Source organism: Plecotus auritus, assembly GCF_963455305.1.
Source record: "Plecotus auritus genome assembly, chromosome: 8".
Taxonomy (NCBI): Eukaryota; Metazoa; Chordata; class Mammalia; order Chiroptera; family Vespertilionidae; genus Plecotus; species Plecotus auritus.
The window spans coordinates 27,182,093-27,244,341 of NC_137782.1; the positions used below are offsets into that span (position 1 = coordinate 27,182,093).

Sequence of the window (62,249 nt, forward strand, 5' to 3'; positions counted from 1 at the left end):
GTTTAATTCATGGGGCAGCACTGCCACAGGACGGAGGCTCTGGCTCAGGGGGGATTCCTCCCAGAGCAAAATAGGGCCTGCGGATGCTGCCCCCGCCGCCCCTCGGCCACCGCAGGGGACACTCTTTATGCCCCTAACCAGAGAAGCCCAATCCCAGGAGGGTGCGGAGACCTGGCATCCCAAACAGCCATGTGGGGGCACGGGGGTGGGGGTGGGGGTGAGCTGATGCTGTTCACTGGTGTGTTATCTTTAAGACCTCCCACTCCCCCACCCAGAGGCATGGGCTGAGTGTTCAGGGTGGGGGTGGAGGAGATACCTGCTTGCTTGAGAGCAACTTGGGAGAACAATTCCTATCAGGATACCTCCTGGGGGACCTGGGGGCTTTACTCCCTCCTCTTACCCAGATGAACTAACTCCTACGTACAGTACCCAACACACCATCCTCATGCCTCTGTCCCCCCTCCCCCACCCCCAGCCTGGTATGCTTTACCCTTATGTCTGCTTGGCATCGCTCATTCAGTCTTCGACTCGGTTCAAAATGGTCAGCTCCTCCTGAAAATCTTTGCTCCTGCCCCAGGCAGAACTGGTTTCTCCGCACAAGCTCTGCAGTCTGTGTCTCCCAATAATTATGACACCTATCCATCCATCCACTCATCATCCATCCATCGTCTACATAGAGCACCTATAGTGTACATCTTTGATCATGTGGTTTTTAAGTTGTGGTAAGTCTGGCTTTCCCTAGACCAGTGGTTCTTAATCTTTTAGGGGGTCAAAGGCACTCTTTCCCCCCGCCCCCAAAATGCACATATGCACGTACATGTCAGATGCGGGTTTTTACCCTTCCGCAGGGACCCCTGGTCATCCTTGAAGCCAGGCTGTGGCCCCTGGATGTGGTGGAGGCTGTGATGAGCTGTTCAGGTACCCTTTGACAATGAGCGTGGTTCCCCTGCTGCAGTGGGACCGGGAGTCGGCCCTCAGCGGTCGGCCCCCTTTGGAAATTCTCATTGGAAAGAAATAGCCTCAGCCAAAGTCACACCTCCTTCCGAGGGCAGGTCCACTTCCAGTGACAGATCAGAGTGGACATGCAAAGGCCGTAGCCCCTCACCCCACTTTGGGACAAGTCGGAAGGGCTGGCTCAGCTCCATGGCTCCTTGTGGGGCCCTGAGCCCTTTGTGGGGACTCAACTTCTCCCACTCCCCAAACCTGCGTCCTTCTACTCCTTTCCACGTGTTTTTCCCAAGACCGTTTCCTAAATAACATCCTACACCCTAATCTCCGAGTCTGCTTCCGAGGGAACCGACTGGGTTAAAAGGTCCCACAGAAGCTCCCTGCAGACAACGGCGGCAGCGTCGTGATGACTCCTCTGTCTCCAGTAGCTCGCACAGGGCAGGGTGCATTGTCAATGCTCTAGATCAGCTGTCACCAACCGGTGGTCCGCGGACCACTGGAGGTCTGTGAGGTCCGAAAGGTTGGTGACCGCTGCTCTAGAATTTATTAAATGCATTGCATTGCACTTTCCCCTGGTTCTCTCTCGGGTCCCTCTGTCGTCCCAGCAGGAGAGTTCTCATCGACATCCTGGAGAAAGGCACAGACCCACCAGCAGGATGCCAGCAGAGCAAGGCTGTGGGTCTGTTCCTGGGAAAGGCACTAGTTGCCAACGAAACTGCAGATAACCATGGGACCAGAAGTCAAGCTAACTGGCTACTACAAAGCAGGGGCAAAGGGGCCTGACTCATGTCAGGGTGAGGGCTCGGGGATGGCTGGGGGGCCAGGGGCTAGCGGAAATGGGTGGGGGAGGTGGGGAACAGCCTGTCCTTGCAGGACAAATCATCTAGAAGTTAGGATGGTCCCTGGGGCCCGAAAAATCCCGTTAATTCCCACTGTTGGAAATTCCTTCACAGGACAAGTATCTATTAAGGGCCTCGCTGGGCCAGGCACTGGAGCAGGCAGCACTCCGTGCTTGCTCCTCCTCTCACTTGCTCCGTCACCTGGGCCAGTTATGTCACATCCTCATTGCTGATCTTAATAAGTGGCTATTACTATGTGCTCAGCACTGTGCTGCTGTGTACAGACATGTCATCTTCACAGCAGCTTCATTAGGAGGTATGTATTAGGATTCCTGCTTCATAGACAAGGAAACGGGCTCAGAGATCAGCAACATGCCCAAGACACACCGCTAGTCACAGGGCAGAGGTGTGAATCCAGGTCTGGTGGAGTCTCTGAGGTCGTTCTCAGCCACCATCATGCTTAACCTCTGCGAGCTTAGTTTCCATAGCTGTGAAATGGGTACAGTCGATTGCTACTGCACTGGGATTTAGGGATTAAATAGCCTACACGAGAGGCCTCGAAGGTGCCCAGTGACTGGTCCATTCTGTTCCCATTTCCCCGGTCCCCTGCCTCAACACTTCCCTGGGCTGGGAGGAAGGATGGCCCCATCTGCCGTATCTCCAAGGACTGATGTCTATCCCAAACTCAGCTCAGTATCTGGCATGGGATCAACACTCCTGGGATGCCGTCAACCCATATGGATGATGTGCATCCCCACCCTCAGTTCCCTGCACTTTGGGGACCCAACCCAGCCCATCAATAGTGCACGATGCAGCAAGCTGTGGCAAGCATCACAAAGACTGTTCTCTTAGTTCTGTGTAACTCTACTCAAGCCACTGGGAGTCCTTCTTTTCCCTCAGAAGAATGGAGCAGAAACAGATGGAAGTAATGCCCTGAGCCCGCACAGCAGGGAAGGTACCAGAAGGAAGATGAAGGCATTCCAGGCCCTGCCTGCCATCGCAGGTTTGTCCCATGGGTGAGCTCCAGCTCGTTCTCATCCCCACCACGACCTCAACTACAGACATCCTCATATATTGGGGGCAATAACCTTTCTCCCGCGGTAGGCTCCCGGGAGACGGTGGGCATGTAAGCACTTAAAACTCGAACCTGCAGGTCAGCCCACATTCCCTCCTCCCTCCTCTGCAGAAGCCCTGGAGCTGTAGGCTTCGTGGGGACAGACAGCACAGCCTTGGAGAGACAAGTCACAGCCTGAGCTTCCTGAAACCTGTGCAAGCACCGAGTTACCATGGCAACGATGCAGCCCTGAGATGCAATGGCTGCAGACAGCATGGGTGCTTCTAGGGCTCCAAGCTGAGGGTGAACAGGGTCTGGCCTGAGAGGCCAGGCAATAGGGCTGGCAGGGAGGGGGCAGAGGGAGGAACCCCTCCTCTAGGATCAGCTGGTAATTGCTGCTAAGTGAGGGGCTGTCATTGAACCTAACATGCAGCCGGCACTGGCCTCTGCTCTGCACCCTATAATTACTGCACCAGACAACAGCTTTTGCTCCCTGTGTGGGCAGAGGGGGGCGGTGGGAGGAGGGGCAGGCAGGAAGCTCTCATCCACCTAAGCCAGGGGATCCTGGCAGGCTCTCCTGCAGCCCAAGCATCCTGCACCCCAACCAGCCTCCCAAGCAGAGGCAGGGGTGAGGGGGTCCTGACCCCTCCTCTTTGCTAGCTCGCCCCACATCATCTCGTGAAACACGAGCTTCCTTTAATCCTGAGCTTGCAGAATCCAGGGGGGCAGAGGTGCAGGAACCAGATAAGGCACCTCGGCGAGCCCTTCCTGTCACACCTCCAAGTACAGGAGAAGTCTGTGCAGTGAAGCTCAACTTGAGCCTGGAGGCTCTGAGGACCTCAGACTAGTCACGGCACCCACCCTCTGCCTCCGTGGACTGGGACTCAACAATTCTTAAGGTTTCTTCTTCAGCAGGGGTTGGCAAACTGCAGCCAACACGCCGAGTCCTATTCCTATAAATAAGGTTTCACTGGAACAGCCTGCCCGTGTGTTTCTGGATCTGTCCATGGCGGCTGTCCTGCTGCATCGGCAGACTTGAGAGGCTGCAACAGAGACCAGATGGTCCCCAAATGGGAAATATTTACTATCTGGCCCTTTTCAAAAAGTTTGCCGGTCCCATTCCTCAAACACTAACGTTCTCCTAGGCTTCAAAGGGGCTTTCATGGCTCCAACATATCAGAACAGTTCGTAACAGGCTGCCCCCCGCAGACACTATATCCTCCTGCCTGGGCTCGGGTGGTGGTGGTTCCCCCAGTTCTGGGCGTCACCTCGTGGTGTGATGGCGCCACCTGCTGTGAATGCCTATAAGCACTTGTGCTTGGGAGGGTGACCCCATGGCCAGCAGTCCCTCCCAATCCAGGGGAACCGGCTCCCAGGAGCAGGCCAGGCCTCAGAACCAGAGCACATCAGAGGTGGGGGCTTGTCTCCTCCCTTCCCACTTGATAGACAGCGACTCGTCCAGGATAGGCAGTGGGAAGGCCCAGAGGCCCATCACCCCATCCACATGTGTTTCATGGACAAACACTGGGCGCACACACCTGATGCTGTGAACCGTAGGTCGGCCACTCATTTAGGGTCTTGGATCCATGGTTGTTGAAAGGATTTTCAAAATAAACACTAATATAATATTTAAACTGTTTCCAACCTTCAGAACAACTCTGAGACAATTATTACCCCCATTTCAGAGAGGTTAAGTAATTTGGTTAATAAGTAACAGTAACGGATGATAAGTGACAGTCAGGAGTCAGATCCAGGCTGTGAAGGTCCCCAGAACATGGTGCTCAGCGCATATTCCCTTCCCTGCCTGCAGGTGTGCTTGGGCCCCCGAGAGGGTCCTGGGCTCAAGCAGGAGTACACATGATGGGAAGGCCTGGAGTCTGGCCAGTCACCTGCGAGGCCCCAGGCAGAGAAAGCAAAAGCCAGGCCGACTGCCCCTCCCTGCCCCCACGCGTCCAGGCAACATGAAGTGACTAGTGGACTCTAAACCCTTTATTTCCAAACTATAAATAGATCTGCTCTCTGAGCTAAGAGCTGTCCGGGTGATAAGCCCCCAGCTCTCCATCTCCCCTTCCCAACTGCTCTGCAGTCCAGGCCCAGGCCCCTTAGACACCTGTGAGGCCTCTGAAATCATGATCTTGGCGGCCAGAGCCTGGCAGGCAGCTGAGAACAGCCCTCCGTTCCTTCGCTGTGACTCCAGCACAGCGTGGGGCCTGTTCTGCCTGGTGCTCCCCCCTCTGTTTGACCAGCTCTCCATGGGTCCCGTGCTACCCGAGGCCCAGCGTGGACACTGCTGGCCCACTGCTCCCAGCTGCTGTGAGAAGCCACCCGGTCCCTGAGCTGCCATCAGTATGAAGACTGGGAGCGGCTTGTTTCCAAGCTGCTACCCTGGCTGGTCGCTGCTATCCCTGGGCCACAAAGTCCTCCTCCTCCGCCGCCTCATTATCCCCTTCCTCTGGCTGGCTGCTCCGGAGCAGCAGCTCCAGGTCGGGGTTGGAGCCCAGCCCCTTCGAGGGTTTAGGGTCGCCGTCACCTGGGGATGAAGAGAGACCAGTTACAGCCCCAATCAGCTTCTTGTACCTGATGTGAGTGTGCTCAGTCACCCGGGCCCCCTCCCCAGCTCCTTAGAGATGACTCCTGTGTCTTCTTGGGAGTGGCAGTGGCACCACCACCAGCATGCTGAGCAGGGCAGCAGCCACTGCAGAGGCGGCTGAATGGTGCAGATTGGAACTACTTGGGGAAGCCGAGGGGCACTTGCCTCTTCCCTGAAGGAAATCAGAGGGGCTGAAGTCATGGGGAGAAAGTCATGAATGCGGGCGTAGGAAAGGGGCTCAGGTTACCTCTGGAGTGCAGGGCTTTGAGGGCGACATGCAGGGATATTCCCGAGAGGCAGAGGGCGAAGCCCAGCCAGTTCAGGAGGCTGATCTGATCGCCCAGCAGATGACCTGCCAACAGCAAAGTGCAGACTTCCTGCGGGCAGAGAAGCAGGAAGGGGAAGTGATGGGCAGGATGAGTGGGCCCCTTTGCAAAGAGGGCCAGGCACTAAGCACAACCACAGGAGAGAGCCAGACTCGCCCAAACGCCCAGGCCAGGGCGGCCGGCCTGCAGGGCAAAGAGGAAGCTTCCAGGGGCCTGCTGTAATGCTTTCCTCCTTTGTGTTACTGAGACGAAACAAAGGAGATGCCTTCACAGAATTGTCAGGATAAAAAGAGGCAAACCAAACGCAGCTGTGTCCACAGGAATAAAGGCTCCAGAAGGTAGAGGTGGGGAGCCCTCAGCTGCCGGGGGAGAGAATGTGGCGTCATACAGGGCTTTGTGGGACATGCACTGGTCCCGGGGTTCTTCGTACACAATGGCTGCCAATGGCACTGTGCAATGACTCATTCTGAGAGTCATGGCTTAGGCCTCATCATTTGGTTGGAACCAGAAGACCCCTGGGGAGCCCCCCGTTTCTGCTTTTAGGCAGCACTGCTCCAGGATCAAAGAGCAAACTCCCTCACAGCTCCAAGGAAGGAGTGAGACCTGTGGTGGAGGGAAGAGGGAAGTGGCGAGAGGAGGCAAGAGCGCTGCCAGGGAGAGGTAAAGGCAGGCTAGGCAAGCACAGGGCACCGACTTAACTGTCCCTGGCTGTGCCCATGGCAGACAGCACCAATCAATCACAGAGCTTGTTACTGATGAGTCTGAGTGGGGGCTTCTCACTCCCTGCCGCTGCCAAAGGACCAGTGTTGGCATTCCTAATAAAATGTAAATGCGTCCCAAGCCTAGTGGAATTGGACCTGGCTCTGCACCCCAGCTCGGCCACTAGCTGTGTTTTCTGGGGTAGGAGCAGCTCATGTCTCATGACCATCCCCCCCTCACAGGGCTGCAGTGAGGGTGGGGGGTACAGATGAGAGCATAGCACTTAGCACCCTAATGAGACACTTCCCTGTCTTCACTATAGGCCCTGGGGTGCAGGGGCTGCTGGTGAGAAACACCCTCAGGGGCTCCTCTCTGAGACAGGACTGGGGTCACCTCTGAGTCTGTACCTTAAAAATGCCGGCAATGGAGAGAGTAAGGCTGGAGGTTCTGGAAACCAGGAGGAACTCGGAGAAACCCAAACCAAAGGCAAGAATCCCGCCAAGGAAGAGGCTCCCGAGTACCCGCAGGAGCAGCCCTGTGTCCTGGAAACGGAAGATTTTCTCAGATGTGGACAAATGAAGACCTGAAAGCAATGGGGGAGACAGGGGGGGCCATGTCCTGGGTGTGCCTGCCAGGCGGCCTCATCCTCCCGCAGCCGGGTGAGAACTGCCCCTGTCGCAGGGCACACTTCCTAAGCACCTGCTGACTATCGCAGGCTCCGACGACAAGGATGGGAGCAGCTCATGCAGATGGCCCGAGACCTGGGGAAACCAGGAAGCAAGGATGGCTGCCCAGAGCCCAGGGAGTGGCAGGAGGGCTTCGGAGCCCCTGCGCTAAGTACAGGGGATGGCACCACAGAGACAACCCACAGGAGCACCCTGCTCTTCCATGTGGCGTTCCCTCCCATCTGCGGACGGAGCGGTGAGGGTGGTGCCTTCCTATGGCCTTGGCAGCGGTGATAACCAATGGGCCCAAGAGAGGTGGGGCAGGCACCAAGTGAGGACTTTCAACCCCTGGGCAACGGGTGGGGGAGTCCTTTGTTCTCCATTTCAGGTGGGCCACCTATAGACAGGGCAAAACCCATCTGAATCCAGGCCTGACTATTACATAGCTGTGGGAATTGGCCGAGACACGCCCCCTTTGGGGAGCAGTTTCCCCACTAATAAAATGAACTGGTTGGGACCAGCCGTGGGCAAACTACAGCCCGCGGGCTGGATCCGGCTGTTCTATCCGGTTCTCTTGCTCTCCCCTCCGCTCCTTTACTTTGAATTTATATTAGTTCACACAAACACTCCATCCATGCTTTTGTTCCGGCCCTCCAGTCCAGTTTAAGAACCCATTGTGGCCCTCGAGTCAAAAAGTTTGCCCACCCCTGGACTAGACCCATGTTTCTCAAACAGATGGTATAATCTGATGAACAGTTCTCAAAAAAACACACACTGCATATAAATACTCGACAAAAGCCACGGCCCCCTGCTGCAGAGACACCCACACAGGCATCCAGGCAGCGAATTTGCTTAGACTCTCAGAGGGTTCCTGACCCTCCAGCACTGTCCATCTGAGAGGGCCCCTCCCTTCAGGAAAGGCCCCTGCGAGTATTAACAGGATGCGAGGTGAGCCCAGACTAGGCACAAAGGACACACCTGCGGGGGCAGGAGGCTGGCTGAGGACTCTGAGACTTTTGGAGGGAAGTACCACAGAAACAAGAGTGACAGCCCCCACACCCTGCCCCCAGCCTCTGATGTAGGACATCTTGCCCGGTGCTGGGCTCAGCAGTACTGCAAAGGCATGGCAAATGGAAGGGACTCGGGGAAAGCAACATAAGTAATGAAGGCGCTTGGGGGATTAATTTACCAGAAAAGATTAAAGGAGCTAAATCCATGCAGCTTTGCTAAGTGACGACCAGGGGCTTTTGGGGGAGGGTTGGCAGAGATGAGGAGCGGTGTAAACACCCAGGGCGGAGGGAGAGTGTGGCATTTTTCCCGGGGACACAATGGAGGAATGGGGAGAGATTTTAAAAAAGAGAGAAAAAATGAGGCTGCAGAACAGAAGTTTCCTGGACAACGGGGCCACACATGATTTTCTCAGAGGTTCAAGACGCTTCACTGCTTGCAACTTAAATGGATGCGGGTCAGAATTTTCTGTAATGACCCTGAGGACCGAAGGAACTCTGGGAGGAAGGATAAACAGACAGGGGACAAAGCCTAATCCCAAAACATCAGAGGAAGGAGGATGCTGTGCACCTCCCAGCCTAGACAATTCCCCCCGCTCTCCTCCTCTCTGGGAGATGACAGTGGAGGGGAACTCTCACCTGCCCAGACTCCCTGTACCCCCCGGCCCCCCAGTACACACTCCTGCAATCCAGCACACACTCCATTCCTCGGAACCTACTGTTTCCCCTTCCTGGGATGCTCCCCCTGACCCCCCATCAGCCTGTCCAAGTCCCATTCATCCTCCCAGATACACTGTCTGGAAAGCCTTCCCACCCTACCATCCTGAGACAATGCATGACCTCTCCTCCTAAGAGGCGGAACACAGCAGAATGGTTAAGAGGAGGGACTCTGGAGCCAGCTCCTGGATCCAAGTTCAGGCTCGTTTATGAGGCATGGGACCCGAAGCAAGGTTATCTCTACTTCTCTCTGCCTGTTGTTCACCTGCACGATGAGGATATTCGAAGTACTGCCCCATGGGGTTTGGGGGAGTATTAAAAGAGGTGATATATGTACAATGATTAGAACAGCCCTGGCCTACCTCCGGGGCTGGACACATTCACTCATTATCGTCTACTATGTTTCATACATTTTCCATGTAACATTTATGCTGGATTCTAGCCATTTGGTTTAAGTGTCTGTTCAGACACACAAAACGGGCACTGTCAGGAGAGGCTGCACTTGATCTGTGTCCCGTACAGCTACCACAGTGCTGGGCAAAGAGGGGGCTGGGGGCCTGCTGCACTGAAGTGCCCTGAGGGGGACGGCCCAACCTACCTTCAAATATGGCAAAGAGAGGGAAGAGCCCGAGAAACATGAGTGGTTGCAGGTGGAACATGGTGTCGATGGGGTTCTGGAGCCCTACAGAATGGGGACATGGTGAGCCGTCAGGCCTGGCCACCTCCTCCACCCTCTGGTGCCAGGCCCGGCTCTCACCAAGATCCGCTTTCTGCAGGAGAATCTGCGTGAGGGTCCAGCGAATGCCACCGATGAACGAGGCCCCCAGCACCAAGGCAAAGCCCTCCATGTTGAACTGCGTGGACTTGTAGGTGAACATGAAGAGGCCCCCGGCAATGAGGAGGACCACCAGGACCAGCGCCGCCCGCTATGAGGAGGGGAGCAGGCGGCAGCTAACTGGGGAGTCTCCAGGTCATCCCACCTGGAGTTTGGGGGTCGGCAGCCACCTTGGCTGGCCCTTCTCTCCCCACCCACCACCCTGGAAGGCCCTGGCCAGCTTCTTCCCATGGAGGTGTGCAGGGCTGCATCCAGCTGGCTGGTCCCCAACACTCCTACCTGCCCTACACACTGAAGTGCTTCCCTCTGCTGTCCTCGGCCCCCTCCCCACTGTGAAACCAAGGTGCTGCCTCGCATAGCAGGCGCCTCCGGCCCAGCTTGACCTGACCTGGCCCTCTTCCTGGAACCCTTCATCCCGTGGCCTCTACCCCCCTGCCACACCGCTTTCTGAACTTCTTGGTGGTGCCCAGTGCTAGGTCCTTCCTCAGCGTCGGGAGCTTCTGCCCCTGGGCTGGGCTCCTCTCTTCTGTCACAGTGAGGAGCTGCTGCTCAGACCTCGCTTCTCATGCTTACCACCTGAGGGGGTAGGAGGGATTAAGGGGATGCTGGGGCCTCACCAGCTCCTCCAGCTTGAAGATCAGAGAGAAGATCAAGATGAAGAGGACGGCTGAGGATTTGGTCATTGTGTACCTGGAAGCAAAAGTGACCACAGTGCACAGCTGGAACCCGGGGCTCAGACCCGCCATCCAGAACGGACCCCACAGTACAGTCAGTGGGCCGGAAAGGGGGGGAGCTTCCTGACTTCCCTGAGGGCCACTGGCTCTGCTCAGGGCAGCAGGACAATCTGGGTACAAAAGACCAAAGGAAGGTGGCCTGAGTCATCTGGGCCGATTCGTGACCTTTCATCGAAGGAATCTCCCTGTTATCAGCAGGGAGGAAAGGCTGCAGGTCTGACACTGAGCTCACCGAGGCCTGTTATCAGCCGCCCTCAGCGGAGACCAGGTCGAGGAAGAAAGAATGAGAGGAGAGTACGAGAAGGCAGGGACTGTGCTCTCCGAGGCACAAAATCGGAGATAAGAAGTCACTGCCGGGCCCCCTCTCTGTGCAGCTGCGTGCACTGCACGCCGACATGCCTTCCCGCGGGCCACCACCGTCCATTCTGCTTGAGCCCCTGGCTTCCCCAGACCGCCCGGCAGCGGGCCCAGCATCGCCTGTGCCCAGCGTAAGGAAGAGTTTCTGGAAAGCTGCTGGGCGTCAGGGAGGAGCTCAGAGAGGACGGCTGGTCCCAGAGGGTGGTGCAGTGCTGGCTTGTCGGTCAGGAGTGCAGACAGCCAGCTGGATGGACAAAGAGCACGTGTGCCCGAGGGGTGGCGGTACTCACAGTGAGACGGTGATATAGAGGAAGCTCCAGTTGGATAAGCCCACGTCAAGTGCAGTCGCCAGTGCTGTGGAGACACAGGGCGCTCACAGACACACCGGGGAGAAAGGGCAGGTGGTATGGGGGCACCAGTGATTAGAACACTTCCATGAGGGCACTTCCATGAGTCCCCTCACTTTCTCTGGGGCTTTAGGCCTTCCTTTCTACCCAGCAACTAAAAGGTTAACTCAAAAAATGGGGGGAGGAAGGGGGTCTACTCCAGCATTCAGGTTGTAGTGCATTCTGACCGGCTGGGCCTGTGTCCTTCCCACTTGCTAATTCTTTGCATGCCCCCCTGCTGGCAGATATTAATCCGATCCTGCAAACTCTTCAGAGTGGTCACGGAGGAGGACCTGGCCCTCCGGGATCTGACCCCGTCCACCCTCTCACTTCCTCTCGCCCATGTTGAGTTCTCAGCTCTCTAAGACCCTTTCAGTTCCCTTGCGGACTCACACATGCACTAAACTACTCCCCTCCCCCAACCGCCCAGTCCCACTCGCCCTCCAGGTCTCAGCCCACTCAGCCCTTGCTCTGGGGAACCCTCCCCGCCTAGCTCCGAGAGCAGGGACTGACTACACGCTCTGCTCACCACCACCTCCAGGCCTGGAAACACAGCTCAGTGTGCATGTTCAAGGTCAAGGCAACTACAAGGCTACCGCTGCGCTGGGGCTTTTGTGTGCTGTGCATGGGGGAAGTGGGAAGATGGAGAGTGCATATGAGGCAGACGTGAGGGCAGGGAGGGCAGGCAGAGAGGAGTGAGGAAACATGGGTGGGGCAGGGAAAGAGGGGCCTAGGCTTTAGGCCAGCAAGGCTTCCTTTTGTTCTTGGCCTATGGCTTCCCAAGCAACCCTCCTCCCGCAGGGCCCTCCCCACAGGAACACACCTGTCGGAGCTACTCTTCTGAGGTAGTCGGTCCAGCTCAGCACCACGCGGGCCCTGTGGCTGGAGCACTGGACCAGCGCCCTGGACAGGGCGGAGAACAGGAAGATCACGGCCAGGTGCAGCATCGTCATGAAGAGGGGGAAGTGGAAGCTCTGTACAGGGCCCAAAGCACAGCCGGCCAGGCGCAGTTTAGCAGCCAGCCCTTCCCTGGCTCCCCCCACTTGGTGGCAGTGGCCCTGATTCGGTGCTTGCTGAGGGCTCTGCAGGGGCTTTCACCCACATTACAATCACTTGGCATCAGAGACTTAGTCCCAGTTTGGAGGTCACACAGACAGCAGGTGGACGAATGGGGCTCAATTGTAGCTCAGTGCTGTCTCCACCTTCGCCAGCCTGTTAGCTACCTGCTCCAGCCCCTCCCCATGGCCCACACCCAGGAAACAGCAGCATGGGCCAGGATGGCTGTGCCAGCCATTAGTATATTGAACTACTTTGCTACCTGTTGGTCAACAGCTGCTGCTTAAGCTCCCCAAGTCTCCCCAGCTCATCCCTGTGGCCCCCTAATTTCCCCCCGATGCAAACATTTCGGGAGAATCCCTCGCATGGCAGCGCTGGCTGTAGGGTTCTGTCCCATCACTAATGTGATTGGCTGAAGCCCGTGCCTTCCTGTTGTTAAGTATTAGGGGCACTGTAGCCCCGCCACCTCCCTCCTGGCCCCGCGGTGCAGGCCTCCCAATCACCTTTGTCAGCCATTTGTTGTAGAAGGTGATGCCAATGGAGAAGCAGTAGTAGAGAAGGACCAGCCCCAGAGTCAACACTGCCCTCCACACAAAGGCCACGTCGAGGGCCCACCTCCCCATCTGTGGAAGCAGCTGCTCCCCAGCTGGGGTCGGCGGGGGCAGGCACCTCTCCTGAAGATGGGCCGCAGGAAGAGCCGCTGGGCCTGCGCCACGACTTTCAACAAGAACTTGCAACAAGAACGTCGCCTGGTGAGAGGAGTTCTCTTCACTCCATGATCAGGATGGTTATCGAGCCTAGGCGGAGTCCTCACCTAAGGGGCTGGTGACCGAACCAGTCCTCTCCATGGTTACCGGGTGCAGGGCTCACAGGTCCCAGGTCTGAGGCTAGAAGGATACAAAGGCAGCACAGGTGACTTGGGCAGAGTGAGGGCCATCTGACTCCACCCACCCAGGCCTGTCCCGCAGGGAGATGGGAGCAGACAGGAGCAGGAAGGAGCCCAGCCCCAGCACGGGCGCTCCCAGCTGAGCTCCCGGTCACATCCACTCTCTTGTCGCCTCAAGCTGTTCTCCATGAATTGCTACCAAAGTGACCTTTTTAAAACATAAATCTGATCATGTCAGACCACTGCTTAAAGCCCTTCTGCGGCTTCCAGTGCTCTTAAGATAAAGATCAAAACCCTTCTTTGGGCTAAAAAGGCCCGATCGGGCCCCTGCAGGCCTCAGCTTAGCTGCGGCCCTCGTGCCCTAGTCCCACGGGCCAGCCGCCTTTCAGTTCCCCGAGCAACCAGGCTCCATCCTGCGCCTGGAGGAGCCGGCGCTCTGCCCTCCCTCCATACTTTCTCAGCTGATCTACTCATCTTCAGCTCAAATGTTGCTTCCTCAGGAACCCTCCCCCGCAGTGTGATGGGTGCCCCTGACACACAGGCTGCTCTCATGGGTCCCCCATGATTCCTCCATCGGACCTGTGCAGGGCATGATGATCTGTGTCCCCTGGGAGGCGGTGAGCTCCACGAAGACAGGGCCCGCCATGTCCATGCTGGCCTTACAACCCCACCCGGCACGTTATAAGTTCTCCATACGGCGATGACTCATTGCAGGAGAGTGGGCCTGTGGTTTTCAGGGGACCCATCTGGTCATTACGGTGTTAAAATAGACCAGGAGCCCAGTCGGTGGCTCAGTAGTTGAGCATCGACCCATGTGCCACCGGTCAGGGCACAGGCCTGGGTTTCAGGCCTGATCCCTGGTGAGGGGTGTGCAAGAGGCAGCCAATCGATGTTCTCTCTCACTGATGTTTCTCCCTCTCCCTTGCTCTCTCTCTAATAATAATAATAATCAGTAAAATGGACCAGGAAACCAACACGGACCTTGCCGTTACTCTAACAACCAGTGTCACAGACATGGAGCCTGCCACAGGGTCTTACCAAACTAAACCACCCCCTGCTGCCTATCAACCCAGCCAACCCCAGTGAGTGCCGAGCATACCAGACCGCCCCCCCCAGTCCAGCTTATCCCACCTGCTGCTTCATCTGTGTCCCTCCCTGTCTTCTCCTTTGATATGTTACCACCCTAAAGAAATGCCACTGCCTCGAAGCCTTCCTACAACCATCTGATCAGAGGCACCCCAACTTCCCCTCCCAGTCCTTTCTGCAGGGAGCATTAACCTTGTTTCTGTACCCTGTATCATTTCCCCTTCCCCAAGGCAAACTGGGAGCTGGCACAGGCTCCTGTCCCAACGGACACTCTAGGGCTCTGGTTCTCTTCAGGGGAACTTGGGGAACCCTGGTGGCGTTCTGCAGGGACACGCCTGACTTTTAGTGAGTGGGGACTCTGAGGCGGGCAGTCCACATCACTGAGACCTGTTCTGCAGCCTCATGACTTCGAGATTCCTGAAGGTTCAAGAGCTGCTTAGAAAGAACCCAACTCTGTTTTACAGGTAACAGCAGTTTTTCCGTGGTTCTCCTAAACTTTAGGCACGAAAATTTCCAAGAATACATTTACTATGTACACTGAGGGGAGACTGAACTGTTTTTGATGAAAGGGTACCCCGAGCTCCCAGTCTGGAAAAACCAACCGCAGCCACAGCGGCATGGGTTTGGAGCTGCCACAGGCTGTGGCAGGCTGCACTGTGGCCGTCACTGCCTGCAGGTTCCACAGGAGTGGTGAAGGCAGGGGCTGCTTCATTGTACCTTCCAGTAGCCTGTGCCCAGGAACTCACATATTGAAACATTATTAACAACTACTTTCCTTTTCTTTCTTTTACATTATGGGTAGGGCATTGCCAATTTAAAAAAAAAAAAAACAACTTACGTATTGGCAGTTTTTTGAACCATAAGTTTCATTTTAAGATAATAAGTGTGTGTGGGGGGGAGTTATCACCAAAATATCTGTCATTAAAAAGAGGGCGTAGCATCCAGGAGGTTGAGAGCCACTGTGCTATTTTGCCTAACGTGGACCCATTCCTTGAAATGTCTCTGTAGGCCGACATGGCCCAATGCACATCGCCCCCTCCGACCTCCCCAGCAAACGCAGGATATCCAACTGCCACCTTGTCCTCTTGGCTTGGATGTCTAACATCAGGTGCCTCACACCCAGCCTGTCCAGAATGGACTCCTGTTTTCTAGGAGTCCTCCACCCTCCGTCAAAACCTGCTCCTCTTCCCACCTCACCAGTGGCACCACCAGTCACTAGTTGCTAGTTGTTCAGGCCAGAAACCTTGTTCTCATCCTTGATTCCTCTTTTTCCCTCAGCCCACATTCAATCAACAAGTACTGTCAGATCCATCTTAAAAATATCCCAAATATGGTCACATTTCCTGACCTCCACCACTACCATCCAGCCACCATTCCCTTTCCCCCCACCCGATGCATTAGTCTCCTATATGATTCTCTCTTCTTCTCCCTGCACCGCCCACAATCAGAATTCTGCTAGCACAGCTAGGCAGTGGGGTCCAACAGATCTCAAGGCTCATACTCCTTCCTCTAGACCAGGGTTTCTCCACTTGACATTATTGACATTCGGAGAAGGCCTGTCCTGTGCACTGTAGGACATTTAGCAGCATTTGGTCCCTAACCAATGGATGCCTGTAGCATCTCTGCCCCTCATCCCAAGTAATGACAAACAAGAATGTCTCCAGACATTGCTGAACGTCTCCTGGGTTGAGAAGCACTGCTTACAGGTGACCACAGGGCATGCTGGCACTAAGAGATCTTTCTTCCAGCCCTCCCTCCCTGTGGTCCTACCCACGGCTTCCAAGACAGGGCAGTCTGTACTCTTCTGGGAATCAATTTCTCCTACCTTCTGCCTTTGCTGCAGTTCCTGCTCCAACACTGTAATAACCCTCCACCCTCCCTCCTTCCTTCAAAGAGCTGGTGAGGTTCCCCATCGCTAGGAAGTCGCCATGACTACCCCAGCTCACAGGGAGCACTGTCCCAAAGTTAACTCCTCTTCCTACTTTTCAGAAGGTCACCTAACCCCAAACACAACAGACCTCAGCTAGTAGGGCTCTTGGAAATCATCTAACCCAGTGGTCGGCAAACTCGTTAGTCAACAGAGCAAATATCAACAGTACAACGATTGAAATTTCTTTGGAGAGCCAAATTTTTTAAACTTAAACTTCTTCTAACGCCACTTCTTCAAAATAGACTCACCCAGGCCGTGGTATTTTGTGGAAGAGCCACACTCAAGGGGCCAAAGAGCCGCATGTGGCTCGCAAGCCGCAGTTTGCCGACCACAGATCTAACCACTTACTCAGTGTGCATTTATTGAGCACTCCTGCACACCAAGAAATCTGTGACTGATAAGGTCCCCACCCTTATTCTGTGATAAGGGAAACCAGGCTTAAAGGAGCAAATACTCTTTCAAATTTCACTTGCCTAGGAAAGGAATTGCATTTTTTTCCTCGGGGCAGAGTAGCTTGGAGCAGTAGCCACATCAGTTGGTGTATCACCATAGCACTCGGCTGCCCTTAACCTTCCCAACTAGAACGTGGGCAGTGCAGCTCAGGGTCAGAAATGTGGGCCCAGCGTGAGAAAGACCTGGGATCCAATCCTGGCTCCTCTCCTTCCTATACCTGACTTCTGGACCTGTTTCCCCAACTGTAAAGGAGGATAAAGTCATGAGCCTCCTGGGAGGGGAGTCAGTGGCATCAGGTACAGCGCATGGTGCTGGCTCACGGTAGGGGCCCACCCCCCTCCTGGTACCGTGAAACGTCCCCAGCCTGCCCCCACGGCCCCACCGTATCACTTGCCCCTTCAAGGGCCAAGTCTCTAGTCTCATCAGCATCTTACACAACTGACCACTTCCTCCTCCTGGGAAAGCCGCTTGGATATCACACCACACTCTGCAGTTTCTTCTGCTTTTCTGGACTCCTTCTTGGCCAACCCAACCATAAAAACCCGGTGCCTGCCGTTGGAACCTGGCTTCTGTTTTCTCCCTTAATTCTCATCTTGCATAATCTCATCCCATTGATCGACATGCCAACAAGTTCTCAATTCCTTACATCAGCCCCAACCTTTCCTACGAGCTCCAGGCTAGTACATCTAACTTGGGCTCCACTCAAGATTCATGCCCCCGACATCCTTAGTAAATGCCAGCATAACACATCTCATTACTTAGGCCTAAACCCCCAAATCAATGGCAAAAGCTGTCCTTGACCACTCTTTCCCTCTTCTCAAATCTGTCTTGTCAGTTCCGTCTCCAATATACTTCTCCACCCTTCTGTGCGCTGCTCTCTACTCCACCATCGCAGTCTAAGCCACAATTACCTTTCACTGCTGACTGCAACCGTTTCCATACCTCGCACCTCCTCTCCCCGCCCCCACCCCACCCCCATCCCGCAGCCTGGAGAGAGGGCTTAGGCACAAAAAGCAGCCCAGCAGCCCTCGGGCGAACCCCAACTACTCAGAAGGCCCCCAGAAACGCAGCCCACCATCTGGCCTCCGAAGACGGCTGCAACTTCCCTCTCCCACCGCCACCTCAGCGCCCAGCACGCTGGCCCTGGCGGTGTGTCACACACGTCAGCCTGCGTCCTTTGCGCCAGCTGTTCCCTCTGCCTGCAAACTGTTCCACACACCTCTGCGCGCTGAACTCTCCCCGAGGGCCCCTCCTCATCCTCCCAGCACCTCCCACCACCTGACGATTCCCGGTTTGCCCACAAGTTTTCTGCGGGCCCTCACTCCCGCCCCAGCGGGATGCAGCCTCTTCGCGGGCAGAGCCGCACAGGCGGGATTCCCGTGGGCTCCAGGCCAGCTTCGCGGGGCCCAGGAAATGCCCGGGACAGCGCGCGCAAAGGGCGGCCCGCGAGGCCCAGTCCTCTCCGCGCGGGACAGGCTCCCAGGCGCGCCCCGCAGAGCCCGGCCTGACCGGCTCCCCCTCCCGCCCCCGGGAGCGCGCGGAGGCTGGCGGCGCGCCCACTCACCTCGGTCTGGGCGCTCCCGGCCGCGATCCTCCTGCCGGAAGTGCGAGGCCGGCGATGCGTGGTCGGAGGAATATTTCCGCCCAAAGCCACTGGGAGGCGGGGCGTCTGCCGCGGGGTGGGGCGGGCCTGGGAGCTGGGTTCTCTCTCCCGGGTCCGCCGACACCCCGCGTTGCGTCCCCTCCCCGGGGAGCATCCCCGCCACCCCTTCCGTAGCCCAGTCTCCGGCACCCCCTCGTACTGTGATCATCGGGGCTTCGCTTTGGAGCCTCTGTGCCTGCTTCAGAGCCGGGGCGCCCAGAAAACCGTCACCTATTTACTTCTATTGAGCCAATTGTTTACCTTATTCCAAACCAGAGCTGGGCAATCGTGGAAGGAACTGCAGAGATAACTCTCATGGGCTTTTTCTTCTGGTTGCACAAGCCAGCTGGGGAGTGCTATGTCAGGGCGCTACACTTTAGGATTTAGAAGGCCCATGGAAGGTAGTAAATAATAAAGGTTTGTGAACCATTTTCTATGTGCCCGAAACTTTATAAGAATGATCTCCATTTCAATAGGTTGAGTAAGGGGAGACAGAGGAAACAAGGAGAGGAGGAGAAAGATAAGGAGAACAAAAACTGTGGTGGGAAAAGTAGCCAAGGCACAGGATGCAGTGGCCCCAAAAATGCCAGCGGCAGAGTTTAGATCTTATTCATCTCGCAGGATGGATTAAGAGGGGCAGAGCCAGTGGAGCAGACAGAGAGATCCATTAGGAGGACAGAGCAGAGTAGGGTTGAAGACTGAGGCATACTTTGGGGCTTTTTGTCCCCCTCTGACCCCAATCCCCTCCTGGGCTCTGGCTCTAAGACTGGCTGCAAACGTAGATCCTTGCAAGTGACTCAGCTGGGTTCCCTGGCTGCTCTGAACAGAAGGTTCAAGGCCAGAGTGTAAGCAGTTTATTATGCAAACCACTGCGGCCCTCACCACCAGCAGCTGGCATTTCACAGGCATTAGTTCATTCTGTGCTTAATCACTTACAATGACACCCATCGCTGCCCAGGGTCTTGGCTTTATTCAGTCCTCAAGGCCTGTACTGCGTGCACTTTCTATGTGGTTTGAAAGAGCTTGTCCTTGCCCCCTTCTCTCTCAGAGGCAAAAGTATCTATTTTCATCACGGCCTTCATTCCAGCCTCCCTACTACCAAGGCTCAGGTTTGGAGCAACAGCCTGAAACGTCACCTGGAAGGCTGGGCACTAAACATGGCGACACACGGGGTGAAGAACGTGTTTTCTTTGTAAGGTACAAGTATTCCAACTGCTCCCTGCCTGTGTCCCTGGCAGGAAGAAGAGGGAGGATGTGTTCATGGGGGTGTGCAGTGTCTTTCCCTGATGTACTCAGCAGGCCCGAGCAGAAAACACTCTGTCCTGATGTGACAATCTGTGAGCATCTTTACCCAGCAGGTATCTGTGTGTGGGGTGGAGGCAGGGTGGTTGAAGAGAAAGGGGCCCTTGGAAGGTGGCTGAGGACTCCGGCTGGCGCTCTCTCAAGTCTCCCAGACACAATGAAATGAAGGCTTGTCAAGGTGAAAGTTCCCTTGGGCAGGAAGCCAGTAACAGAGAAAGAGCTGTTAGTAGGAAGAAGGAACCACAGTTTGTACATGAAAGAGTATTTATTGAAAACATGTTACTGACAGGAAGCTCCTGGCTGCTCTCAGGTTACAATCTTGGCTCACAACTGGAAGTGTTACTTTTTTTTTTTTGCTTCCAATTTTATAATCCCTCAAACATTCCATCCTCGGATAGGTAGATCTTATATAAATATATATACATGTCTGTGTAAGTATGGCCTATAGTAAAGAAAATATATAGTACACTCTTCATTGGGTAGTACCTACCGTGCCAGGCTACCAAAACTGAATGCCACTGAGTTCACGTATGTCCAAGGAGAGAGGCTGTGCGTGTGGTCTACAAGTGCGGCAGCACCAGGGAAAGCCATTGGCACAGCTTTGGCCTCCAGCTAGCTCCCTGAAATCATGGCCAATGGCAGGAACCACAGCACTGGGATGGGAAGGAAGGGAAGCCCAACTTCCCGAGGTCTGGAAGGCCGAAGGAAAGCCACCTGGAGGGCTGCACTTCGGGTTAGGTGGGAGGTCTCCCCCGGAGGAAGGGAAAGACGTAAGTGTGGGGAGGGGAGTGGACTCTAGTGACCTCACCACAGGCTAGCCCAGGCTCACCTGAGCTGTCCCTGTAGAGTTCCTGGAGACTAAGAGGGTGGACTCAGCCTTGATGTCTTTGACTTGCCAGGATGGGAGATGGTGAGCTTGTAGGGAGACATTTCCATCTGCCCAGACAACTGCGTGGGCAAGAGAGACCTGGTGGATCCCGAGACGAGATGTTAGAGCCGAGCCTCAGCAGCAGCTGCATGTTGGCCTGTCTGTGGCCGGAGTGAGCCCTCACAAAGATGACAAAAGCACGGGCAAGGCCTCTACTTAGATCTGAGACAGGCACAGAGTCACCCAAAGGCAGGCTCTGCAGGGCTCTCAACATGCCCAGCACTGTCCTCTGCAGCAGCCTTTTCTGGGCCAGCTCTTGCCCACATGGGAGCCAGCTGACCACGGGAGAGTAGGCTCAGGAAGAAAAGGTGAGTGGCTGTTGTTATCTAGCTCAAAACAGTTTCCTGGCCTGAAGGGCAAGGGCATTTGCTGTTCATTCCTCATGGCCCAAAGCCAGGCTCCACAGTGATGGGAGGGCAGAGCACCTGCCTTCATGACTTGGAGTGGATGGGGACCAAGAAGAAGCTCTGGGTGGTCAGAAGTGGGTTGGAGGAATGGTTGGCATTTACTGGCCACCACGGTCCCTATGGATTCTGTACAAGCAAAAGACAAGGCACCAGACTGTGAGTGTTTCTCCTGGGTCCCAATGCCTTCCTGGGTGCCGTCGCCTCTGGCTCAGGCTCAGCCATAGTGATACACAAAGTCGTAGCTGCTGGGCTCCTTGGGCACTGGTGGGGGCGCTTCTGGGATCTGGACATTTTCCAGGTCCAGGAGCCGCAGCTTCATCTCCATGCTCAGCAGGGTGTCCAGGTCACTCTTGGTCAGCTCGCTGGACATGTCCTTCCCCAGAAGGGCACTGAGGCCATCAATCCAGATGCAGTACTGGGGGAGCAAGTTGCAGAACATCAGAAGGTGGCCCCTGGATAGCAGGAGTCCTGCCAAGGTCCTTTTCCTAGGACTCACTCTGGTCTCTTTTGGAACTAGTCAGCATAGGCAAAACTGACTTGGGATAATAGCAAAGGTAAATTGGGAGCTGCTCACTTTCTCAAAAGACCTTTTGGTTTTTTTGTTTGTTTGTTTGTTTGCTTTTCAATGTCTCCCCATTCACAATACAGACCAGGCAAAGGGCCTAAGCTGAGGTGTATATGGGGTGGGTTTACTCTGCCTCCTATTTCTGTACAGTCAGTGTAAGAACACAGCCTGTGGTAAGCACCAGGAGGCCTGACCTTTTGGTTTTTATGAGAGATTGACATTTAAACTCCCTACAATAATGTGAAATATGATTTTAAAAAATACAATTAAAGAACACAGCAAAACCAGACCTGAGAACTGGGGCAGCAAGTACCTGGAAATGCCCCTTAAATTAGTAATGGGGAGGGGAGAATACAAATTAGGTGAAAAGAACAGGACACAAAAGGAACCACTGTGGGACTCACTTTTGTTTTTAAAAAAGTAAACAAAAACAACACCCCTCCCCCAGTCAATAAATGTTGAAATTAAGTACTAGAGAAACTGCACTGGAGGGTCTCACAACGAGGGAATGACAGAGAGTTCTCAGCCCTCCCGGCCCTCCTGCTCCATCTTTCTCTATGCCTTTGTTCCCTGTCTCCCTCCCCACCTGCTAGTTCTTCACTTCCTCCCACTAAAGCTCTGCTGGCAGCTCAGGGCCCCTCCTAACGGTTTCCTCCTCCAGAAGCCCCGCCTCCAGCTTCCTCTGATGGCTCAGAGCTCACCAGACCGTGTGGTCTCAAAAGCAGTGACTCAGGTAACATCTAGTATCTTCCAGGGCTGCAACTGAAACTGCAAGCCGGGGTCAGCAGGATCAGGGCCATCTGGCTTCAAAGCCCAAACCAGACCTACTGCATATGGCCAGGAGCTCTGAGGAGGTGCATCTGTTAGGTTCCCTAGGTAGGCGGCCACAGAAACTGAAAAGAGGAAACTTTTCCTAGTTGCAGCAAATAAGTTAGCCCTAGTTGGCCCTGTCTTGCTAATGACAACCTACAGCTACCGCTGAAGAGACCTAGAGGGCCCGGCTCAGGGGAAAAGGACCCCAGGTGGCAGACCCTGTGTCAAACAGCCTTCACGACAGGCTACAGCCTCCTGCTTTATGGGGACAGGATGTTCCTGTTGTGCCCGCTTCTCCCCTCTGGCTGAAGAATCGCAGAGAGGGCTGGGATGTGCAAGGCAGCACCATGCCGCTCACCTCATACTTATTAGGCGCAATGAAGTTTAAGGTCTCATCGGGGTCATAGAGGATGGAGAACGCCAACTCCAACACCTCCTGAAGAAGAAAGGTTCCAGTTAGTGGAGCAATGGACTGGCCTGGGCCCTGCACACCAAGATCCTGGCCAAAGTCCTAGTGAGTTGGCACCATCACCAAATGTGCTGATTCATATGTGATGCCATCCAGCACACGAGTGGCTGCAGATGGGGCCCAGTGGTGACTGATCAACCTGAACTCACCCCTCCCCACCCAAGTCATGCCTACAATGGGGTGATACTTTTAAGATTGGAGAAAAGTTATTACTTAATACTCAGAAGCTTCAGAATGTCAGAGCCCATGACTGTGTATTACCTTAAATATGTATCTTGGTAATTAAACTGAAAGGTGTTAACAGTTTAAAACCACAACAATGAAAACAAATTGTGGCCAAAGATGGGGAAATGTGAGCATCAACAACGTAAGTGTAATGGGTTAAAAAAAAAAAAAGAATTTGCTTAAACCTTGAGTTCATAATAATACTGGAAAATAAAACAAGACACATACACATAATTGGTCATTATTGGGTGGTATCAGGGAACTAACTCTAGGTACACAATAGGAAAGAATTCAGCATTTATCCTCCTTTCTTACATAAACTGTACCACTGGGAAACCAACAGTAGGTGACAGCAAGTGTCTCTTTAGAGAACTAGTTCAGCTAATAAATGAAAAGGACGGGCTGCATTCGAATATCACTAGCTATCAAGCCTATTTACTAGCGGAACGAGGCACTGAGCATTCGGGGAACTGACACCACAAAAAGAGAGACAGCCACATGGTATGTGTCTCTGATAGAACATAAGACCCTCTAGGAAGTAGTCTTATTAAAAAAAAAAAAAGAAAGGTCACACTTGAACTGGATCAAGCCTCTAGATCTCTCCCTCACTGTACAGATCTGGGACAGAGGAGCAAGTTAAACTGCACCATGGGGAGACAGTCAGCAAATTTCAGACTCTGGGAAACTACCAAACAAGCAACCTGGTTCCTTCAACTAATAAACTGCAAAGAGAAATAAAGATGGAAAGATGGAGGGGGGACTTATGAATTAAGAAATGTAAAAGGCGCTTGCTTCAGCAGCATATATACTAACATTGGAACAATATAGGGAAGATTAGCATGGCCCCTGCACAAGAATGACACGCAAATTTGTAAAGCGTTTAACGTTAAAAAAACCCCCAAAACTTAAAAGACTAATCACAAAGTGTAGCCTCTCTTTGGATGCTGATTTAACAAACAAAACGAGGATGAATGTTTGTAGGTCTATACGTATCGCATTTGCATATTTATAGAGAAACTAGAGGCCCGGTGCACGAAATTCGTGCATGGGGGTGTGTGTGTGTGTCCCTCTGTCCAGCCTGCACCCTCTCCAATCAGGGACCCCTCGAGGGATGTTCAACTGCCCTCTCACAATCCAGGACTGCTGGCTCCCAACTGCTCGCCTGCCTGCCTGCCTGATTGCCTCTAAACCAGCCGTGGGCGAACTACGGCCCATGGGCCGGATCCAGCCCGTTCGGCTGTTCTATCCGGCCATTTCGGCTGTTCTATCCGGCCCGCGGAGCCGAAAGAGTGGAGGGTTCTCTTGCTCTCCCCTCCTTCACCAGCAGCAGTGTTAACATGGCAACGTCAGGAAACACGGCCGCAGCTCCTTCTTCTGAGTGGGCGGATTTATATCTGCCCATTCAGTAGAAGGAACAACCTCTCAATCTTTCAGAGGCTCCTTGTAATGCCCACGGACGCGTCCCCCGACATCACCCTGGGAATGCATAGACACGTTATCGTGGTGATGTAGGGAGACACGCCCCTGGAGAGCACAGTATCAGAGCATTAGCTAAAAAGGAGACCAACAACACTGTTCCCACTGAAGTTGATGTTTTAAAGACCAAAAACCTTTCAACCCAGTCTACATTGCCATCTACATCTACGTCCCGGGCATAATTTGGAAGTTGCACTAAAGAAAATGTTTAATTTACTGTTTACACATTTTTTTTTTCTATTTGTTTTAGTTTTAAATTATTTTATTATATTTAAGTTTAATTTGAAAGGCTTTTGTACCTTTCCTTTGTTAGGCAATTTTATTTTGCCTTTGCCATCTTCAATATAAGGTATGTTATTGTGCTATGATTCCTCCATTTTTTGAAGTTTCAAATTATAATAATTAGTGTTTACATTCTTCTTGTTAAAATGTTTGAAATGAATAAAACTATTGAAATAATTAAAAAAAAAAGACCGTACCCTTTTATGTAATGATGTTTACTTTGAATTTATATTAGTTCACACAAACACTCCATCCATGCTTTTGTTCCGGCCCTCCGGTCCAGTTTAAGAACCCACTGTGGCCCTCGAGTCAAAAAGTTTGCCCACCCCTGCTCTAAACGCTTCTGCCTGCCAGCCTGATCACCCACTAACCACTCCCCTGCCAGCCTGGTCAATGCTGAACTGCTCCCCTGCCAGCCTGATTGCCCCTAACTGCCCTCCCCTGCTGGCCTGGTCACCCCTAACTGCCCTCCCCTGCTGGCCTGATTGCCCCTAACTGCACTTCCCTGCTGGCCTGGTTGTCCCTAACTGTCCTCCCCTGAAGGCCTGGTCGCCACCAACTGCCCTCCCCTGATGGCCTGGTCACCCCTTACTGCCTTCCCTTGCCACCCTGGTCACCCCTAACTGCCCTCCCCTACAGGCCTGGTCCCCCACAACTGCCCTCCATTGCAGGCCTGGTCCCCCCCAACTTCTCTCCCCTGCAGGCCTGGTCGCCCCTAACTGCCCTCCCTCACTGGCCTGGTCGTCCCCAACTGCTCTCCACTGCAGGCCTAGTCCCCCACAATGGCCCTCCCCTGCTGGCCTGGTCCCCGCCAACTGCCCTCCCCTGCAGGCCTGGTCCCCCCCAACTGCTCTCCCCTGCAGGCCTGGTCCCCCACAATGGCCCTCCCCTATAGGCCTGGTCCCCCCCAACTGCCCTCCCCTGCAGGCCTGGGTCCCCCCCAACTGCCCTCTCCTGCAGGCCTAGTCCCCCCCAACTGCCTTCCCCTGCAGGCCTGGTCCCCCCTAACTGCCCTCCCCTGCAGGCCTGGTCCCCCCCAACTGCCCTCCCCTGCTGGCCTGATAGCCCACAAATGCCCTCCCCTGCCAGCCATCTTGTGGTGGCCATCTTGTGTCCTCATGGGGGCAACCATCTTTGACCACATGGGGGTAGCCATCTTGTGTGTGTTGGAGTGATGGTCAATTTGCATATTACTCTTTTATTAGACAGGATTATAATGTTTATAAAACAACTAGAGGCCCGGTGCACGAAATTCGTGCACGGGGGGGTTGTGTGTCCCTCAGTCCAGCCTGCACCCTCTCCAAACTGGGACCCCTGAGGGATGTCCGACTGCCCGTTTAGGCCCGATCCTACCGGGATTTGGCCTAAACGGGCAGTCGGACAGCCCTCTCACAATCCAGAACTGCTCGCTCCCAACTGCTCACCTGCCTGACTTCCTGATTGCCCCTAACCACTTCTGCCTGCCAGCCTGATCACCCCCTAACCACTCCCCTGCCAGCCTGATTGATGCCTAACTGCTCCCCTGCCAGCCTGTTTGCCCCTAACTGCCCTCCCCTGCAGGCCTGGTCACCCCTAACTGCCCTCCCCTGCAGGCCTGGTCACCCCTAACTGCCTCCTCTGCAGGCCTGGTCACCCCTAACTGCCCTCCCCTGCAGGCCTGGTCACCCCTAACTGCCCTCCCCTGCAGGCCTGTCCCCCCCAACTGCTCTCCCCTGCAGGCCTGGGTCTCCCCCAACTGCCCTTCCCTGCAGGCCTGTCCTCCCCAACTGCCCTCCCCTGCAGGCCTGGGTCCCCCCCAACTGCCCTTCCCTGCAGGCCTGTCCTCCCCAACTGCTCTCCCCTGCAGGCCTGGGTCCCCCCCAACTGCCCTTCCCTGCAGGCCAGGTCGCCCCCAACTTCCCTCCTCTGCTGACCTGGTCACCCCTAACTGCCCTCTCCTGCAGGCTTGATCGCCCCCAACTGTCCTCCCTTGCAGGCCTGGTCCCTCCCAACTGCCCTCCCCTGCTAGCCTGATCGCCCATAACTGCCCTCCCTTGCAGGCCTGGTCCCTCCCAACTGCCCTCCTCTGCTGGACATCTTGTGTCCACATGGGGGCAGCCATCTTGTGTGTTGGAGTGATGGTCAATTTGCATATTACTCTTTTATTAAATAGGAGTCCACATGGGGGCAGCCAACTTTGACTACATAGGGGCAGCCATTGTGTGTTGGAGTGATTGTCAATTTGCATATTACTTTTATTAGGTAGGATTAGTGGAAGTTCAAACATCAATGGAATAGTTGACATTAAATAACAATCTTTATTTCTTTTTAGATGTGATAATGCTGTTGGGATTATATTAAAGGAGTCCTCATAATCTAGGGATACATTCTACATACTGACAGATGGAATGATGTGACACTTGGGGTTTTCTTCAAAGTAACAGAGGGGAGGAAGGTAGACAGTACTTTTCCATTGCTGTGAGACTGGGTGATGCATATATGGGGGTTCTATCTGTTTTTCTGTATGTTCAAAATTATTCTTAATAAAACATTCAGGAATTAGAGAGAGACAGAATGCGGGCTAGAGCATGCACCTGAAAGACCGCCACCACCGCCTGTGTCAGGAATCCCTGTGACAGCAGCTCAGACTCGGGACTGCCTCACCACTCACCTTGTTCTGTTTCAGAGCGCTTTTCTCTTTCATGTGGGGACAATCTTTCCCAGTGACAATGGCCTTGATGTCTGCAACAGGAACTGATCAATGAAAGGAATTAGTTTCTGGGAGCTTAATGGTGCAAATTGGTCCTTGTTTCAGTGCTCGAAGGGAAGCCTCAGCCCCCAGACTCAAAGAGCAGTATCAGCTCAGGGTGTGTGGCCTTGTATTGTTCCCCCTCTGGGGTCACTGCCCATGAACCATGGCCTGCAGGGCTATGTCAAATCTGACTGGGCTTCTGGATCGTTTCCCCAAGGCATGGGGCCTCTGACACTCACCTCACTTTCACGTCACAGTAATGACAGTGACAACGCCACTACAACAAACAACAGTGGCGGCAGCTAACAGTTTCACCTGCTACTGGTTCTAAGTGCTTTACATAGACTAGGCATTCAATCCTCTTATGAGGGAGATATGGTTATTATTCTGACAGAAGAAAAAAAGGCAGAGGAGAATGAACCCGAAATTGATTAGGATTAATCAGAATTAATTAGAATTAGTGGCAGAGCCAGGATTTGAACCCAAGTAGTCTGCTCTTAAACACCACCTTTCAACTTTGTTTTGTATCACCCTTTACAATCTGCAAAGCCCATTCCCCTCTGTGATCTCACCGAATTCTCCAAGCAGCCCTGTGAGGGAGGCAGATAGAGATGACCTCTGACAGATGAGGAAACGGGTCCAGAGAGACATCTGGCCCAAGACCAGATAATCAGTTTGAAACAGCCAGGACTAGAACTCTCTTGACATCGAGTCCAGCTACCAGGTCACAGCAATAGAGAAATGAACCTACTTTTCTCCTGCAGGGATTCAAATGTCACCTCCCCTTGAGGGTTGTCGTCCAGGTCACCATAGTGCAGGACCTTGTGGTTCAGTGCTAAGCGGCAGTACCAGAAACGTTCTGGAACACAAGGGAAGCCAAACAGGTGAGCAAGGACAGTTCTGGGAAAGGCCTGGGCACACACAGACAGAGGATGCTGTTTTCCCTGCCTGCTCCCTGCAGGGCCTGCCAAGGCAGGCTCCCTCCCCGGGCAGTGGCTCTGGGCAGTAAGGACCACGCAGCGTCCCAGGCCCCTGTCACCTTGCCTTCGGCGATTCCCAATCTTCCGGAAGCTGCTGCCCTCACAGAGCCGGTTCAGACGCTGCTGCTTGATCAGCTCAAGGATCTCGGGCTGGATCTTCTCCCTCAGCTCCCTGAGGTGGCCACGTACCGGGGAAGGGGAAGGTCACACCGAAGCTTTGGAAGGAAGGCAGAGTGGGGCTGGGTTCCCCCACCTGGTCCCCTATGGGATGGTACTTACACAATTGGCGGGGACTGGAAGTCATCCTGGCTCATCCTTTCGGACTGGCGCAGCCTCAGAATCTCAGAGTAGCTTAAGCTGCGCAGTTTGCTCTTGAACTGATCCAAAGAGTTGGGTTTGGAGGGTAGAGCACGAGTGATCTGCTCTCGGACGACCTGCATAACCTAAGGGGGAAGGAAGAAGGCAGCCAGCTCGCCCCTGCTCTGACACCCAGACAGGCTGCCTATGGCACCAAGGCTTGGCCCGTGCCCGGGCCTTGAGCACAGCAGGACTACAGATGTGTGCTGGGGAACAGAGCACCAACGTGCTAAGGAACACCTCCTCGGATGGTTATTTAGGAGAAATGACTAATGGTGACAAATGCCTTATTTCTCATACATTTCAATTCGTCAACGGTGTGGAATGAGCATAGGTTTTTGGAGTCAGAGAGGAATGGATTCAGATCTTGACTCTGTCCCTTAATCTGTTCCTTGAATAAGTCACTTAACACCCTCCCCCTACACTTTAAAGGGACAGAGAAAGACACATCTTCTGACACGTGCTGCCTGAAGGATTATGAGATGCTCTATGGAGGCACAGTGCCTGGCACACTGTGGTACGTTCAAAAAAATGTGTTACTTCCCCTAAAACAACAGTTAAAGGAAAAATAGAGTGTCACACTGCACATCCGGTCAGCTCTCCATCAATGAAGGGAAAATCTACAGGAAAAAAGGACTACAGTGAAACCCATAAAAAATGGTCATCTCTGGGTGGTGAAATTACAGCAAACATTTTCTTCTTTATACTTCCCAAACTTTTTACAACGAGATAGTCAGCTTCAAAACACTCAAGTCTAGAGTACCAGCTTTTGAGGGCCCTGTGTGCTCCACCGAGACAGGTACTCAGAAAGCACGGAGGAATGACTTCTGAGTAGGTATCCATGACCTGCATATCATGCCAATCCATTCCGACCTCTCCCTGATGCTTCCAGTGCACAAAACAGCAACAGTGCCTGCACAGAGTAAGTGCTCAGCAAACCACAGCTATTATTGTGCTTATCCTCCTGGCCCCTAAGGAAGACAGGAGGGGTGAGTACTGCTCCAGGGGCAAATGAGGGGCCAGGGCACCAAGGGGAAGACATCTGCTCAAGGTGACAGAGGAAGCACAACCTGAGGGGACAATGCCTCAGTCTTGTGACACTTTGCTGCAGACCAGGCTGGTTTTCCAGTTCAGGGATTTCCCCGGCTCTGGCCAGCTGTCACAGGCTGGCAGGTGGTGGTCTCATGGACCTCAGAGCTCTGCGACACTGACCTTGTTGAAGTCCTCGGCTGTTGCCCTCATCTCCTTCCAGGTCTTGTTCAGCAGCTGGATGCAGATTCCGAAGAGCTCCTCAAAGGCTCGGTCGTGGGTAAAGAACATCGGGTGATAGTCATTGCGCCCTTCGTTTGCTATGGGAGAAAAGAGGCAGGAAAGGGATGAGCTGGGTGCTCATGTCCAGGAACTTTGGTTCCTCTGCACCAAAGTCCTGAAGAACAAAACCAAGATGAGGACCAGGGCTAGTGATGAATGTAGGATGGGCCTTTCCCAATTCCTGAGCCTTCTTCTCCAGGGCACTTGCTCTTGGTCCGCCTCTGCCCTGTGACAGACTCAGCCAGTCCTTGCACCTGGGAGTGGATGGTGGCATAGCTCTTGAACATGTTCAAACTGCCAGCTTGAACAAAGCAATAACCAAGACTCCCATTAACAAGGATAAGCTGATCACAGCTCACTCAGCCCCCGATTACAGGGCTGCTGTACAGACTTACGTAGTTCCCCAACCTGGAGGATTTCACAGAGCATTTTGGTAAGCTCAATCGCACTGCGGCCAAAGGGGCATTCATGTTTGTCTTCACGGCTGCTGTTCTCCAGGACGATCTGGGGAGGAGAGGAAAGGAGGTGAGGGAGGAGAGGACTAGGGAGGTGGGGGAGGGAAGGCCAGAGATGTGGTACCAGGACTGAGAAAGCTGCCCCAGCCTTTACCCGGATGTAGGTGTCCTGATGGACTTTAGCCAAGTACAGCATGTTGTCCAAGGCCAGCATTCCAGGAGGAGTCTGCGTAAAGTCCATTGCTGGGTTGATATGGTTCTGGAGGAAGAAGAAACCCGATTTAAGACTTGGCAGTCTTTCTGTGCACGGTGTCACCTGAGGGGAAGCCCTTGCCCCTCATCTGAATGCTGCTAGCACTGCAGACCTACATCTATCATAGCTCTTTCCACGGCCGTTGCTACTATGAGACTGTGAGCCCTTCACCACTGGGCTGACTCACCTTGTAACCCCAGCGTATAGCACACTGCTGGGCACTGAGTAGGTGCATAATAAATATTTAAATGAATTAACTCCATCCTCAAGCTGTATCCTATCACTAAATACCCACGCCTGCTTTTCAAAGAACTTCGCTGCTGTGGTGAGAGGTCTCCGCTCCATCCATATGGCTGAACGCCTGGACCTGCCTACAGATGCCTTTGTTTCACAGGCCAAATGTTGCACATAAACTGTGACTCTGCCATTGCATAAGCAAACTGAGCATCTCAGTGTCATCTATTCCAGGGCCACCGTTATGAAGCAGGGGTGCCCAGGACTCACTTGGGTGGGCCCTCTGACTTCCTGTCAGAGCAGAAGGCCTACTCAGGTCTGTGCTTTGGGAAACTTACAGTAAATCCCAGCATTTTGTAGTCCTTGGTATACATGGCTTTGCGTTTTTCAGTTCCACTCCCGGGGACATTGCTCGGGTCAGACTCTGCATCAAATGCAATCCTCCTCAGTTCGAATATAATGTCCCTTTGAGCCTGAGGTGAAACAGACAGTCAGCAGGTGAATCAGCTAACCAAGGGAAGCAAGGAAAAGAAAGAGTGGTGGGACTTGGGCAGAACTCTGGCCCCGATGGATCTCTGAAGAGGCATCACCTATTCCTTAGCAGGACAGAGGTGGGCTTGGTGCAGAGAGTCACCAGCAGGAAGAGGACATGGGGAGGCACAGAGCTAGATTTCTCAGAGCAGACCAAACCATTTGTGTAGACACATCTAAGTAAGGTCCCTGGCACACAGTAGGTGCTCAGTACACAGCCTGAGGGTGGAGTGCAGCACATCAAACAGCACGCAGCTTAAGCCAGGGAAGCTCTGCCCCACTTAGCGCCTACCTGGTCATTGGGGTCCATCTTGGTCATCATCCTTTCTTCCAGAAGGTTAAAGGTCAGGACTTGTAGGACATACAGTTGATGGGCCATCTCAGTTTTGATTGGGCGGTTCCCTCGGATCACATGCTGGAAAAAGCACAGGCAGAGGGCAGGGGGCTGAACTGATTTTCTTTTACTGAAGAGTCACATCCATGCTGGTGAAAAACAAAGTACACTGGGCAAGGAAGAGGGCTTTCCTCCCACACACAAGGACTTTGTGTTCTCGAAGGGGATGGAGCATGAATAGGCTTGATTCAGGCAGAGAGGATTCACTGCAGGCCAGAGGGCACCATCCTCTTCTCTTACCCCACTAAGACTATGATATGGGAGCTCAGCAGCTGGACCTTATTCCAATCAGGTAAGTAATTACTGGTTATAATCAGCAAGTAATTACTAATTTTAATTTGGACTAGCCACATTTTAAGTGTTCAACAGCCACATGTGGCTAGTGGCTACCAAACTGGACTGCATGTCTAAAGAGATCCAAGACAATCCAAGACGATAGCTAGTGGGCATGGAGAAAGATTTGCTTGTGGAATTGGACAGTATGGTTCTTTGTTTTCCCTTAGAAAAAGAAAATGTTTTGGTGAAGATGGCGTCACCAAGTAGAGAGGCTTTAGAAAAGATCATTTTCTTTAAATGACATGGAGACACACCTACATAAAGGGAGGCATCTAATGCTCCTGTGCAACATTCCTCACTCGCCCCTCCCTCCTTTGTCTCCAACTGTCCCTCTTTTCTCTCCCCTCCCTGTGTTGTGTTCCCACCATGTCCCTCTCCCTCCTCTAACTTGTTCTGCCTGCTCTCTTTCCATGGCCCTGGTCCCCACTCAGCTCATCACCTCCTCCCTCTGGCCCTCTGATGCCTACCTCTCTCCTATTCTCACACTCGCTCTGTCTTTTCCCACACGCTCCGGGCTGAGCAATGCTGGTTATGTTCTTGTCTCAAGCTGTCCTGTTCTCACTCCCACAAGAGCCTGTTCTTTCCTGCATGCTTCCTGTATTTCTCGCTCCCCCACTTTATCTCACTACCATCTTGAATCCTGTCACTCTTGCTCTTTTCTCGGCCATATGAGACTCTTGTCCAGTTTCCCACATGAACCACCTGTATCCTTTGTGTTCTCTTACTCAGTCCAGTTGTGTCTCTAGGGGCCTGTGCTGTCCAATGTGACAGCCTCTGGCCATATGGGGCTACTTGCATTTAAGTCACTTACAATGAATTTAAGTTGAAAATTCAGGTCCTCAGTAGCACTAGACACATTTTAAGCTCACCAGGCACATGTGGCTAGTGGCTGCCACCTGATGGTAGGGTAGATATGGAACATTTCCATTATCACAGAAAGTTCTATCAGACAGCTCTATAGAGCTTCTAACTCTAGATCAGTGTCTTTTTCGAGTTCCCTCTAACTTCAGATCAGCTCTCTAGGGCCTGCTCGGCTGGAGATCAAGCTCATTAGACCCGTGCAGTCCACCAAGGTAGCCACTAGCCATGTGTGGCTATTGAACATTGGAAATGCAGCTAGTCGACTGAGACATGCTGTCAATGAAGGCACACCAGACCTCAGAACCTTTGTATGTGAAAACAAAATGTACAGTATCTCATTAATGATTTTCCTATTTATTATATGTTGAAATCATAGTGTTTTAGATAGACTGGGTTAAATGAAATGTTATTGAAATTAATTTCCTCTATTCCTTTTTTAACGTTGCCGCTAGAACATCTATAACAATAAAAGCGTAATATGCAAATCAACCGAACAGCTAAACAGCTGAACGACCATCCGGATGACCTTCTGGACAAAGCCTGCAAGGGCCGAGCCCCTTGCACCAATTTCATGCATCAGGCCTCTAGTAGCAAATAAAATAATTGTCCCTATATTTTCACTGGATGGTGCTGCTAGGCCTTGTCTCCCCACCATGAGATGCCAGAATGCTTTTCCTTCCTGTCTCTTTCTTTCTCTAGGTCTGCACAGCCCAAGCAGTAACCATAAGCCATATTTCAACTAAAATTTTTAAAAAATGACAAATTAAGTTCCCCAGTCAGACTGGATACATTTCAAGTGCTCAACAGCCATGTGTGGCTAATGGCTACCATTTGGGACAGCACTTCCACAGCTGCAGAAATTTCTACTGGACAAAGCTGCCCCGCTCTCTTGCTAGAGGGTGTGCTAATGCCTCATCCCTCCCTCTGTCCCATGTGCTCCCTCTTTGTCTATCTTCCTAGCTCAGTCTCAGTGTCCGTCTCCATCTCTCCAAGCTTACTTTTTCATTCTCTGCTCTCCCCCTAAGCTTCCCTTCCCCCTCTCCCCTCAGACTCTCTTTGCCCAGGCTCTTTCTCTGTCACTGCTCTGCTGTCCCACTGACACCTCTTCTTTGCCCCACTGTGAGCCTCTTCCTTTCTCTATGTTCCCCCACTCTGCCACTCCAATTTCTCACCACCTGTCTATCCCTACTCCTTCCACCTCACCTCTCTAGAACTCATAAACCACTTTAAAGAGAGGTTAAAGTTAATGTGATGTTGGTTTTCATTCATTTAACCCCCTTTTCTTAAACTTAGACACATCACTGTGGGAAAATAATTACTCTAGCCATCAATGGCTTAAAGAAGGACAGCTCCAGTTGGGTGAGTTTTACCTGACATCTTATTTGCTGTCAGATACTTCCAGGCCTATGTTCTTTGGGTGGACTCAGTTAACCTCCTGGACTTACTAGTAAGTGAACATGCATACCATTTCCTAGCAGACTATCTAAGTCCTGAGCCCTGACACTGAACTGTCTTCTGTAGTGGAATCTTAGCTTGTCAGAACCTCATTCAAGAAAATAAAAAGTCTCAAAATTCATTAAATTTCCCTCACAAAGGCATCCTCGCTCCCACACACGAAGAGGAATGTGGATGAGAAGGCGTGGGCACTGTGTGCTCTCCGTCACTTGCAGGCAGAGTGCTTGAGCATTGGCTCAGGTCCCTCCTGCGGGCTGCCCATGGGCTGTGACCAGGGAATGGCCAGTAGGCAAGGGCTAGTTCTGCTTAGTGAAGTCCGACAGGCTCCGCGTGTTTAGACCAGCTGATCACTGGACTTCACAAATACTCGGAGCTTACTTCTTGAATTCTATCAGCTGTTCTTTCTTGTTCACAAAGAACTGCCAATATAAGCACAGCACTTACCACATGCCAGGCACCCTGCTAAGCACTGTATATATATTAGCTCATTCAGTTCTCACATCCAGAGGAGCAAATCGAAGCCCACAGAAGTTAAGTGAATTACTCAAGATCAAAGATTTGGCTAATGGCAGAGTGGGTGCTGGTGACTCCAAAGTTCATGTTCAGAATTAGTAAGTCTTTCACACTTGACTCCGAATTTCTTCACTGGGCCCTCCTAGTTCTCCCTTGTTTGTGACACCTGACAAAATGGCCGCCTTTTAAATGTAGATCCTTGGCTCTTTACCCACTCCCACTGTTCCCCCTTCCCACCTCGGTTCCCTCCCACCCCACCTCACCACCCTGGTAACAAGGAATTAAACCTCTTTCCAAATGCCTCCCCCTCCCCACCACTTCCTACTCCACTTTGCTCCCTAACACACCACTTGGGAAACGCACAGATTTTGGAGTGTGATCTTTCTAAAATGCTAGTCTGGCTACTTCGTGATCCTGGTTAAATCCCCTCAACTGCCCTTAGGAAAAAGACTAAGACCCTACTTGGTCTGGTCTTTGCTACCTTTGCAGTCTCACCACACATCTGCTCCTTGCTTTACCCTCTACCCATCACACACTCAGTCTGGCTCCAGGCCCCCAATCCCCCAACTCCTTTTCTCTTTAGTCTGCTTGCTTGTCCTCAGCCTCCCCTGAAGATGGTCCTCTGACAACTTCCTGACACCTCTCCTTCCACACAGGACTGACTGCCCTCTTCGGAAATCTCCCAGACAACGAATCTCTACGGAACCTGGCCACAGGGTGCCATGACCACTCGTCTTTCCTGCTGGACTGGAAGTTCTTCGAGAGCAAACACACTGTCTTATTCATCCCTGCTGGTGCCCCACACACTCAGGTTTATGACTCGAGTTAATTCAACGAGTTACCTTCCTTTTTTGGTGCCTATTTTAACACATTCCCTCTGGATAAACAAGTTTGGATCTACCAGGCAACAAACAGTACAGCTGGCCTCAGTGTCTGTCTCCTTTGAGGCTCTGCAATCCTGGGTGGGCCAGCGGCCTCCTAGAGACAACTCTGCCTATAGAGGATTACAAAAAAGCTTTTCACCTTGAGAGTGTTTAGTGCCTATTGGTAAGTTCTCTCTGAGTGCCCAACCCACTCAATAGTAATTTCAACAATAATACAACTATAGTCATGGTAATAATTGTTATTAATAGTAACAAAACAATAATAACAAAATACAGCTTGTTTTGGAAACTTACATTTAGGATTATGGATCGAAGGTGCTTCTGTGCAAATGCATTGGCCATGTCCTAGTGAGAAAATAAGAAACATGAGGCAAGGTGGCAGGACACAGCTGTGACAACCACAGAGGAAGGTGATGTCACAGCTCTGGGGCTTTTTCCGTCACAATATTTTTCCTTTCAAATGAAAAGTGGGCAAATAGAAAAAAATCCACGAACCATCAACTGTATCTTATACTCTAACAAATTCCCTCACATTTTTCCTTTGTGAGTGCAAATGAACAAATAGGGTTTTCTGGTCCCAATGGCACAATCCACCACACCATCTTCAAAGCGGGACGAAGACGCCTCAGGACAAGACACGGTGTTACAAGGACGGTGGGCGATGGACAGTGTAAACGGAACACAGAGCAGCGTGATGGTCCCCAAGCCGCAGGCACTGTTCACTGTTCCAGGCAGGCACCCACTGCCTAGGCTGGAAGGGACTCCAAACCCAGGAAAGGGCTTTGGCCCCGCGCTGCTCCCGGGGCTCACCAGCAGAGGGAGCTGGGTGGGGTCCCCCTGAAACAGTGAGTAGTTCCCATTCACTTCTGACTGGTGGAGAGAAAGTGTTAGGTGCTTTGGGGTAATTTTTCATAATAGGTTACTTTTTAAATTATATTTCGTTCTGATTTAACAGGAACACTTTATGTACTTAGTACACTCAGGAAAGTATCCTACTAAATTGAATCTTCCAGGGAGCGAAGCTTTAAGGGTCCTCTCAGAACGATTACTTGGACCATTCTTATGCAAATCTTTAAAAAATACGTGTCTATTTCAGAAGAGACTGCAATGATTATTATTTAATCATTGCCGAGGACTTGGCTTTATTAAGACCATCATTTATTTTTTCTGGGTTGTGACACTAATACCCTTAAGGAGCTATTGAGATGTGAAGCTATTTTCTCCTAAACAAAATGGTCCCAGATTACCATGCTTTTAATTTCTCTGACAGCTTTTCATAATTCTTCTGTCTCTGCCTTCCAATGTCAGCCATCACTTCTCATCATGTTAATTGGTATGACTTCACTTTCTAAACTGCTGCCTTAGTTTCATCAGAGAATTCTAAGTCCATCGGCCTGAGGGAGCTGTCACACCTCTCCCATGGAGCAATGTCCTCAGAGCTCAAAGGCCTTTCTCTCACGCCTGAATTTCTGGCCGAATTCCAAGTGGCTGGCGCTGCCAGGAACATTAAGTTTTACTATGCTTGCCCTGATCATACACACTGCCTGGAGGAGAGGAGGGTGGCCTAGAAACTTCTTGGTAGCTATAGGAGGTCAGCTTGAGATTAGCTCTCTCTGTGGACAACTAACAGTGGGAAGCAGGCAGTGGTCTACCGCTAGGACATTAAGGCCTTAGACTAAAAGCTTCTCTGTGGGGGAAGCACTCATCCTCTTTCAGGTCCTTGTAGAGCTGACCTCCCTAAGCTCCCTCTTAAGGAAAAATGAGCATCCAAATTCCCTCTTGTCAACTGTCCAAACCTCTTCAAATGCCCACGGTCTAGGTAAACAGGGATTTACCTTTACACTTTGCTATATCAAGTTGGGGGGTGATGCGTCATGGTATCATCTAGATCAGGGGTCCTCAAACTTTTTAAACAGGGGGCCAGTTCACTGTCCCTCAGACCGTTGGAGGGCTGGACTATAGTTTAAAAAAAAAACTATGAACAAATTCCTATGCGCACTGCAGGCCCGGGACGAGTCGGCTGCTAAGCAGGACAGGCAGCGGCACCCGGCGGGCCGGATAAATGTCCTCGGCGGGCCGCATGTGGCCCGCGGGCCGTAGTTTGAGGACCCCTGTTAAATTAAAGCCACAGGCTATTTCTGAATCTGATCTTCGCTGGCTGAACCACAGACCCACGTAAAGGTGAACTACAAAGGAAAGACTGGGCCACATTTCCTGGGACAGGCATCGCCTTAATCCTGCATGTGGCTCTACTCTGCAGGATGTCCTCAAGTGTTCTGACAAATGAGGCTTACAGCACACAACCTTTCCTGGTCTTGGAGTTCCCTGAACATCTTAGATCAGAGGTGAGATTCTTGCCCAGCTGAGACCTCCCCACCTGGATGAGAGCGGGGCCCTTTCCACACAGCGGTGCTACTTACAGTGGCGGGCAGGTCTAGAGGATTAAGGTGCTTGTCCTGCCGGCAGAAAGCAAAAGCACAGAGAGAAGCAGATGGAAGAATGAGCTTTCAGTTTACATTCAGAACAGGACTAGGAAGGAAGAGCTTAATGGAGCAAAGCCATCCAAGACAGGACAGACAGAAACACAGATGCCCCTGGTCTCCCACTAGAACCCACCAAGGGCTTGGTATCTGATCCCACATGAATTTCAACCTCCTGAGGCCAGGGTACTGACAGACAACTAAAAAGTCTTTCTTTTGTACACCACTTGGGCTTTTACCAGAGAAATCTACAAAGTGTGGTGGAAGGGCCCCTAAGGGTCTTTTAATCTGGCCCTTTCATTTGACAGAAAGAGAAACTGAGACCCAAAGAGGTTAAAGCATGTGTCCGGCCAGTGGCAGGCCCTGGACTCTTAGGTCAGAGTTGTTCTCCTGCCCAACCAATTCCTGATGTCCTCACTTGCAAATCGGGGGTCTGGTTTACCTCATGACATCTTTGTGAAGTAAATGGGGAAGATGTGATAGCTCCCATATTACAGGTGAGGAAATCGGGGTTCAGAGAAGTAGAGCTGTTTGCATAATGTCACACAGATAATTCACAGGAAAAAAAGGAAGTTTAGAACCTGGATCAGAGGGTCCTTACACACGAAACTTCGTGCTAAGTCCCTCCACTCTTGCTTCCTTAAGTAAGGCTCTCATTTGTTTCAATCTCCTTGGACTCAACAGTGATGCCCAGAGGGTCTCCTCTCCCTTCTTGATCCTCTAACCTAGTGGGTGGCAAACTAAGGCCAAATTAGGCTTGTCAACTATTTGTGTAAATAAGGTCTTATTGCGAGACAGCCACATCATTCGTTCACCTACTGTCTGAAGTGGCTTTTGGCTACAATAGGAAGGGTGGATAGTTGCCACATGGACAATACAGCCCACAAAGCAAACGTATTTACCCTCTGCCCCTTTAGAGGAACAAGTTTGCAGGCCCCTGCTCTGACCTAAGACCCCAGCTCGTTTCCCTGCTCGTTCTCCCCTGGGTCTTCCTTAGCAAAGCCGCTCGATGGGCTCTGATCACAGAGGGACAGGAGGAAGGACTCTTGGGAAAATGGCTGGGATTCTGCTGTCTGCAAAGGGTGAGTGGGTGAGAATTCTTCTCTTGGAAGAGCCCAGACAAAAAGCTTGGAAAGGCAGCCACAGACCTGTCGCTTGTCCTCAGGAGCCTTCAGAAAAAGTGCGTTAATCAGGGCAATGGCGTAGGTCTGAATTTCCTGGTTGGAGCTGTGTCAATGAAGAAAGAAGGCAGAGAAGATTAGAAGAATGACCAGCAAGATGATGCTTAGACATGGTTCATAAAATCACTCACCGATTGTAATCAAATAATAATCTGGGGCAAAGTCTCAAAAGCGTTTTTAAAAGTATTTGTTCAACAAATGCTAATTGGGCTTTTGCTTAAATCAAAGCAGAGGACACAAAAATGATTGGTCCCTGTTCCCAGATAGCTCAGTTTAAAATGGGAGACGGAGCCCTAGCTGGTTTGGCTTAGTGGATAGAGCGTCAGCCTGCGGACCAAAGGGTCCCAGGTTTGATTCCAGTCAAGGGCACATGCCTGCGGTTGCGGGCTCGGTCCCCAGTAGGGGGCATGCAGGAGGCAGCCAATCAATGATTCTCTCTCATCACTGATGTTTCTATTTCCCTCTCCCTTCCTCTCTGAAATCAATAAAAATATATTTAAAAAATTTATAAAATGGGAGACAGATAATAAAAAGTAGAGTATTTTATGTAAATATAATTGCCATAGGTGCAAACAGATTGTTTGGCCCATAGAGAAGAAAGCATCTCATTTTGTCTGGTACCACAGTGGTACAGGGAGATTGGGGGAAACTTCACTTTATCCGAAGGGGCAAGCAGAGTTACAGAGGGTTTTACACAGGAGCATGACATGAGCAGGTCTGAATTATGGGAGGAATCTGGCAGTAGTGTGGAAGAAGCGATGAATGGATGAACAAGCAGACCAGCAGCTTGGAATCCAAGCAAAGCAGGAGGAGGACGGGAAGACTTATGCAGACGGAGAGAGGAGAAGAGAAGCGACAGGGCAGGGAGGCAGGCAGAGTCTCTTACTCACACCTGGAGGTGAGAGATGAGCTGTCCCACAGTGATTTCCTCTGCTATCTTCTGGTACAAACTCTGGCTATTCAGGACCATGCTCTCCAGGATGGCCAGGGACCTCTGAAGGATGGACACGTCCACCATGGGCTGGCTCACGTACCCTGCAATCTAAAGGCAGAGAGGGACAAATCAGTTAGGAAGCTCAGGGCCCATGGGAGCTGGACGGCTTAGGCTTCTGCTGCTAGCCCACAGGCTCTCTCCTCTCAGGTGTGTTGACCACATTGGGGCAGGTGTCCTGAGCTGGAGAGTGCTTTCTGTTTATGGCTACCTGGGCCAATGCCAGGGATTCCCTAGGCATGGAAAACTCAATTTCAAATTACAGTATCCACTCAACTGTATGTCCTCAAAATCTAAGGGCTTAATACTTCATTTGCCCTTAATAAGGACTCAGGTGTGAAAAAGCTGAGTATAGAAAGCAGAGGATCTTACTGATACTAGGATATTATTTCCAGGTATTCTTCTCCTGAAATGCACTGTGTCCCTATACACACGTAGAACAGAGAGACTTGGAGAGGTAGACAGGATCTCAAAGTCTTGTCATCTAATCCTCCTCAATCCCCATTATAATATCCTTAAAACATGGCCAGGTTACTTTTGCCAAAATAGCGCTAGCACTGGGAGGTTCCCAAAGTCCCAAGACAATGACAGGTCAGGACATATTATTCACTGGTTTTAGTTCAGTTTTCCAAGTTGATGCTGTCCCTTCTTGTAAAAGAAAGGAGGGCAAAACTAGAAGTCTCCTCTTCTACCGACTGAGTTCAATCTGACAGTCCAAACAGGCTACCTGGCAGATTTGTAAACAGAAGGCAGACATAAATATAAGGCAAATGAAATGAACACTTTTTATCAAAGAGAAGGGAAAATCAGGAAGCAGGTCAAAAGATTCAAGGATGGCACTGGCTGATGCTGGTGTTCTCCCAAGTCTCACTAGTAATCCAGTGCCACTTTGGGCAGATTCACTTGGAGAGCCAGTTCATCTCAGTGCAGGTCCTCTCGAGAATACAGCAGAGTAAGTCTTGCAGGAACCAGAGGAAGACCAGAGCTCCAGGATGAAAGTCTGGCCTCAGGGATAGAATGCTGACCCATACCAGAATGCAGTATTGACTGCATCTCCACCTTAGCCTAGAGAACAACGGGTGACTGAGGAAGGAGAGAAAGACAGAATGCTGGAGGCCTCACCTGCTTAATGAAGGTGATGGAAACCATGTCCCAGGAGACAATGCCATGGTCCATGAGCTCTAAGAAGGCAGTCAGGGTGAATGCCAGCATCTCACTGTAGCTGAGACATGTGCAAAACACACACACAACAATACAAAGATTCAAAACCGGGAACAGGTGTGAAGGCAGCCACAATGGAAGGATTTCAGTGTAAGCACTACATGAGCAATCAGTCGATGCAACTCTGAGTCAGCGCCCGAATGCACACCTACACAGACGTGGAGCAGATCTGTCCAGGTATCTATCACTGAAAACATAAAGGCTGTTGGGGATTAGGCTTTCCTTCTCCATGTCACCTCATCTCAGGGAAACAGAATCACTAATCCATTTCCCATGAACAAAACCACAGCAGACCTTTGTCAAACCCCAATACCTTGTGGGGGTACCTAAGGAAGCTTATGTACCATGTTCACCTTTAGGCCTGGAGGCAGCAGAGAGTACAAACTTTGGATATGGGTTCAATTCCTGTTCAGCTATTTGCTAACTGCAAATTTTATCTTTTCAAACTTTAATTTCTTCCTCTGTAAAATCATGTTAATCTCACTGGGTTGTGGTGGGGGCAAGATGACAATAAATGCAAAGCCCTTAGCATTGTGCTGATGGAAAATAAGGATGAAAATGTTTTCTTCCCTTTGTCTCTCCTGTTTACACATTAAATCCTTTATACTTTTGTAGAGTGCTTTGCAATTAACAAACTATACTCCCATGGACAAAGCCTGCTCAAATCCATTCTCATTTACAATGCTCCTCATGACAATACTGGGGCATTATCCCCATTTTAAAGAGGAAGAAGCGAAGGCCCTTCTAATCCTGTATTCCTGGGAGACTGCAGCACTCTTGCGGGGGGGGGGGGGGGAGGGGGTTAATGCTGATGACAGCGAAAGCTTTAGGATTTTCTAGGACTTAAACAAATACCCATGATTAGTTGCTTGGTTTGGCTGAAAATTTCAATAGCTGATCTGTCGGCTGAAAGATTTCTGACTCCCTCTCTGCCAGCTTAGGCTCCACAGGCTCAGAAGGCAAACTAAACATGTTATTCACTGTGGATCACGACAAGCCAGTTTCCCACCACATTCATCTTGGCGCTGGAGGAGCATAAAGATGTTCGTGGTGTATCTCAAAGTTCTGGATCTCCTCTGTCCTGTGAAAATGGGTGGCAGGGAGATGGCACATGGATAGGGGGTAACCTATGATAAACACAGAGAAAGGGGTGTGTGTGTGTGTGTGTGTGTGTGTGTGGAGGGGAGGTGACTGGACAGGGAGGGAGGCAGGGGGTGGTTAAGAATAGACAGACACCTGTTCTAGTCCATAATGGATAGTCTGCACACTAACTTTCATCAGACCAATCGTTTTCCATAAATGTACAGGTCTGTCTTCAGCTGACCTCCCTCTTCCTGAGTTCAGCAGCCCCTATTTTTACTTCTCACTTGGCACAGTACCGTGTTGTGAGAGCCCATGCAGACTATAAGATTTAGGACCACGATAGTGAATTACATCCCTCTGTGTGGACTCTTGTGCTTGGCACATTGCTCTGTACGCAGACGGTTTTCCAAAACCTCATTTGACTCAATGGAAATGAGAATAGGATGCCCTGTGGAGAGTAGCAGACCTCCGAAAGCCCCAGACAAGACCTCAATAATACTCACTGGGACAAGAGCTTGGTTCCACTTTCCACGAGCCGCGTCAGCACAACAATGCCATCCATGTTGATGAACTCGGTGGCGAAGGTCACGTCGGCAGAGAGCTTGGCCAGCTCCTTCATGGCATCCAGCCGGGTCTCCATGCTGGATGACTGGGTCCTCTCCATCAGCTGGCGTGCGGCCCGGGACTGTGAGAGCAGAAACAAGATATTTGCCATCTGTTCCTTATGGCAGGTGATTGCTCTGTGGATAGCTCTGAGGCCCTTTCTGTGAACATCCATGCCTGAGGCAGAACTAGTTTTTTTCACTGCTTAGAAGCTGTTAAATAAATGTTCACTGGATAAATCGGGGAATTACCAGTATGCCCAGACCAATTCTGTAGTATCTGTATCCTTTGTGTACCACTCTGGCCTATGGATTAAAGGAATTCCCATCCAGGGAATACAAGAGATATCTGGGAGATGACAGTCCACTAACTCTGGCAAGTCACAGAGAAACAGATACTGGTTCCACATAGGGCAGTTTTCTATTTATTAAAGCCATTAGAGAGTGGAAGTGGTTGTCTCTCGAAGTAATAAGCTCTTGGTCACTAGACGCAATCAAGGAGAATCTGGACAACCATCTATCAAAGATGCTATAGAAGGGATGCCTGGGTGGAGAATTTAATCTGATGACCCTGAAGATCCCTTTCAATCTGAAAATGGGGGAAGCCTCAGAATTTTTTTAAAACTTTCCTTTCAAGTCCACATCATTGTTCCTCAAAATGATAGTCTTGGGGAAACTTTAAGAATATCAAGGAGCAGGAAGCAACTAATTTCAAAATAGCTTTTTGAAGATGAAGACTGGTGACGAAGCCTCCCAGTGTGGGAACTTTTCCTGGCAGAATGCTTGTCTCCACTCTACAAGCTATAGCTACAATCCCTCCTCTCGTGTTCACTGATCTTTCCTTTTGCTGAACTTATTAACTTGATAGTCAATGCCTCACAATTTACCGTTTCATCATTCTCTATTTCTGGTGTGTTCATTTAATGTTCTCAGTTGGAATGGAAGAATCTCAAGAGCAAAAATGCTCCTGTAGTCTTTATTGTTTTTTTACAGTGCTGAGCAAGTGACTGAAGCCTAGTCTTGTTGCCGGCCAAGGAGTCAGGCCTGTTTCATCTCTCTCTCCTGTGCCTCTCCTCTTTGACTATTATAGATGGCCCCACACTGCTCTCAATGACACAGAAATTCTTCAAGATCTCCACAGCAGGGAAAATGTCCGCCAGGAGAAAAGGTCACAGGAGAGAACAATTTGAAGAGCACTGGTCTGCATCACACTTAGAAACTTCCAACTCCAAATGTTAATTTCCCTCTTGAGACACCGTGTCTGGGCGGCTGCCTCCTGCTCCAGAGAGGTGTGCTTCTGGAAAAGTCAACTGCTCCGTAAGAGAGCTCTGTAGGATGCTTCATGAGTCTATAAAAGTGAGTAACTCCAAGACTGTCATATTAAATTAGCAGAGTTGAGGGGGGAATAACTAAGTCCTTAAGATGAGTTCAGGAAAACAGAGGGAAGCAGAAGAATGGGACGGTAAGAATACTGGCTGGAGTCTGACAGACCTGTAGCATTGTGACAAGTGGCAAGTTAACCTCTCTAAGCTTAGTTTCTTTGTCTGCCAAATGAGGCTGTCAAGAGTGCCCATCTCATTGGGTGTTTGTCAGGATTAAAAGATATAACCTATGCAAAGTATTCAGCAAAATATGGGTGTTCAAGAAATGTTGGCGGTTATTACTTCAACCCTCCCTTCCTTGTAGACAAACAAGTCTCTCTCTCTCTCTATCTCTCTCTGTCAAGAAAACAGGTGCCCTTAGTTTTCTGGTGGCCCTTCCACAAATATACCTAAGCTACCCCGCATCGACTGTCCTCCTCTTGGGCCAAGCAGCCAGGGTGCATCCCTCCACCTGGGCTTTGGGTTCCTCCAGTTCTGACCCAGAAGGGTCCTGGGTCCTGTTTCATTCATTGCCCCCTCTTTTCTGCATGTCAGCCTTCCTCTCGTCCATCTTAACAAGATTTTCAAGGACACATAAAAAGATTCAACATTAGTTAACAACTATGAAGGGTTGGAGGAGGTGGGGAACTGGAGGTGAGGGAGGGTAGTAAGGGGGAGACCTTTCATTGTATCTTCATGAAAATTTGTTGATTTTTTAAACACTTGAATGTTTTACCTCTTTCTAAAGAGCACATTTTTTTGCACTCCACATTCCTGAGTTACTACCATCTCCACCTATTTCCTTTTATAACCAAGCTTCTTAGTAATATGGTAAACTGGAGGTTCTCACTTTTTCACTTCTTTTTATCAACCCATGACAATCTGGATGTCACACCACGAAAACATTTTGCAGGAAGCTCACCGTGACTGACATAACAGGTTAACAGCCAGCCTTTCTATTCTGTTTATCTCTCTGCTCCTTGGGGACACCTCCCTCTGTCCTGACACTCTGCCCTCAGCTCCTGAGCCATTTCATGCTCCTGGTTTTCTTCCTGCCCTTCTGGTTGCTCCCTTAGTTACCCTTGAAGGCTGCTCTTGCAGAAAACAGGGGTCATCCTGGATTCTCCCCTTTCCTTCCACATCCAGTATGTTACCATGTTCATCCAGTTTACCGCTAAATATTTAGTCTCCATTGCCATTTGCCTTCAGGGGCTGTTAACATTCCTCATTAGTTTCTTAGAGATACCACCTGCCACCAACCTTCCTTTTCTTGGCCGATCTTCCACCCTATGACTAAAGGGATCTTTCTAAAATATAAATCTAAACGTAATATAACTTCCTGCTCAAAATCTTTCAGTGTTCCCACCTTCCTTCTAGACAGAATCCAAACCCATAAGCAGACCCTCAGGGACTTCAGTATCTGGCTTCTCACTGATGGCCACAGGCTCTAGCCATCCTGCATCCCGCTTTCCCCAGACAAAGTATGTCTCTCTGCTTGGGACACTTTTCATTTTCTTCTTTCTTCAGCTATTCTTGCTCAGTCTTCGACATTCGAGCTATGTGTTTCCTTCTCTGGGAAGCCTCCGGTTGAGTCAGGTGGTCCCTTTTCTGAGTTCCTACAACTCCCTAAGCAACTTTCCATCAAGACCCTTGAGAAAGGCCATATATTGTATTTGTTGGTTTAATCTCAAGTAGACTGTGAGGGCAAAGACTGACTTGTTAATCTCCACAATCTTAGTTTCTAGAACAGAGTCTGGCCCAGGATAGATACTCATATACGTTTGTTAAATAAATTAATTCCTAAGGAAAGCAGAGTACCTACCGGGGAGATAGCCAGCTGTAAGATTGTCCCATTCTTAATGTCACTGCGAGTCTGGGGAGCAAAGAGAAAAAAGAGTAACTAAAATAAAATAGTAAAATTGTACAAGCTGTTGAGTCAACAAGAACTTTATGTCATTTCTAAAGGCGTTGGAACAGAGACTCTTCAGTCTGGCCCTCTTCTCCTGCTGCTTGTTTCTTGGCACAGAACTTCTAAGGTCTTCTTCAAGCCCTGGGCTCTCAGGAAGTAAAACCATGGCGTTCCAGCCAGTGGTGGAGAACAAGGGCTGGCGCTCCCTGGTCTGCCAGGAAGCAGCTTTCCCCAGTGAGTGGAAGCTACCTGGATGGGAGTAAGGTGAACGGCGTGGTCTCCTTGGGTGGTGCACAGCAAAGCAAGGCCTATATTGATTTGCATCTCCCAGTACTGACCTGTTCAGTGATGTAGAGCTGGGGCCCGTCTGCATAACGCAGGGTGTAATACTCCGGGTTTGGCAATGACCACCTGTGTAAGAGAAAAATGGTACAGCCTGTTTGGCTACTCCTCTGGACCTATCTAGAAGCTGCAAATAAATAATTTCAGTAGAGTTGCTCAAGGGATCGGATGGCATGTTTGAAGGACTGGGGACAAAAATCAAAGCTTTAGGTTGAGATGTTGAAAAATAACTTCCTCAGGTTTACAAATAACCTTTTAAGACTGACAGCACAAAAGGAGGTACATATAATTCATCACGGACCTCAGATCCCACCAGGACCTCAGGCAGGGCAATCCTGGACTTAAAGGAAAAACTAAAGATTGATAAGAGGTCTAAGGGTCATCCTCATTAGCTATACTTCCTTTGTAAGGCAACGATGCACAAAAGCCCATACTGGGGATCTGACTAACTGGAGACCCTTCAGCAGAAGACCTGTCAAGACCTGGTAGTGCTCCTTTAGTCTCTAGCTTGACATCATCCAAAACAAGGGAGTTTCAACTTACCCATCACAAACTTCCTTGATGATGGATGCCAGGGGCCGTTTCTGAAAGAAAGAGAGAGGTCCTTCAACCACATCCTCCTCGTGCCACGGTTCTGACCAGGGGCTGCCAAGCAGGATTAACCTGGGGTCTGAGCATGGACTTCTCCCTTGATAGCTTGTATTGAGAGGCAGCCTCTCCCAAGCCATGGTGACCAACCTTCCGTAGGGTGGGACAGGCCTCAGCTTTCCTCTGGCGGGTTCTTACTCCTGATGCCAGTGGTCCTCATCCCTAAAGACATCCTCTGCCACACACTTCCCAGATCCCTCTGCTCGCATCACTGTTTGTCATTTCAGGAGCTTACCTGGTCGATTTCAAGGAGCTGGGCATTAGCACCTGGCCACTCAATGGCCACTTTGACAATATCTGATGGTGGTGGCATTGTTCCTAATGGGCCCTACTTCTCTAAGATGCACATACAGATACAGCTGCCTGGGGAGAAGGAATCAGAAAGAAGGAAAAAGTCAGAGTTTGCTTTCACTTTTCACCCTTGTAAGATATTTTGGAAAACTAGACAACAGACATTGTCCAAAGGCCGAACTACTACACATGGAACTACTTAGTTTGAATTTTTCTAGATCACACCACAATCTCTCCTTGGGCTTTTTGTCTCTTTGGATTAAATCAGCAAGTAGAAATGGGACAATCCTATCTATCAACTGCAGATCAGCCAGTGGGAAGATCTGCCAATGTGGCACTTCAGTTTAAGGGTAAGGAGTACTCTGTGGCAGAAGAACACATTTACTGCAAATTCCTGTCTTGGGACCGTGAGAGGGAGCAGCATATGCTCTGAGACGGGTAAGAACAGACGCAGCCTTCTCTGCTTGGGCAGTCAGCTGAAGGAGCCAGCCCACTTGTGTTGTGCAGTCAATCCAGGAAAATCCAGCATCAGCAGGGCCCGGCCACATGCTCTCTTGCCTCCTCCCTAGTTATTGCTGCCACTCCTTCCCCCTCAAAGGACACAATGTGGAGCCTCCTCTGTGTGGGATGATGCAGAGTTCAGAATATGGGGAAGAGAAAGAAGACAGGAAATGCTATTTTAGTCGCTATTGCCAAGGGCAAGAGCTGCTGAGAACTCAAGTGTAGGGAGGTAAGGGTACCCTCACACAGAGCCCTCTAGAGAAGGACAAGGTTTTGGTTGTACCCTCCCCCACTTCTCTCCAAAACAAAGGGAAATAAGTCATTTTGAACAAGTCTGGAAGATGCGCCCATGTGACTGATATCCTAGGCAACTCTGCTAGCTTAGTGGTATTCCAAGCAGAAAGCATTCTCTCTCCAAGGTCTGACGAAGGGAAGCCACTAGACTAATGGATCGTTTCGTGTGTATTTACACTCCTTGCCTACGAGTTCAGGAGAGGCCTTTCTCTTAATGAAAAAGACCTTCCTCCTGCCCCCCAGGTTTAGCCCCTCACCCGTAATTCACTCTTCATTGATGGAGACCACCTGCCTCCCCTGGAACATGCCGCAGAGCTGCTGCTGAGCTGTAGTTCCTGTATGCTATCCATTTTCCAGCCCAAGCACAAAGGTCAGTTCTCCCAGCCTTGTGAGCATGGCGAAAGGGTTAAGAGTCCTGTCCCCTTCAAACCAGAGGCCTCACAAGAGGGAAGCTTTCATGACCATTTCCTGACCAGGGTGGGCTGCTTCAGAAGTCAATCGTCACAAATACAAGCATTTCCAGAACATGACAATGTAAAAGAGATGGTTCAAGGTGCTTTCACTTAGTTTGTTGAGTCCTCCCAGCAGCCTTAAGAAGTAGAGTAGAATTATTACCTCCCTGTGAAGATGACAAAATGACGCTCGGGTTAAGTTGCCCGAGTTCACCCAGCTAATAAGTAGTCAAGGGGACAGAAGTTGGAGCTAACTTTGGCCAGTGCTCTGCCCCCCCTCCCCCCAAGCTAGCCTGAATTTCTGTTCACTGCAACTAAATCAAGCCTAAAGGGACGTAAGGAGGCTGGCCTGATGGCCCCTAAAGCTTCCACAACTTTGGCAGCTCCGAGCAGAATTTTTCACGTATAATTTTTATGTGCCTAGACATACAACAAACCTCTGAATAGAAACTGGCCCCATGAGAATAACTCGTGGTTGAAATGCTCTGCTCCAGTGACACAGCAAAGCAGGGGCGGTACCACGAATATCTGGGTGCTAGGGCAGGCATCCTACCCTTTTCGGTAAATCTGCCCTAATTAGGGGTGTGACTGTCAGTTGTGAGATCATTTTAGAAAACTGAGATGTCATTTACATACAATAAAATGCACAGAGCTTCTATATGTAGTTCTATTATATGTATTTCTATTATGTATGTTTCTATAATGTAAATATATTATATATATAATGGAAATAACCCACATCTCCCTAATCTAAAACAAGACTCTGAACATTTTCATTACCCCAGAAAATTCCCTCCATCATTCCAGTCAATCCCCTACCTCCCAGCCCGCTGAGAGGTAACTTCTTTCTGACTTCTCTGACTTTGCCTGTTTTTATACTTGATATACATGGAACTGAACAGTATGCCTTCTTAGAACATTTGTTATTTAGTTCATTTTTCCTTGTTTTTAAAATAAGTAGACAGCATAGGTACCACAGGAAGGGCAGCTTGCTGGGATGACTTTCCCTGCTGAAGTAGCAACTGGATTTAGAGCCAAAGGACTCAGGACCTAGTCCCAGTTCCATCACTAAGTGTCTGGGTGATGTGCACATGTCTCTTTTACCCAAGTCTCAGTTTTTTTTCTGAGATGTGTTAGACTAAAGATGTGTAAGATGCCTTCTAAGTCTAAAAGTCCGTGATTCGAAAGTGGAACTTAAAACTTTGAATGCAGATTGCCCATTTCAAAGTCCTTACTGAAAGAAGCTATACCCTTAGAAACAAATAGTATTTTGGGGAACTCCTTTCTAGATACCACTGTTAGAGATAAACAAAAGCTAAAGCTCATTAATTTACAGTTCCACTTTACTTTGACCCCATATGGCATTTCCTAGGTCAGTGGTAGGCAAACCGCGGCTCGCGAGCCACATGCAGCTCGTGAGCCGCAGTTTGCCGCTCTGTTGACTAATGAGTTTGCCGACCACTGGACTAAATGTTACCGTGTAGTTGGAAGCTGTGAGGATTAGGCAATTGTGGCATATTGTGTGCAAAGAGGTAAAGGGTAGTATATGACAGTGGTCGGCAAACTCATTAGTCAACAGAGCGGCAAACCGCGGCTCGCAAGTCGCATGTGGCTTGCGAGCCATGGTTTGCCGACCACTCTCCTAGGTCAACTGTCCCTTTCTTTGTTCAAGTTAGCCCTGAGTGATTCCCGACTGTTCCAAGAATTTATATCCATTTTAAAGCTTGGAGATTTGCAACCACCAAGACTACTATAAACCCCCATTCTCAGCAACTCTGCCCTTTCCCACAAAGCCCGGGCAGCCCGGTGTGTTGAATGACCTCTTCCCAACTGTGCCATACCTGATGGCACTAGTCCAACTTTGGCTGGACTAGTCCAATTCTTTCTCTTGAACTTACAAACATGGGCTCAAAGGGAGTTGGATGGCAATGGCCCTGGAACAGAAAGGTCACAGTCAGCTTTAGAACAGGTATCATGGCAAGCCCAGGCCATTCGTAAGCCAAAGGTACAGAGAAGCAACCCCTCCGCCCCCCGCAGAGGGAGCTGCTCTGCAGAAAGAACCCAGAAATGTGCAGATGATTGGAGGCCAGAAACCAGAAGCCACGAAGTCCCCGAAAGGGATGGAAGAGGCCACTGCCTGAGGACTTTCGAGATCCCATGGCTGCACCTCCTACACTTGCGGGACCGGAAATTCCCTTGTATCATGCCAATAAAACTTTAAATTAAACTAGCCTCCATTTCTGTTCATTGCAGCTAAAAAGCCTAGGACTAAGATTGACCCAAGCTTTGAAGCAACTCTAATATGGAGGTATGAACAGACCGCAGCATAACAGGCATACGATGATGCATCAAGAAGGCCCTTAATTAACACTGGCTGAATTAATGAAGAGCAGAACCCACTTATTTAAAACAGAGCAGTTATATGGTGACTTTATAGCAATCATCTGTACATAACAGTTCTGTGCAGATGCCTCTGTATAGTTGATTGCTCACTCTACAGCATTTTTATAGCTGATGCTCACAAAAACCCTGAAATCACCCCCATTTTACAGGTGAGGCTACTGAAGTTCGGAAGGGTTGAGAAACTTGTTCTTCCATCCACCTCAGAACTGGATCACAAGGCTAGGTCTTAGGACTTCAAAATTCGTTCTCTTCCCTCTACATAAGAATTCCTTTGATGATGACATTAGCTAACAATTACATAGTGCTATGGTACTGTTCTAAGGGCTTTGCAAATATTAACTCATTTAATCCACACAGCAACCCTGTATGGTACATTATTACCCTTATTTACAGATAAGAAAATAGAGGCACAGAAAAATTAAGTTCCATGCTGAGTGGCACAGCTAGGAAGTGGTACAGCCAGAATTTGATCCAAAGCAGACTGGTGTTGTTTGAAAGCCATGTGAACAAAGGAACACTGTATCTGGCCCATAGCAAGTGCTCACGTGAGAAATCTAGTTTGTTGTACCTGAAGCTAGAATACACTGAAGCTAAGAGACCCACAAAACAACTCACTATTTTAACAGATAATGGTACTCCACCATCTAAACTATTTAGTCCTGCACAATCCAGCCAGATCTCCCTGAACTACTTGCTATTTTTATGAGGTAGGTCATGTTCCTTCATTTCTTCTGTACCTTTTCACATTTTCTTCCTTCCTTAACTGTCAAATGAACCCCTATTCAAGCTTCAAAGCTCAGCTCAAATGTCACTTCCTCTCTGTACCATTCTTAGCTTTCCTTACCTTTCCTTAGCAAAACAAAATAGGATTTACACCTCTCTTTTCACGGGCTCCTCCTGTGGTCTCACCAGGCATATAGTTGTGGTTCAGTGTCTGCTTAAATCCACCAGCTCTGACTTCAACACCTATGCCCTGGCTGGTTCTAAATGGAAAGGAACTGGCATGAATTGTCTTAGTTGCCTGATGTTCTTGTCATGTCTTACAACCTCCCAACTACACAGTATTTCCATTATTTAAAGTTTTGTTATCATATCTAACATTAGAGTGAGTTTCACTGGAAAACCAGATTTAGTACCCTGACTCTAGTTAAAAGAAAGGGGGAAATATCCCTCTGCTTTTCTCTCTATAGAAACATTGGGAAATAGGAGAATAGAAGTAATAATATTCTCCAGACCATTTTCCCAGGGTAAAGGATCTCCTTGTGGGGCACTCTTCCAGCACTTGTTTGCTTACTCTTTTCATTTTCATTCTAGAAAGGAAGTGGAAATTAGGTGGAAGCAATTCAATAACATTGCAAATTCTCAGGTTTATAAATAGCCTTACTCTGCCACTCAGCAATTTTATAGAGCTCACTAGCAAAGAGTCAGGATGAGGGAGCTACAGCTCTACATCCAGGCCCAGGGGCAAAGAAGGAAACTGCCCCTTCCGATTACACAACTCTCCATCCCTTGCCCTCCCATCCCCTTGGAACTATTATGGCTATAAAGATGACATGGCAAACTCAAAATGCCAAAGAACAGGAGTGAGGTACACACTGATTTGGAGAAGATAATTTTATAAGGATTGAAAGCCCAGGTTTTCAAAGGCAAAGCTGGGGCAACAAGAGAAAAATAGCAGCATCAGTGTCTCCAATGAAGCATTCTCTCAGTGGCTTCTGGAAGGTGTGCTGATCAAATCAGCACCTTGGAGCTTTCCCAATCAATCACCTCTGCAGTGACTCCTTTGTGGAGCTGGATTCTGACAGTGGGTGGACAACCCATCTGAAGAAAGGAAGTGAAAGATGATCCTTTCCGATTAGTAAGGAATTCAGAATGAAGAATGCCAGAGGCTTCCAGCTCTCCCCTCCCCACTTTTTTTAGGATAGGGTTGCCTGGTGCTCTTTGTTCTGTTCTTCTGCTTTTGACTCAGTGGTGTGTGTGTGTGTGTGTGTGTGTGTGTGTGTGTGGTGTGTGTGTGTGTGTGTGTGTGTGTGTGTGGCGGGGTGGCGGGGTGGGGGGGTAGGGGGGGAGGGGTGGGGGGGTAGAGGTAAGTTTGGTTTATGTTTCCTGCAGCAGAATAGCCACACCAGGAAGGCAACTAGAGGTCACACCATCATTCTAATCAAGAACACAATCTCAATAGAGGCTTCTCTCTGAGATCTTCTCATCTGAGAAGTGACTCAACTTCCCTTAGTTCTGACCACCAAGTGACGAGGAGGCTCTGAGGTAGAGAAAAGGGGAATTCGGTTGGCAGAGATTCATGTGCTGACATTCACTGCTAGAAATGCTTCGAAGGACCATCATACCAAAGGCAGCTGAGATTTCTCCTTTTTGTTGAAATTTGTTGGACACAAGACTTATTCAAACATGTGGTTAAAAACCACTAAGTTAGATAGAGCCCAAGTGTGGTGAGGAAGTGTGTGGGAACAGGGTAACTGTTTGGGCTTCTTCCGCTTAACACCTACCCTAAGGATCACCTAGGTCTCCTCTTATCCTGTTTAGAAACCTTCTGCAGTTCCTATACTCACATAAGGGAGTTTACACTCCTGAACAGAGCATTCCCTTACTCCAGTTACCTTAGCTTTCAGATTCTCCCTTGTAGATGCTACATCCCTCACATCAGGCCACTTTGTTCCTTCAAACATCCTCCAAGTCTGGACTTTTGTTGCCTTCACCATGCTCAGCTGATAAACTCCTACTCATCCTTCAAGGCCCAGCTCAGACAATCACTCTCCTAAGTGGATTTCCTAGTCCTGTCACCCCGTGCCCTCATCTGCTCTCCTAGTCTTTTAGACACACCTTCACAATCCCAATGACTGTGACTTCTCTACGAGCAGTGTCGTCTCTTGCTACTCTCAGTGTGATCTGCACACGGGCAGCACTGGCATTACCTGGGAGCTGCAGGAATACAAACCACCCACTGAATCAGAATCTGCCTTCAAAAAGGTCCACCCAGGGGTTTCATGTACACCTCAAAGTCTGAGAAGCAGCTCTAGACCAGTGGTTCTCAACTCTGGTTGTGCATCAATGCCCACCCCACAGTCACTGAAATACTCTCGCAGGTGATTCTAATGGGTGGCCTGGGCCAAAAGCCACAGCAATTTAAGGACAGGGATTCATCAAGCCTGTGCCTACTCCCCAAAATTCATAGCACAATACCCAGTACTCAGCTGTGCCCACAGAATTCCACACAAAAAAAAAAAACCCTTCAGGATGGCTCTACACCTAACTGCCTTTAAAGTAGAATAAAAACACTAATGACAGAGGGTTATTCATTGCCTGGAACTTGAGAACCCCTAACTATAATAGAGGAAACCTATTTAGAAGGGGTGTTTACAGTGCTTCAGTTTTTGGCAATCAAAGGAACAGAAACTGAGATGGAAAATACAGATGAACTTTAAGAGATGGTTTTCCTTCAACAGACTACCATGGTTGCAACTGGAGGCAGAGCTGTGTAGGGAAGGAGTGTGGGGAGCTAAGAGTCCTGGGTTAGGCCTGAAATCTGGGCTGTGGGCCTGACTCCTTCAATACCAACCGTAACAACACAGCATTGTTTTTGGAAAATCAGGCCAAGCCCTCTTATTTTACAAATAAGGGAACAGAGGTCCAAAGAAGTTGGCAAGGCCACACCACCACCAGTTAGGGACAAAAGCAAGCATGGGCCCCCATTTCTGGGTTAGTCTTCCCCCCTGGAGCACAGGAGACCTGACTGCCTACAAGCACAAGCCTCTCTAGACTTCAGGTCCTGATCTACTGAGGGGATAGGACAAGATGTTTTTGAGGTCTCTTCCAACCTTGACCTTCTAGTGAGACAGTGTAGCTTAACAGGAGCGTGTGTTCTGGAGTAGATTTCCTTACTTATAAAATCTCCTTCGCTATAAAATGGGGATTAGCATCAATCCTACCCTATAAAGTTGTTGGAAACATAAGTGGGATAATATATGTAAACTATTTAAGCATAATACCTGACACAGAGTAAGCAGAATTCCAACTATGAACTTGAAGAAGTTGCAAAAACATTGTAACCATGTTTCACCAGCATAAAACGGCCCTACTTGCTAGGCTGAAGTATAATGATGATAAAATGAGGGAACATATGTGAAAGGGAGAAAAATCAATCTAAAAGGCAAAGCACTGCTGATTGTGTTGTTCTATTATTATTATTATTATTATTATTATTATTTTCTTCTAGCAGAATAATCTTGGGGAGTTTTACAGTCAGTTCCAGAGCTGTGTCCAATACAATGGCACATATTAGATGCTCAACAAATCCCTTCCAGTAACTCTCTTCTAAAACCAGCATGTCTAATGGGGTTACAAATTCATATGCCTTAAGCACACCCTAGCCAGTCGCTCAGTGGTTAGAGCATAGGCTTGCAGACTGAAGGGTCCTAGGTTTGATTCTGGTCAAGGGCACATACCTCATTACAGGCTCTATCCCTGGCCCTGGTCGGGGCCCATGTGGGAGGCAACCAATCGATGCGTCTCTCTCACATTGATGTTTCTCTCTCTGTCTCTTCCCCTCCCTTCCACTCTCTCTAGAAAAAAAAATATCCTTGGAGGTGAGGATTAATAAAAGACACCCCCCCCCAAAAAAAACAACAACAACAACATCCAAACCCCTAGACACCTTAAGCAGCCAGCTAAGTAAGTAAATAACTCAAACAGCATCTACGTAGGGACTGTGGCTAACTGCAAAGTACCTGCCCTGCATAAAGAAATTCAAATTGAACACTCTCATGCACATTACACTGTTTGGCTTAGAAAGAGCCACTTTGCAGTCTCTGCACATCACTGACTCTGGTTCTTCGTCACCACAGTGCCTTGCACATCATCTAATCATTCTGTGATCGCTGTTTTTCCAAGTACACGATGGCATCCTAAAGATGGAGGCTGTGACTTATACTCCTGGTCATCCTAAATGGCCTAGAACAGTGCTAGCCTCACGGGAGTGAGGAGACCTCACTCAAAGAGCAATTACTGAACTGAACAGCCTGGCTGTTAACTCAAGCCTAGCACCTTTGCGATGCTGCACGGTGTGCACATTGTTCTATCGATCCTGGGCCCAGGCTGAGTGGGTGCAGGCTGTTCTGAGGTAGGTGACTGGGTCAAAGAAGGACTTGCCAGATTTTTCCTTCAACTGCATCGAATATGCTTTTCAGACACATTATCTCTGCATAGAACAAGATAGAATACGCAATACACCCGAAATATCACTGTTTCCAATAAGTTTAGTCCCCACTTCCTGTACCCTCAAACCTCCTTGGCACCTTGTAGAGGCAGCACAGGGTATTGAAAGACTCCATATTAACAGATGGGAGTCCTCGTCCTCATCCTGCCTCCTCTACTACTCACAAATTCTAGGATGATTGCTGGCAGGCAACGTAACTTTTAGGAGCTTCATCATTTTTGCTAGTAAAGTGCAGATAATACGTTATATACCTGTGGCGTTTTATCGCCTTTAGAGTCAATGTCACAGGTATACGTATAAGCTCCTAGCATTGCACAGCCCAACACAGCAGCCCGTGTGGCTATTGAGCATTTGAAATATGGTTACCACGAATTGAGATGGGCTGTAAGTATAAAACACACACCAGATTTCAAAGACTTGGTTATACACACAAAAATGTGAAATACCTAATTAATAATGTTTTTATATTGATTACATGTTAAAATAATATTTTGGAATATATTAAGTTAAGTAAGTATATGTTACGAGAATTAATTTCACCTGTTTCTTTTTAATGTGGCTACTGAAAATTTTAAATTATCTGTATTGCATTATATTTCTATTGGACAGCACTGCTGTAGCACAGAGCCTGGCACATTCCTTCCCCCACTGGTAGGACATAAGGGACCACACCCTTCCTCCTGCCAAAGCCAAGTCCTCCATTCACTTTTTAAATAAATATATACAGTGCCTGGCCCTGTGCACGATGCTGGAGACACAAAAAGCAAAAGCAGACACTGTGTTCTTCCTTGTGAACCTTATTGCCCGGTGGGCTAGAGAGACATTAATACCTTCCTAAATCAATGCAACACTGCAGCAGCTGTGCAAGTGTGGTGAAGGAGAAGTACACAGGGTGATGAAAGTGGGGAATTCACTCAGTGGGGGAGTCAGGGACCACGGATGCCTCTAGACTAGAGGAAGTGATACTTGAATGGAGATTTGAAGGATGAAGACTTTACCGGACTAAGTCAGGCGGGAAGAGAGGCCCAGGGAGCAGGAAATCTAAGTGTAAGGACCCTGAAGACTGAGGGCGTCCAGGGTGAGGAGAGTATTGAGCAAGAGGGATTCGCAGACTGGGAGGAAGGAGAGGTCGGAGGGGCCAGATCTCCAGGGCTTGGGTGAGGACCTGGGGCTGACCCTTCAGGAGCCGGGAAGCCCGCCAGTTTTAGAGCCCAGTGTCCGGATCTGATCTGCATTTTGAAAAGATCCCTCTGGCCGCGGGGAGAGGGCCGAGTGCACGTGGGCGGGTCAGTTGGACACTGGGACAGACAGGAGGCGAGAGAGGCTGAGCCGCGAGGGAGCGGGGCGATGGGAAGTGAATGGAATGTGACTACCGAGCCAGCCGGCCGGTCGGCGGGCGGGCGGGCGGGGTGGTGACCAGTGTCTGAGTGTGCAGCGGGGTGCGATGTCAAGAAGGACTCCAGGGCTTCGAACATGTACCACCCAACCCCAGACACTCTCCTATCCTGTCCCTCTCCCATCTCCTCGCTCCCCATCACCAGTCGCGCCCCCAGCTCCACCCTCCTTCCCCCACCTCCCTCCGACCCAGCCCCCGCTCCTCACGGCCTGGCCCGCCCTCCTTCCCACCCGACACCCCTTCCTAGCCAGGTACTCGGTGCCCCCTCGAGCCGGGCGGACCGGCTGGGCCACGACCCCTTAGGCGCCTGCGAGCCCGCACGGTGCAGCCCAGGCCCGCCCTCTCCAGCCCCTCAGCCCCAGGGCAGAAGCACGCAGTAGCCCCCGGCCCCTTCCTAGCCCGAACTCGCTTTTCCTCGCTGCATCCTTAGGGCCAAGCCCTTCTCCGCAGCGCGCCACGACCCGGCCCCCGGAGCGCCCCTCACTCACCAGGGCGCAGACCTAGGCCCAGCTCCCAGCGATGGGGTCTCGCTGCTGCCGCTCCTCCGGCCTCCGCCAGCCCCGCCTTCCCTGGGCCCCGCCCCGCACAGGCCAACCCGGGCTTCTATTGCTCCGTTTCGCCGTCACGCTGAACTCTCTTCCTTCAATTAGGTTGTTGGCCTGTCAGTCAAGAAAGGGCGGGCCCAGCTGTCGCGGGAAACGCCGGGGGTCTCCGCCCGGCTAGCGGAGGCCTCTTAAAGAAACAGGCTGCCTTTCTCCCCCGTGGGTTATGGGATCCGGAGGAACGGATTTCTCAGCAAATGCAAGACGCAGCATTTTTTTTTTCTTCAGACTAGTCTTTTGGCACACCCCGGGAGTGAAGAAAAAGGCTTTGATTCCTTGTGTCAAGTCAGAGGTTTTGAGTGCTAAGCTTGTCCTCTGGTGGCACTCAGACCCATGCCCGGCAGTGGGGATAACGGAGTGGGAGGTGACAGTCGTGTCAGAGGCTGTGAGCATGCTCGCCACCGAAACGGAGCTAATTATACCGGCACCCAGGGCTGACCGTGGGCGCTGAGCCGAGTCAGAGGGGTACAGCTCAGCTGTACTGTTGATAGAGACCCGTGGGCGGTGGCATTTGTCACTGCAACTGCGATGGGAACAAGGCCGGCAGGGCGCCAAGGCCTCGCTCCTGCTATCTCCCTTTACACTCACAGCAACTCTGAGGTAGGAATAATGCTGATACCCTTGTTACAGACGAAGTAACGGGTCTTCCAAGAGGGCCAAGATCATACAGACAGTAATGGGCAGACCAAGACACCAACTTGTGCCTGTTTGATTCCAAAGTTTATGCTTTAACCATTTTATTTCACAGATCCGTACAACAACTCCGGGAGGCAGGTATTTAGTGGTCCGTTTTACAGATGCTCAGTGGAGACTAAATAATGAAACGGATTGATACTCAGCAAAGGGACTAACTAATGACTGCCATTTACATGGCACTTACCAGCCTGCAAAGCAGTTTTACATATGTTGTTTCATTTGATCCTCAAAACATCTCAGAAATGATGGTGATTCTTATTAGTCATAGTTTACTGGTGAATAAAATGATGCTCAAGGAAGTTTGAGGCTACAGTCCTTGCAGAGGTCATCAGCAAACTTTCCACAAAGGCCCAGATAAGAAATACTTTTGGCCACGCGGTCCCTGTCACAGCCACTCAATTTTGCGTTTTAGCGTGAAAGCAGCCACTGACAACATATGAACAAGTGATTGTGTCTGTGTTCTATTGCAGCTTTATTTACAAAATCCGTGGTGGCCTATGGCAGTAATTTGCCCACCCCTGGTCTACACTTTGCTGGATACCAAAGCCTTTCATAGACTATGGCTTTGTGGGATCCTCACATCCACATTGTTATCATTCATACTACCATTCTTTATTATTGATGTATTATTCTTGTTGATGATGCTGTTATCATCCTTACTAGAGGCCCGGTGCACGAAATTCGTGCACGGGGGAGGGGGGTGTCCCTCAGCCCAGCCTGCACCCTCTCCAATCTGGGACCCCTCGAGGGATGTCCGACTGCCCATTTAAGCCCGATCCCACCAGTGGGATCGGGCTTAAACGGGCAGTCGGACATCCCTCTCACAATCCAGGACTGTTGGCTCCCAACTGCTCACCTGCCTGCCTTACTGATTGCCCCTAACCGCTTCTGCCTGCCAGCCTGATCACCCCCTAACCACTCCCCTGCCAGCCTGATTGATGCCTAACAGCTCCCCTGCCAGCCTGTTTGCCCCTAATTGCCCTCCCCTGCAGACCTGGTCACCCCTAACTGCCCTCCCCTGCAGGCCTGGTCACCCTTAACTGCCCTTCCTTGCAGGCCTTGGCCCCCCAACTGCTCTCCCCTGAAGGCCTGGGTCCCCCCCAACTGCCCTCCCCTGCAGGCCTGGGTCCCTCCCAACTGCCTTTCCCTGCAGGCCTGGTCGGCCCCAACTTCCCTCCTCTGCCAGCTTGGTCACCCCTAACTGCCCTCCCCTGCAGGCTTGATCGCCCCCAACTGCCCTCCCTTGCAGGCCTGGTCCCTCCCAACTGCCCTCCCCTGCTGGCCATCTTGTGGTGGTCATCTTGTGTCCACATGGGGGCAGGATCTTTGACCACATGGGGGCAGCCATCTTGTGTGTTGGAGTGATGGTCAATCTGCATATTACTCTTTTATTAGATAGGATAGAGGCCTGGTGCATGGGTGGGGGCCAGCTGGTTTGCCCTGAAGGGTGTCCTGGATCAGGGTGGGGTTCCCTTGGGGCATGAGGCGGCCTGGGTGAGGGGCCTGTGGTGGTTTGCAGGCTGGCCACGCCCCCCGGTGACCCAAGGGGAGGCCCTGGTATCTGGGGTTTATTTATCTTCTACAATTGAAACTTTGTAGCCTGGAGCGGAGCCAAGCCTTCTGCTTGCTCATGGCAGCAGACATTTCTATTGGAATTTATGCATCTTCTATAATTGAAACTTTGTAGCCTTAAGCGAGGCCTGGGCCTGCCAGGGTGTGCGGAAAGCTTGGCTTCCTCCATCACCGGGGGCAACCCTAGCCTCCTGCTCTTTCCAGCTCCATGGCTGCCGCCATTTCTGTTTGGTTTTATGTATCTTCTATCATTGAAACTTTGTAGCCTTGAGTGGAGGCCTAGGCCGGGAAGGGCAGGCGGAAAGCTTGGCTTCCTCCATTGCCGGTGAAACCCAAGCCTCCCTCCTGCTCTCTGTGGCCGTAGCCATCTCTTTGGGTTTATTTGCATATTCGCTCCTGATTGGCTTGTGGGTGTGGCTTGTGGGTGTAGCGGAGTGATGGTTAATTTGCATATTACTCTTTTATTATATAGGATATCATTTCAAAAGGAGCAATCTAAGGCATGTCAATATTAAAGACTGACACGAGGTTAATGCAGGAACTGGAAGGCAGTTCCAGCTCCCCTCACCCTGCATCCTCTGTCCCCCACAGTGTGTTATGAGATGACATGAGAGCTTCGCCTTGGTCTAGCAGATCTGCCTGTCCCATGGAAGGATAACTGCTGCGTTCATTTTACCTTTACCAACCCTAGGGGTTACTCCTCCTCAGGTACCTTCTCCCCCCGTTACACCAGCCCATGAATACTTCTCCCTCCCTGAGCCACCACGGTGCTTCTACCCAGCAGCCTTTAATATTACCGAGAATAGAAGCTGCTGGAAAATAGGTTCCCTGTGCATAATGACTACAGTGGCACCTGCCAGCTGCCCACCGAAACCCCTTCCTCCTGCCTTTTACAGTCACATGGCTGACCAGCTAATTTCACTTCCCAGCCTCCCTTGCAGTGAGTAACTAAGTCCTTGCCAGTGGACATGATGTGTGAAACTTCAGGCAAGGCCTTTAGTCAGAGGGCCTGCCTCCTCCCT

At 50.6% G+C, this 62,249-nt stretch overlaps 2 protein-coding genes across 17 annotated transcripts; both read right to left on the reverse strand.

Moving 5' to 3' along the window:
- Positions 1-4,448: 4,448 nt before the first annotated feature.
- Positions 4,449-18,248, reverse strand: SLC35H1 (solute carrier family 35 member H1). 5 transcript variants are annotated; one of them, XM_080683719.1, is made up of 10 exons: positions 18,133-18,248; positions 12,717-13,100; positions 11,981-12,131; positions 11,062-11,125; positions 10,298-10,370; positions 9,603-9,771; positions 9,444-9,527; positions 6,864-7,039; positions 5,679-5,808; positions 4,449-5,371 (listed from the first exon to the last, which is right to left on the reverse strand). In XM_080683719.1, exons 2-10 carry the CDS (start codon positions 12,834-12,836, stop codon positions 5,241-5,243), a joined length of 1,098 nt encoding a protein of 365 aa, XP_080539845.1. In that variant the 5' UTR covers positions 12,837-13,100; positions 18,133-18,248; the 3' UTR covers positions 4,449-5,240. The 5 variants fall into 5 exon arrangements, with proteins under 5 accessions (XP_080539845.1, XP_080539846.1, XP_080539847.1 ...); XM_080683720.1 differs by lacking the exon at positions 18,133-18,248 and adding an exon at positions 17,644-18,027; XM_080683721.1 differs by lacking the exon at positions 18,133-18,248 and adding an exon at positions 13,679-14,146.
- A 1,512-nt stretch (positions 18,249-19,760) lies between these two features.
- Positions 19,761-58,945, reverse strand: ELMO2 (engulfment and cell motility 2). Of its 12 annotated transcripts, XM_080685326.1 has the most exons (23): positions 58,846-58,919; positions 51,170-51,262; positions 48,026-48,153; positions 47,686-47,726; positions 47,139-47,211; positions 46,714-46,764; positions 43,432-43,613; positions 41,747-41,846; positions 40,524-40,675; positions 39,601-39,679; positions 38,393-38,428; positions 36,267-36,317; positions 31,822-31,944; positions 31,337-31,471; positions 30,666-30,770; positions 30,452-30,560; positions 29,958-30,094; positions 28,668-28,831; positions 28,448-28,560; positions 28,160-28,267; positions 27,328-27,410; positions 22,584-22,661; positions 19,761-21,262 (listed from the first exon to the last, which is right to left on the reverse strand). In XM_080685326.1, exons 3-23 carry the CDS (start codon positions 48,101-48,103, stop codon positions 21,062-21,064), a joined length of 2,199 nt encoding a protein of 732 aa, XP_080541452.1. In that variant the 5' UTR covers positions 48,104-48,153; positions 51,170-51,262; positions 58,846-58,919; the 3' UTR covers positions 19,761-21,061. The 12 variants fall into 12 exon arrangements, with proteins under 12 accessions (XP_080541452.1, XP_080541455.1, XP_080541453.1 ...); XM_080685329.1 differs by lacking the exon at positions 38,393-38,428 and having other exon boundaries at positions 58,846-58,935; XM_080685327.1 differs by lacking the exon at positions 51,170-51,262 and having other exon boundaries at positions 41,747-41,840; positions 58,846-58,929.
- Positions 58,946-62,249: the final 3,304 nt, after the last annotated feature.

Bases quoted from the DNA above. Each gene is read 5' to 3' on its own strand.
- ELMO2 (XM_080685322.1), bottom strand. From the start codon at position 48,103: ATGCCACCACCATCAGATATTGTCAAAGTGGCCATTGAGTGGCCAGGT. The intron at 47,727-48,025 runs GTAAGCTCCTGA...TCTTTCTTTCAG, and splicing joins AGCTCCTTGAAATCGACCAG to AAACGGCCCCTGGCATCCAT. The intron at 27,411-28,159 runs GTAGGTTCATTT...TTCATTGATCAG, and splicing joins TGAATCCCTGCAGGAGAAAA to TTCCTGTTGCAGACATCAAG.
- SLC35H1 (XM_080683719.1), bottom strand. From the start codon at position 12,836: ATGGGGAGGTGGGCCCTCGACGTGGCCTTTGTGTGGAGGGCAGTGTTG. The intron at 11,126-11,980 runs GTGTGTTCCTGT...GTGTCTCCACAG, and splicing joins CAGAAGAGTAGCTCCGACAG to CACTGGCGACTGCACTTGAC. The intron at 9,772-10,297 runs GTGAGGCCCCAG...CCCTCCTCATAG, and splicing joins TCTTCAAGCTGGAGGAGCTG to CGGGCGGCGCTGGTCCTGGT.